This window comes from Giraffa tippelskirchi, chromosome 4 (assembly GCF_054371585.1).
Source record: "Giraffa tippelskirchi isolate mGirTip1 chromosome 4, T2T-mGirTip1v1.2.pri, whole genome shotgun sequence".
NCBI lineage: Eukaryota > Metazoa > Chordata > Mammalia > Artiodactyla > Giraffidae > Giraffa > Giraffa tippelskirchi.
Window position 1 is genome coordinate 58,764 of NC_137278.1, and position 72,089 is coordinate 130,852.

Genomic DNA, 72,089 nt, shown 5'->3' on the forward strand with positions numbered 1-72,089 from the left:
TTTATAACTATGTACACTTATGTATACACAAATAGATGTTTTACCAGTGTAACAGGGCCTGGCAAAAAGGAAACGCTCCTACAAAAAGAGTCAGACATGACTAGGCGACTGAACAACAAAATAGAAAATGCACTCAGTTCACCTGCCACCAACAACACATAGTATATCAGTGTTACTACAATATAAAATAAAGGTTCATTTAAAAAAAGAATGCCCAAGGGGACGTCCCTGCAGTTCAGTGGTTAAGATTCTGTGCTTCCAATGCAGAGGGCGAAGGTTCGATCCTTGGGCGGGGAACTAAAGATCCCACAAGCCGCATGGCATGGCCAATAAATAAATAAAATTATTACAATAAATAAATAAGAATGTTCAGGAAGAACACAAAAGCTTTTGGGTGTTTCTTCAGGTACATTCCGTATTAAATTACAGTCCTGAGTTAAAACGCGAAAGCTTTCATTTCCAAGGTAATCACAACTGGCCATTAAAGAATCCTGCCGCCTTGTGGCCATTCCCTGCAATAGCAACCTTAAGAGTTTTGCTTAGGAACAACATTCAGCCCCCAAGTCGTGACCCACGCTTTCCTCTCTAGGACGTGACGCCGCCTCTCACTGATCCCTGACGTCTTTCCTCTCTAGGACCTGACGCCGCCTCTCAATGCTCCATGACGTCTTTCTGGGACGTCTTTCCTCTCTAGGACCTGACGAGGCCTCTCACTGATCGCTGAGGTCGTCCTCTCTAGGGCCTGACACTGCCTCTCAATGATCCCTGACGTCTTTCCTCTCTAGGACCTGACGCCGCCTCTCAATGCTCCATGACGTCTTTCTGGGACGTCTTTCCTCTCTAGGACCTGACGCGGCCTCTCAATGATCCCTGAAGTCGTCCTCTCTAGGACCTGAGGCCTCTTCTCACTGCTCTCTGACGTCTTTCCTCTCTAGGACCTGACGCCGCTTCTCAATGCTCCATGACGTCTTTCTGTGACGTCTTTCGTCTCTAGGACTTGACGCCCCCTGTCACTGATCCCTGAGGTCCTCCTCTCTAGGACCAGACGCCGCCTCTCACTGATCACTGACGCCTTTCCTCTCTAGGATCTGATACCGCTTCTCAATGCTCCATGATGTCTTTCTGGGACGTCTTTCCTCTCTAGGACTTGACGCCGCCTCTCACTGATCCCTGTGGTCGTCCTCTCTAGGACCTCACGCCGTCTCTCAATGATCCTTTAGGTCGTCCCCTCTGGGACCTGACGCTCCGTCTCAAGGCTCCCTGACGTCTTTCCTCTCTAGGACCTGACGCTGCCTGTGACCGGCCCTGACTCTTTTCCTCTCTCTATGCCCTGAGACGGCCCACTTCAGGTCCTCTCCACAGACCCCGTGCACTGCCACTCGTCCACTTACGACCCTCCAGCCCAGGTCCGCTTGACTGTTCCCCTCAGGGTCCTCTCCTCGGACCACCCCCCACCCCCAGGTTCTCTCCGTGGGTCCTCCCGCACCAGGTCGTCTCATCGGCCAGAATCGGGTCCCCAGCTCCTCTCGACGGCCCGCCGCTAGTCCCCTCTCGTCACCTGCCAATGGTCCTCTCATTGGCCGGCTGCTGGCCCTCACTACTCCCTGACATCGATCATCACTATGGCACGTCTCTGGACCTCACTACGACCTGACTCTGGTCCTCGCAATGCCCTTACTCTGGACCTGACTACACTTTGATTCTGGTTGTGTGTCCTGACACTTCTCCATTCAGTTCCTTACTCTGCTGCTCACTTTGCGGTGATTCTGGTCACTACATCCTGACTTAGTTTACTCTACATCCAGACTTATTCCTTGGAGTAAGACATTTGGAACAGTCCAGAGAGGATGAAGAGAGGATCGTCCTCAAGGCAGAGTTGGTCTTGGCAGCGGCTAAGGCAGTCCCTCTTCGCTGTCTGCTCCTGCCCTGGAGTTCTAATTGCCAGATGGGGTATGACTCGGTCTCGGCCTTTCCAGGCAAGAATGCCAGGTGATCTGTCCTCTAATGGAATTCTCCAACCTTCCACTCTCTTGAAAGAGGCTGTCATGGAGAAAATCTTGGAGCATCTGATCAAGTCAGAGGACCCACAGGGGCCATCCCCAAGTCAGCCCGACAATGAGCATCAAATCTGATTCCAAAACACCACCTTTGTACACCTGTGCTAAACTGAGTCTCAGAGATAGTTTCAGGTGAAGTAGAAAAGCATAGCTATACTGCTTTGCTAGCAAAGAGGGACACAGAAAACTCATGCCCTCAAAAACTGCCCCAAGGCAGGAGGATTTGATTAGTAGGAGTTTTATACCTATGGGCTTCCCTGGTAGCTCAGCTGGTTAATAATCTGCGTGTAACGCAGGAGACCCTGGTTCAATTCTTGGGTTGGGAAGACTCCCTGGAGAAGGGGTAGGCTACCCACTTTAGTATTCTTGGGCTTCCCTGGTGGCTCAGCTGGTACAGAATCCGCCTGCAATGCGGGAGACCTGGGTTTAATCTCTGGTTGGGAAGATGCCCTGAAGAAGGGAATGGCTACCCACTCCAGTATTCTGGCCTAGAGAATTCCATGGACTGTATAGTCCATGGGATCACAAAGAGTCAGACTGAGTGACTTTCACTTTATAGCAATGGTTAAAGGGCAGAGTTGTTGTAAGGATTAGGGTGTGTACAGGGCCTGAATTCCCTTCACCTGACCTCAGGTGGTCTCTTGGTGAGCTTCTCGGGAATGAAGAATGCTACAATTTTCCATTTTGCTGGAGAGGATGTTTACTTCGGTAAAAAGTTTAGAGATACTTTTGTGTATCCCTTTTGACAGAAACAAGGACCCTGACCCAAGACAAAATACTCTTTATTGAGTGCTCTTTCCGTCTCTCTGCATCCCCTCCCTCCCCTAATTAGCACCTCTTCCAATCTGCCCTTTGGAGCTCAGGGTAGGTCATGGAGCCGGGAGTCTATTCCCAACAAAGAAACAGGGGACATGGGAAAGGCTTCTGGGCCCAGGAGCCCCACAGGGTCCTGCTTGATTTCACTACCAGGCCCTGACCCTACACTAACTATGGCCCTGAGCTGTCCATGACGGCCTGAGCTTTCCCAAACTGTCCTCTGAACTCTCTCCCTAACTAAGGCCCTGATGCTGGTTGTAACGAACACCCTGACAATATCCCTGGGACAAATGGTCTAAAGTGTCTTTTACTAAGATCTTCAGTTTTCTCTGAGGCCCTGACACGCTCCCTAATTAAGCCCTTAACGCTGTATTTAAGTGACGGCCTCATGCGCTCCCTCTCTCAGCCACTGAAGATGCGCCCCTGATGCTCTCCCTCACTTCAGGGCACTAAGGCCTTGAAGGAGTCTCTACCTGAGGGGCTGGTACTGTCTGTAACCAATTTTCTGACTCTTTCCCTAACTAACATCCTCATTTTGCCTCTAAATAACACCCTGAGACTCATCCTAATGCCCTGATGGTGTCCCTAATAGCCCTCAATATCCCTACTTTTGCCATGATCCTGTCCGTAACTAAGGCCCTGAATATGTACTGAAGTAGGTCTCTGATGCTGTCCCTAACTAACACCCTGACACTGGTCACAACTATGAACCTGACGCTGGCCCTATTAAGGTCCTGAGGTGCTGCTAAGTAACAGCCTGAACTTCTTTAAGGCCCTCAAGTTATCTCTAACTGAAGCCTTGAAACTGTCTTTAAGCCCCAGACACTGTCCCTAGCTAAGGCCCGAACTATACTTTATGAAGGCCCTAAGCCTGTCCCTAACTCTGACACTGCCCCTAATTGAGGCCATGATACTGCCCCTTATAGCCTAAGCTGTCACAAAATAACACCCTGATCCTATTACTAAGGCCCTGACTATGTCCCTAAGAAAGTCACTGAAGTGCATCTAACAGCCTGAACTATCTCTTACTTAGGCCATGAAGTTATCTCTGAGGTCCTAACAAGGTCCCTAATTAAGGCCCTGTTGCTGGCCCTAACTAATGTCCTGCTGCTGAATCTGAGTCCCTGCTGCTCCACCTGTTATCCTTTGCCCTACCAACAGAGTTTTGCCAAGAGAACACACTGGTCATAGCAAACACCCTCTTCCAACAAAACAAGAGGAGACTCTACATAGGGACATTACCAGATGGTCAATACTGAAATCAGATTGATTATATCCTTTGCAGCCAAAGATGGAGAAGCTCTATACAGTCAGCAAAAACAAGAATGGGAGCTCAGATCATAAACTGAGACATAAGACTGTGGCTCAGATCATAAACTCCTTATTGCCAAATTCAGACTTAAATTTAAGAAAGTAGGGAAAATCACTAGACCATTCAGGTCAGCAGTGACCACAGGACTAGGAAATGCCAAAGAATGTTCAAGTTTAGTTCAGTTCAGTCGCTCAGTCACGTCTGACTCTTTGTGGTAGTTTGAGCATTCTTTGGCATTGCCTTTCTTTGGGATTGGAATGAAAACTGACCTTTTCCAGTCCTGTGGCCACTGCTGAGTTTTCCAAATTTGCTGACATATTGAGTGCAGCACTTTCACAGCATCATCTTTTATGGTTTGAAATAACTCAACTGGAATTCTATCACAATTGCACTCATCTCACATGCTAGCAAAGTAATGCTCAAAATTCTCTAAGCCAGGCTTCAACAGTATGTGAACTATGAATGTCCAGATGTTCAAGCTGAATTTGGAAAAGGTAGAGGAACCAGAGGTCAAATTGCCAACATCTGTGGGATCATCAAAGAAGCAAGAGAGTTCCAGAAAAATATCTACTTCTGCTTTATTGACTACACCAAAGCCTTTGACTGTGTGGATCCCAACAAACTGTGGGAAATTCTTAAACAGATGGGAATACCAGACCACCTGACCTGCCTCCTGAGAAGTCTGTATGCAGGTCAAGAATCAACAGTTAGAACTGCACATGGAACAACAGACTGGTTCCAAATCAGGAAAGGAGTATGTCAAGGCTGTATATCATCACCCTTCTTATAACTTCTATGCAGAGTACATCATGCAAAATGCCAGGCTGGATGAAGCACAACCTGGAATCAAGATTGCTGGGAGAAATAACAATAACCTCAGATATACAATGACACCAGCCTTATTGCAGAAAGCAAAGAAGAACTAAAGAGCCTCTTGATGAATGTGAAAGAGGAGAGTGAAAATATTGGTTTAAAACTCAACATTCAGAAAAATAAGATCATGGCATCGGGTACCATCACTTCATGGCAAATAGATGGGGAAACAATGTAAACAGTGACAGACTTTATTTTGGGGGGCTCCAAAATCACTGCACATGGTGACTGCAGCCATGAAATTCAAATACACTTGCTCCTTGGAAGAAAAGTTATGACCAACCTAGACAGCATATTAAAAAGTAGAGACGTTACTTTGCCAACAAAGGTCCGTCTAGTCAAAACTATGGTTTTTCCAGTTTTCATGTATGGATGTGAAAGTTGGACCATAAAGAAAGCTGAGCACTGAAAAATTGATGCCTTTGAACTACAGTGTTAGAGAAGACTCTTGAAAGTCCCTTGGACTGCAAGGAGATCCAATCAGTCCATCCTAAAGGAAATCAGTCCTGAGTATTCATTGGAAGGGCAGATGCTAAAGCTGAAACTCCAACACATTAGCCACCGGATGCCAAGAACTGACTCATTTGAAAAAACCCTGATGCTGGGAAAGATTGAAGGCAGGAGAAGGGGACGAGATGACAGAGGATGAGATGGTTGGATGGCATCACTGACTCGATGGACGTTAGTTTGAGCCAGCTCTGGGAGTTGGTGATGGACAGGGAAGCCTGGTGTGCTGCAGTCCATGGGGTTGTAAACAGTTGGTCCCGACTGAGTGATTGAACTGAACTGAACTTGCACCATTTCAGGAGGTGACTCAGTTTTCCCAGGTATCTTTCAATTATACACGAATGCATGGCATATATTAAACCTACGATTGTTTTTCTCCAATTGTTCATCTCCCTTTCATTATGAGGATCTCAATGAAGAACATCAAAGTATAGATATAATGCAACACAATAGTATTCAGAGATACAAAAGAATGAACTACCAACCCATTTATTAAAAAGGCATGAATCTAACACTTACATTACTAAGTGAAGGAATCCAGCCTCAAGTGCTACACACTGTACAAACTTATAAGACATTCTAGAAAAGGCAAAACAGACATGATAAAAAGTTTATGGAATATGTGGTTGAAATATTTCATACGGTATTGTAGTGATGAATACCTGCCACTACGCATTTGTCTAAGCACATATATTTTTGTTTTTATAACCCAACAAGTAAATTATTGCCTATTCAAATTTATTTATTTATGCTATGAGAGTGTCAAAGACTGGAATGCAGAATTTAACAAAGAATCTAACTGATTGAGAAATGTATGAAAAACTTCAGGACTTCCCTGGTGGTCCAGTGGTTAAGACTCCATGTTGCCAATGTAGGAAAGGTGGGTTCAATACCTGATCAGGGAACTAAAATCCCACATGCCATATAGCACAGCCAAGAGAATTTTTTTTTAAAAAAGAAGAAAAAGAAAAAACCCACTCTTAGTGGTAGGACAAAATGAGCTGACCTAAGTTCACTGTGGAAATGAATGGAATCTGCAGGCCAAAGGCAAAATGTACCATGCACAAACAATGGACTCTGTAAGTTCTTTTCTATGGGAGGTTGTAGCTAACAGGACTGGAACTACTGTACCAGTCATCGAATGCAACAAGCACTGGACTTGATAAATGACAAGTAGTGGAAGCCAGGTTTCTTACCCCTGGAGTGGGAAGTTACAGGCAGACAAAGGGAGAAGGTTACAATACCTGTGTCATAACATATCAGGAGACATAATTATAAACTATCTTTAGCCTAATACAGAAACAACTCCCTGTGAAAATCTTCATAACTGTGTGTATGCACAGTCTGGGATACATGCATATGTATTTTCATGCATTGTCTGCTGAGAATAGTAAGTTCCCACATGCAAGTTTTTATTACCATTCTCTAATAAAAAGGAATAAGAGTTCTTTAAATATGTGGCTGATACTAGGACTGAGACAGTAAATATGTAAAGCAAGATAATCTTAAAATATGAGAAAGAAGTACCAAAAAATCCCATGAAAGCTGAATTATGTAAAATAAAAACAGGAGAGCATGGAAAAAGCTCTCAATAGCCAAAGCAAGAATAAACTAAGCAGTCTAATAACATAATGCTGGATTATAACCAAAAATTTAAAATAATTTTCATGTATCCAAACTTGTTTAAAAAAAAAGTTACATAGGGTTTATGAGTAGTGTTGAATAAAAATCTCTATGCAGAAAGATTCTAAACAATTAATACAGACACTCAGCTGTCCATCAAGTATGTGAAGCTAACTCCCCTCTCCTCGAGTGTGGGTCCTGCATTGTGACTTCCTCCGTAATAAGGCGCACAGGATGGACATGGGGAAAACCGACAATAAAGACAAATAACAAAGGTTGGCCAAAATGTACAGAAATTGGAACTCCAACTTTACTTGTGGAGATGTAAAATGGTGCAATCAATGTGTGTAAAACTTCAGCATTTTCTCAAAAATACAGAAATGTAATTATCATATGTTTTGGAAGCTCCACTCCTACACATACATACAAATAATTTAAAATAGGTGTTCAAATATAAAGTTGTACACCAATATTCATAGCAGCACTGTTCTCAACATCCCAAGGTGAAAACAACAAAAATGTCCACCAACAGGTGAATGAATAGGCAAAATAAGGTAGATCCATCCATAAGATGCTATATAAAGGAATATAGTAAAATAGAGCCACAGCTGCAGAAAACAGTAGGGGGCTCCTCAAAAACAAACACAGAGTTAACATAGAATCCATCAATTCCAGTCCAGGGAATACACCCAAAATATTTACAACCAAGAACTGGAACAGATATCGTATCCCATATTCATAGAAGCATTAGTCACTGTAGCCAAAAGGTGGAAGCAACACAAGCGTTCCACAGATGAATGGATAAGCACAGTGTAGTAGATACACAATGGAACATGATTCAACCTTTAAAAACAAGACAACTCTCACACATGCTCTAATTTGAATGAAACTTCAAGTCACTATGTGAAGTTGAAACAAGGCCGACACAAAAGGAAAAATGTGCTATGATTCCACCAGTACGAGATATCCATATAAGACAAATTCCAAGTAGAATAAGGTAGCCAGGGATTGAGGGTGGTGAGTGTTTAATGGTCACAGTGTCACTTTGGGGAAAGGAAAAGATTCTGGAGAAAAATGGTGAGGATGTTTTTGCAATGTGAGTGCAGTTAATGCTAGAGAAGTTCATGCTTAACATGACTCAGATGATAAATATTATATGTTTGTAATCACAATTAAAAAATGATACAGGTTACAACATGGAAAAGCACTGAAAACATCTTCAGTGAAAGAAGCCACACAGAAAAAGCCACGCAGATCATAGTCATCTTGTCACTTTAAATCCACGAAAGTTTTTAACATGAGGGAAAGCCCCAGTGGTGGTCCCAGAAAAAGAAAACTGCATTAGAATGGAGAAAGACATTTGCACAAAGTCTGGTCAGCTGATGCAAGTTGAAGCGGTCCTATGGATAGGATTGTAATGTGGACACCATAATTACCCCCCATTTGGGGGTTATGGGCTGGTTCCCTGGGAAAGTGACCCTATTTTGGGTAAAACACATTGCATTTTTTTGGTGTAAATATAGAAAACCACTATTTAAACTTGACATTTTTGAAATTTTACTAGAAAGTAAATTGCTTTTCAGTACAACCATATAAGTCACATGCCAGAAAATCAGAGACGGCATCAAACATTGCAATAGAGTCCAAGACTTAACCAGACCAGATTCAACTAAACTAGTGATGCTAACTGCCTTGTAGTAGTCCACATGGTATTAAAAGTCACCGTAGGAGGAGTAGCCACCATGCCTTGGGTACTGTGGATGGCCCTGATGGAACTGAAACTATGAGATGTCTGAATTCTAGTTTTCCATGTAACACCACACCAAAGCAACTGTCAGAACTATAAAGTGAATTCAGGGACTTCCCTGGCAGTCCAGTGGTGAAGATTCTGCATATCCACTGCAGGGGATACGGGTTTGATCCTTGGTCAGGGAACTAAGATCCAACATGCTGAGTTGCATGGCCAAAAAATAAATCAGTAGAACTGCAAGATCATGTGTGATTCTCTACACTAATAATGAACTATCAGAAAGAGAAATTAAGAAAATAATCCCCTGTACCATTGCATCCCCCCAAAACTAGAAATTTAACCAAGGGCTTGAAAGAGCTGCAAGCTAAAAACTGCCAGACATAGTGCTCAATTAAACTGAGCAGATATGAAAAGATATCCCATGCTCATGGGTGACAATACTGTTAAAATCTCCATTCTAACTAAAGTAACGTACACATTCATGCAATCACTACCAACATCTCATTGGCATTTTTCACAGAAACAAAAACAATGTTAACATCCGTGTGGAATCACAAAGAACCCAGAAGAGCCAAAGTGACCATGAGAAAGGAGAACAGGCTGGCAGCACCTCCATTCCTGACTTCAATCTACATTACGCACCTAAAGGCACCACAAGACGGGTGGAACTGTATCAGAAACAGGCACAGATACCAGAGAGCCCAGAAATAAATCTACAGGTTCATGGTAATCAATTTACAAGAAAGGAGCTAAGAACATACACCCAGGAAAGGACACTCCCTTCAATAAACTATGCTGGGAAAAATGGACACCACACACCAAGGAACAACACTGGACACCATTCTATACCACAGACAAAAACTGACTAAAAACCCACAACTTTCCACATCAAGCCCTAACTGTCCTGGGTCCTCTGAAGACAGACACTCAGCAACAGTCACACACAGAAAGTTTCTTCCCAATTTTTCTCACCTTCTCCTTCAGCAGCACCACCTCCCTGCAGGTCCTGAGGAAACCAGACTCCTGTCAGACTCAACTGAACCCCACAATGTACCAAAGATGAAGCCCCAGCAGGCCCTGAAGAAACCAGGCTCCCGTCAGCCTGAACTGAACCCCACAATGTCCCAAAGCCAAAGCCCTAATGGGTCCTGAGGGGCCAGACACCCATCACCCTAGATTGAACCCCAAAATGTATCAAAGCTCAAAACCCAGTGAGTTCTGAGAAGACCAGACTCCCGTCAGCTTAAGCTGAACCCCACAACATCCCAAAGCCAAAGCCCTAGTGGGTCCTCAGTGGCCAGACCCCTGTCTCCCTGAACTAAACCCCACAATGTCCCAAAGCTGAAATCCCAGTGGGTCCTGAAAAGACCAGACTCCTGTCAGCCTGAACTGAACCCCACAAATCCCAGAGCTGAAGCACCAGCAGGTCCTGAGGAGACCAGAATTGCATCAGCCTGAACTAACCCCACAATGTCCCAAAGCCAAAGCCATAATGTGTCCTGAGGGGCCAGACTCCCATCACCCTGGATTGAACCCCAAACTGTATCAAAGCTGAAGCTCCAGTGGGTGCTGAGGAGACCAGACTCCCATCAGCTTGAACTGAACACCACAATGTCCCAAAGCTGAAGCCCCAGTGGGTGCTGAGGAGACCCATCTCCTGTCAGCCTGAAGTGAACCCCACGATGTCCCAAAGCCAAAACCTGAGCAGGTCCTGAGGAGACCAGAATCCCTTCAGCCTGAACTGAACCCCACAAGGTCCCAAAGCTGAAACTCCAATGGTTCCTGAGGAGACCAGACTCCTGTCAGCAGCCACAGGCAGCCAGGTGCTCAGTCACAGCGGGAGTTCCGCTTGCGGTGGGAGTAGGTAAGGGAGGCGGGCTCCTCGCTCCCTGCCAGCCAATGAGAATGCAGATCAAGCCTCCCTCACTCGCGCAGGCACAGCTAAGTGGAGACTCCGCCCCTCAGGGCAGTTCCACTAGGTCCATTAAACTATGGAAATTCAAACCGAAATATTGCCAATATCCAAACTTCTCCAAAATAGTTAAGGAATAATTAACTTGACACTATAGAATGAAATGTAGTCACCAAATTCACTCAAATTTATTAACAGACATTTAAATTTTGAAACTGTCAAAATTGTGGACATAAACATAGAAAATCTACATGCCTCTGGGTTTGGCCTGTGTATCATGAGCTTTGAGTTTTAACACACAAGCTGTCAGTCCACAGAAGAAAAATATTGTGGACTTTATAGAAATAAAGATGTCTATTCTGAAAGACCTCATTCGGAAAATCAAAATACAAGCGGCAAACTGGGAGAAAAATATTTGCAAAATTCATATCTGATACAGGATTTGGACACAAAATAGACAAAGACCTCTTGAACAACCCTATAAACAGTAAGTAAAGATCTGAACAGACACCCAGGCAAAAAAAGTTATACAGACGCTCAACATCATACAACATCATACACCATTAGGGAATTACAAATTAAAGTCACGAGCTATCACACTACACATATTAGGACTGCTAAACTCTAAATATATGACAATACCAACTGCTGGAGGCTGAGGAATAGCAGGAATGCTCCCTTACTGCTGGTGGGACGCATGCACAGCCACCTTGTAACACAGTTGGGCAGTTTTCTCCAAAGCTAAACAAACCTCACCTTGGGATCCAACAATCGTACTTCCAGTATTTAGGAAACTGCTTTGAAAAATCCATGCCCAAATGCAAACAAAGATGAATTTAGGCACAGCAGCACTATCCAAAATAGTTAAAACTTGAAGTAATCAGGGTATCCTTCAATAGATGAATGTATAATCAAATTGGGGTATATCGATGTCAAAGCAAGTAGAACATGCCACCCCAAAATATGCCTCTCTGCTGTGAAGATTGCTTAAGTCCACTTCCATGAAAAAAAAAAAAAGAGGAATCTCAAGAAAATATATAGCAATTGCCGTTTTGTGATGGACATTTACAACAGAAAAATCTCTGCATTTAAGTGTTGTCCCTGTTTGCACCAGAAATAAAAGGATCATTAAAACTCAAATAACTTATCAATGGAGAGGTCCCGACGTAAATCTATAAACAATCATACCCTTCCTTACTGTGTTTTTTATAATTACCTTCCATAACGGGCTTCTCCCATTCTTCAGGGTCTTCTGTTTTTAGCTGAAGATGGTATTTAATGTGATGACTTTGGACATTTCAGGGAGTGATTCTGGTTTCTTTGGTAGCTCCCCTGCATACAGAAGCTATTTGTTGTTTTAGTCACTAAGTCGTTTTCGCCTCTTTGCGACCCCACGGACTGTAGCCCGCCAGGCTCCTCTGTCCATGGGATTCCCCAGGCAAGAATACTGGAGTGGGTTGCCATTTCCTTCTCCAGGGGATCTTCCAAACACAGGGGTCAAACCCAAGTCTCCTGTATTACAGGCAGATTCTTTACCACTAAGCCACCAGGGAAGCATAGAGGAGGTATGCTTCTGTTTTTTCTCCTGGTAATTTGTCTTTTATTACAGAAGGGCAGAGTGACAATTGTTTTTCCTCCCATACACATGCAGTAGAATATTACTCATCAGTAGTAAGGAATGAACCACCAAACCTTGAAAAGCATGGTTAAATCTCATGTGCATATCACTTGGTGAAAGAATACAGTCTGGAGAGACAGCACACAGTATGACCTCATTTATGACATTCTAGGAAAAGCAAAGCTACATAGATGATAAGCAGATCATCTGCTGAAGGGGGTTGAAGTAGTCCCTGTGATGCTTTAGAATGGACACCTGTCACTATGCATTTGTCTACGCTCATCGATTTGTGTAGCCCAAGGGATCAAACAATCCATTCAAGTATAGTTATTTAGAGTGTAGGAGAGTCGCAGGACAGAATACACAATGCAACAATACTTAACCACATTAGAAATGCATGAAAAATGTATCTCACTGTAGGAGATGGGGAAAAATGTGTTGACTTTGGAAATGAATGAAATCGATACACAAAAGGCAAAATGGCCTGCACATAAACACTGGGCTTCATTTTATAGAGATCTTTCCAGAGTGCAGTAGCTAGCAATTCTGAGCCCACTGTACATGTAATCTGAAGAGGAGAAAAGAACTGACAGATGCAGATGGTGGGGGCCAGTCTCCTCGCTGCAGGAGTGGGAAGTTACATATAAGCAAAGAACAAGAGGATGAAGCTGAGCCCCTGACCACCACTCCTTATGGCTCTGAGTTGTGTCCAACAGGACCACCATCACCTGCATGTAGGGGCTATAACCCACCTGCCCCCTCCTGGCCTTTCCCCTTTCTCTCTGCGATGATTCCAGTGACATTTCCAGCCTGTACCTCTCTCCCAGGCCAGGTGCATCTGTCCATCCACGGCCTCCCCATCTCATCCTGGGGGCTAACAGGCCCCTCGAGGACTGCGATCCTGCTGCTGCCCACAGCCAGGAGGCAGCCCCAACTTTTCCAGCTGCTGAGCCCAGACACCTGGTGTAACCGAGCAGGAGCCTATGGGGCCCTCCCAGGACAGACCCCGTCCCGTATCCTCTGCTGCAGCTCCTCTCTGAAGTATGGAGATAATAGTATCTGAGGCACACTCAGGAAGTTGTTTTACAGCTGCTAAAAGCCCCACTGAGTGGAAGAACTTGATGAGCATGAACGCATCACCCCCAGAGTGTCCAGCGCCTGAGGATTTGTGAGGTGAGCTGCCTGTTACCTCACCAACCAGAGAACCGTGCACCAGCGAATCACATACTCTGTGACTCCCCCTCCCTCATGTGGCCTGTAAAACTGCTTTCCTGAAACCCTTCAGGGATTTCAGGGTTTAGAGCACGAGTTACCTGTCTCACAGACACGACTGAGCAACTTCACTTTCACTTCTCCCTTTCATGCACCGGAGAAGGAAATGGCAACCCACTCCAGTATTCTTGCCTGGATGATCCCAGGGATGGTGGAGCCTGGTGGGCTGCCGTCTATGGGGTTGCACAGAGTCGGACACGACTGAAGCGACTTAGCAGCAGCTTAGCAGTACCTGTCTCCACGTATTGGTGCCTTTACAATTAATGCTGCACTTTCCTTTACTGCAACTGGTGTCAGGCAACTGGCTTTACTGCACTCGGGTGTGTGGACTCCAGTTTGGTTCAGAAACATGGAGGCCTCCCGGGTTCCCAGTTCCTTGTGCCCCAGGGACTGTCAGCTCCTTCTCCAGGGCGTACGGCCAACCCCCACACTAATTCCCCTCTACACCCTCAGCCTTGGCCCAAGCCGAATCCCTCCATCAGGCCCTGACAAAGCTCCCTGCCCTCACGGTGCGTCTCACATCCCACCCAACACGGTCTTTTTGAAGCCTGAGCAAGACCATGCCCCCTCCTCCCTGTGATTCCCCTCACCTGATGAAGCCAGGCCTTGATCCGTTCCAGGTGATCCAGGATCCTCATTCTCTCCAGACCCCACCTGTGTGGCCGCTGTCTGTGCCCATCTATATGGGCCTGTGGTGATCTCCTAAAATAAGGGTTATTTTATACACAGATAATGGGGTGAATAGTGGCCCCAAAAGATATGTCCCCCCCAGAACACGGGAACAGGGCCATACCTGGGAAAATGGTCTTTGTAGATGTTGTTAATGATCTCAGGGTAAGGTCATCTAAGGTTAGGGTGACCTTCAATCCAACTGACAGAGTCCTTATAAGAGATGAAAGAGGACACAGATGAGAAGCCTCGTGAAGATGGAGGCAGAGATGGGAGGGAGGGGGCCACAAGCCCCGGGACCCCTGGAGCCCCAAAGCTGGAAAAGGCAGGAAGGACCCTATCCTGGAGCCTCTGGAGGGACCTCAGCCCTGCGCCACCTTGATCTCAGGTGTCTGGTCTCCAGGACTGGGGAGGATGAACTCCTCCTGTTTTAAATCACCCAACATGTGGTCGTCTGTTAGAGAAGCCACAGAGAACTCACACAGGCCCTGCTCTGTGGGATCCTAGAAGTGTGGGTCTCACTAAAGGAAGATGGAGGCTGGATGACAGAACCCTTAGAGTCAGCACTGGGCCCTCAGAAATGCTAAAGCAGTGGCTGGACCCCAAAATGTTGAGGGGTCAAGTCTGAACCCTGTCCCTAGGGGTACTGGCTGCACATGCCTCCCCAGGTTCTTACACCTGTATGTGGCATAGTAAGTATCTAGTCCTGACTGAGGACATTAAATGTCACTGTTCACATTGCTCATTAAGAACCCACCAGATACACAGGTGAAAACCCAATTAGAACGCTTGCTACACCAATGAGCAATGCTGAAGATGGTCGGGGGTGGGGACTTACATGCAGACAGCAGCCCTTCCACTCTCCCACCCCTCCTCCACACTCCCGACCCCCTCTTCCACACTTCTGACCCCCTCCTCTACCCTCCTAACCCCCCACCCCCACTCCCACAAGGAGGGTCCTCGGTGGGAAGCTGCGGGACCACGCAGAGGCATCTTGAAGTAAATGCTGCCTGATCCCTAGGCTAGCTGCTCCTGAACATTCTCCACCCATCCCAGTTAAAATACTCGAATATGTGCAAACAAAATTAGAGATACCAAGGGAACATTTCGTGCAAAGATGGGCTCCATAAATGACACAAATGGTATGGGCCTAACGGAAGCAGAGGATATTAAGAAGAGGCAGCAAGAATACACAGAACTATACAAGAAAGATCTTAATGACCCAGATAACCATGATGATTTGATCACTCACCTAGAGCCAGACATCCTAGAGTGTGAAGTCAACTGGGCCTTAGGAAGCATCGCTATGAACAAAGCTAGTGAAGGAGATGGAATTCCAGCTGAGCTATTTGAAATCCTAAAAGATGATGCTGTTAAAGTGCTGCACTCAATATGCCAGGAAATTTGGAAAACTCAGCAGTGGCCATAGGACTGGAAAAGGTCAGTTTTCATTCCAATCCCAAAAAAGGGCAATGCCAAAGAATGCTCAAACTACCACACAGCTGCACTGATTTCACATGCTAGCAAAGTAATGCTCAAAATTCTCCAAGCCAGGCTTCAACAGTCCATGAACCAAGAACTCCCAGATGTTCAAGGTGGATTTAGAAAAGCCAGAGGTACCAGAGATCAAATTGCCAACATCTGCTGGATCATAAAAAAGCAAGAGAATTCCAGGGGGAAAAAAAAAACCTATTTCTGCTTCATTGACTATGATAAAGCCTTTGACTGTGTGAATCACAACAAATTGTGGAAAATTCTTAAGCAGATGGGAATATGAGACCACCTTATCTGCCTCCTGCAAAACTTTATCCCGGTCAAGAAGCAACAGTTAGAACCGGACATGGATCACTGGACTGATTCTCAATTGGGAAAGAAGTATGTCAAGGCTGTATATTGTCACCCTGCTTATTTAACTTACATGCAGAGTACATCCTGAGAAACGCTGGGCTGGATGAAGCACAAGCTGGAATCAAGATTGCTGGGAGAAATATCAATAACCTCAGATATACAAATGACACCACCCTTATGGCAGAAAGGGAAGAAGAACTAAAGAGGCTCTTGATGAAAGCAGCTGAATCCATGCAGGCTGAAGAGCACCAATGACAGCATAGAGAAATAGTTCTTCTATTGCTTCCTACCAAAAAAATAAATAAATAAATAAAAGAGAGAAGAAAGATTGTAACTCTTTTTCTGACACTCAGATCACCAAAGGGAGAAACTGCTATGAGTATGTGGATAGAAAGGACACGTCTTTGGCCAACTGGATGAGGTGAGTGCAGTGAGTCTGCAGTTTGTAGACGTTGCTCTTCCCTCAAGCCCACACCCCTTTCCTTCTCAACCTGTCTCCCTCAATAGCTTTCACATCTTCTTTCCTCTTTTCCCTCCATATCATGCTTTTTCATTTCAAAAGACATTAGAAAGAACGAAATAAAAATATAGCATGTGCCCTCAAAATACAAGGCTATATGCTGAACAAAACTGGGGGACTTGAAAACAACTTGAGGAATCTAGATTCACCAGGGACACTTTAACTCACTTAATTGACACTTACCAAGCACTTAATGTTTCAGTTTAGACAGAGAACTTCATTACTGAAGTAGATCACACAAACCATGTCCTTTTGGAGAACATACTGCAGACAGTCATTAGCCAATTGATTTTAGGAACAGTAACCTTAATTTTTCTATCTTTGAGTAACTGCACAGCGCCAGGATAACCTAACACAGGAGACCTTGAGTCCATGTGGGCAACAACTTCCCCAGGCTCGGTTCCAGTGAGAAGTGAGCCCTGAGGTGTGGGAAGGAATAGGGGGCAGGATGGCTGTGAGCATGGCCATTCTCTGAAGGCCTCTCCTTTCATCAGGGCAGGCAGAAAGTGAATAAACTATTACTGTTCTGGGTCTCAAGCTATGTCAGAGCACGCTCCAAGTTTCCATGGGACGGGGTGGGCAAGTGAGTAGGACCCTGGATACACGTGGGGAGATTGAAGAAAAGCCTCGAGAGAGAAGGCAGGCTGGGGTGAGCGCTGAGGGCTGTGTGTTAGCCTAGAAGCACCAAGTCCTGTGGAATGAAAGAGAACTTAATTTAGAGTTTAGGGGAGCTGGAGGTCACCAGCCTCATGGACAGTCCAGGTGGAGATGAGTCTAGAACTGGGCTCTGGAAAATGACTAATTAAGTAAGGAGAGAAAAACATTCGAGCCAGGAAGAGGACTGGAAACAGGATCTGGGAATAAGAGTTCACACGGCCTGGTCAAAGGTGTGAACAGAAGGTCCCCATGAGGCGCGGTGGGAACCACGGCAGCCTCAGAGCCTGAAGGCAAGGAGCTGGGCATGGTCCGACCCTGGAGGGCACTCATCACCTGAGGTTTCTTTCCCTCTCCTGTCCTCGACCCCAGGTATGTGAACTGTGCCCGGGACGACTAGGAGCAGAACCTGGTGCCCTTCCAGTATCACGGGCAGATCTTCTACCGAACCTGCCAGGTGGTCAGGCTGGGCTGGGAGCTGCTGGTCTGGTACGGGGACGAGTATGGCCAGCACCTCGGCATCAAGCGGGACAGCAGGGGGAAGAGCGAGCTCGCAGCCGGGAGAGGTCAGCGCCACCCCTCTTCCAGCGCCCCAGCCCATCCTGGGGAGCCCCCCTGGTCCGATTCCGAAGCAGAGTACAATCCAGTTCAAAGTCAGTCAAGTCGTCATTAAAATGCCTCAGAATTTGATTCATTTCATATGACTGTTAGGAAAGATTTTTATATTAAAAATGTTACTTCAAATTTTCAAAATTTTGTGCAAAAACTATGCCACATCACCTTCTGCTGAAAGGCTCAGAAGCAAACAGCAAGTTTCCCAGCACCGACCCGCCCTCTCACCTCTCCCTGTTTCTCCCTCATTTCCTCCCATTTCTAAGCGACACGTGTACAGTGATTGGCATTCAGTCACTGTTTCAGTTGGTTGTCATGTGAGCTCATACTCTGAGCCAGACAGGGCTCCACCCACCGAAACAGACAGAACCACTGCCCTGGGGCAGCACGGGCTTCATACCAGACAGGGGCTGGTGCTCTGAGGAAAGCAGCACAGGAAAAGTGCCTCGGATCAGCCTGAGCAGAGGGTGGGGTGTGGCGCAGAATGGTGGGGCAGGGTCTCTGCAGAGATAACACCCCTGGGAAAGGATTCCAGGCAGGGGAGCAGCCAGTGCCACAGCCCCAGGGCCGGGACGAGACGCCATGCCAGTGGTCGCAGGAGGAAGCACAGAGGGCGAGGAAGGAGGCTGGACCGGAAGCCTCAGGGCCCGTGTCCACGTGCAGGCCCCAGGGGTCTTCCTGGGTGACACAGAACAACCGTGAGGCTTTCAGCTGCAAGCGGCATGTTCTCTGTTCTGTGACGATGCTTTGGTTCATTTTGGGGAAGAGACAGCAGCGGGGAGTCCCCTCAGAGGTCAGTTCATTGCCAGACATGAGGGGAGAGTGGGCTGGCTGAAGATGCACGGGAGTGAGGGTGTGAGGAGTCTGGCTGGAGGTGTATTTTTAAACAGGAATTCCTAGTGCATGTTAAATGAGCTAAGACTGAATGAAATAAATGAGGTATGAATACTGCTGAGGCTTGAGAAAGGACATGCCTTTATTTTCTGATTTATGGAAAACTCAGAGAGGAGCAATTTGTGAATCAGTTGGGGCAGCAGGAGCCAGAGACCTGTGGTCAGTGGGACCTGGGCCACTCGGTTTCATCCAGTCTGAAACCCACTTCCTGCAGAGATCGGCACAAAGGCTGCTCTTTGAACCAGGAGCCACAAAGTCAGCTTTACTCAAACCTGCTCTAACTACCCCCTGTGCTGCCTCCCATATGCAGAGAGTTCCAGGCCAGGCGCCCCTAACTTAATAGACCCTTTCCCCTCACAGGGAGCTGCTCAGGAAGATTCCACCTAAGTCATCAAGAGTCTTATCTCTCAGTAGGGTAAAATACCTGTGACCACGGTGACATGACTTTTCAGATACTTACACGCAGGGAAAGGTCCCTGCAGATCCACCTGTATCAGGAGAGACGCTGCCTCTGATGCTGCTGGAAGGTCCCTAGTCTGGGTGATATGTAGAAAAGGCCCTTGACACAGGCTTCCTGGATTTCTGTAGATGTAGTGAATAAGAATGGAATGGAAAAGTGGACTGTAAAGACACACTTGATGGGAGACAAATTGTGTGCTGTCAATACTTAGATGATTAGTGGGCAGGCCTTCCCATGGCAAACCAGCTACCTGACCAAAGCTTTCTCTTTCAGCAGAACTGAAGCCCAAGATCCACCCATGTGCCTCCTGCTCTCTGGCCTTCTCTAGTCAGAAATTCCTCAGCCAACATGTCCAACGCAATCACCCCTCTCAAACCCTCCTGAGACCATCTAAAAGAGACCACCTCCAAGCAGAGGATCCCTGCCCAGGCAATCAAAATCAGCAGCAGTGATATTCCGATCCACACAGCCCGAGTGACAAACCTGAGGGTCACGAGGCTAAGGAAAGGCCCCAACCTTTGCTGGAAAGCGTAAGGCTGAAGAGGATTTCAAGGGCCTCTTCCTACTCATCCAGAGGGCAAATGGGGGGTTCTGGGGTGCATGAGAGAATGACAGAAGAGCCCAGCACAAGCCAGAAACTGAATCCAGAGGACACAGGCAAATCATTCATGGGGGCAGGGGTCTCAGGGATTATGAGAGACAAGTACAGAGAGTGTGGGCAAGTCTCCAAGGATAGGTCAAGTCTCATCACACACCAGAGGACACACATAAGGGAGAAGCCCTATGTTTTCGGTGAGTGTGGGCGAAGCTTCAGTCGGAAGTCAAATCTCATCTCACACCAGAGGACACACACAGGGGAGAAGCCCTATGTTTGCCGGGAGTGTGGGCGAAGCTTCAGTCGGAAGTCCCATCTCATCACACACCAGAGGACACACACAGGGGAGAAGCCCTATGTGTGCAGGGAGTGTGAGTGAGTCATGACCAACAAACCACATCTTAGGATTACTGCAGCGACCCCATGCCTTAGCTCTAAGGGGGCCTCAGAGGAGGTCTATGACCTGTTACTGTCCCCAAGAGTATGAGGAGAGACTTCCCAGGTGGTCTAGTGGCCAAGACTCCAATGCAGAGACCCATGTTCAATACCTGATTGGGGAACTAGCTCCCACATGCTGCAACTAAGACACAGTGCAGCCGAATAAATAAATACATAAATAAATATTTTAAAGAAAGAGTGTGATAAGCACAGAATTAATTGATTAAATAGACCTTCCACTTTCATGACAGGAGAGGAGATAGATAAACAGCAGAGGGTTTCTTAAGTGTTCCGGAGATGTTCATGCCAATTGCCTTCGTGGTTTTTTGTACTCCTAATAAATTTTGTCTCCAAACAAATCTGAAGCCCAGACTATGTACTTATTCCCCACTTATTACTGAGAGCGGTGGGATCCAGTGGTAGCTGAACCCCTGGGAAGGCATAATTCTGGAGCCAACTCAGTTAGGTCACGGGACAGTCGGTTCCTGGGTCCAGGGAGAGGAATCTAGGGTTTGAGACAGACAGGCAAATCTAGGGTTTGCCCTCTGGTTTCCCCTGACCTCTGTGGCCTCAAAGGTGAAGGCCTCGTGCACGTATGTGTGTGCGTGTGTGTGTGCCTCACTCAGTCTGGGCCATCTGGTCTTTGCCTCTCCCTCAGGGTCATCACAGCATCTGGACTCCAGATTAGACCACAGGGGTCCAGTTCTCAGCCCTGCCCTCAACAGCTGTGCGACCTGGGGCAAGATGCTCAGCCTCTCTGTGTCTCTGTTCTCATCTGTGACACACGGTGGAGGCAGCAGCATTTTGGTCTGATGCATGAGCACAGGGAGAATCTGGCAGAGGCTGGCTGAGAAGGCAAGCCCCACCTTTGCTGTTCTTTGGGTTTTTTCTTTAACCTTTTCTTATTTTTTAATTGAAGGATAATTGCTTTACAGAATTTTGTTTTCTGCATGTCCTTCAGCCCCTACACCTTTCAGGTCTTCAGAGCTAGACGAGGAAGGGGCCGTTTAGGCACTTGGCTGCCCTGAGGAGTGGGTGTGAGGTCAGGGGTGCTAAGGGAGGGCGCCCTCCGTTCCCACCACTGCCGTTCCTGCTGAGCGGGGCAGCCCCAGAGCCCCTCCACGGACAGGCAGTGCCGACAGTCGTCCGCCTGCCGAGAACAGAGCCTGGAGCCGCGTGTGAAGGAAGTCCCTGTCCGGCCCCCATCCCACCCCCACACGGAGGGTCCTCGAAGCCCACACAGCAGCTTCTCTACGCACAGCCTTCGTACCTGTGTCCACGTGCTCTGGTCAATACTGTCACGACCTTGAAATTCTTAACTATGGAATAGTTCATCCTTACACGTCCCTTTTATGAGTGAAGTCGGATGGACCCCAGGGTGTGCTGTGAGCAGAGCAGATACGCACACACGGGTCCCAGGGGTGACCAGGCTGCACGAGGGGACAAAGTGGACACAAAGGCCCCCCGGTGAGTGAAGGTGGGGACCGCATCAGGAAGCCACGCTTGCTTTGACCCAGAACTGAGCTCCAACACAGAGTGGAGGCAATGGCGTGCTAAAGAGTCGACCACACCCTCCCCTCTGTGAATGACCTCTGCCCTGGCCTGATCCTTCCAGGATGGGTTCAGGAGGCTGAAGTTCGCCCGGCCACCAGAAGACACCAACGGGAGAGTGGGCCGTGGGACGGGGGGCGGAGGGTGCAAACTCCAGGACTGGGGGCAACGGCCCTCAGTTCCCTCCCTGTGCCAGGCTTCTGAAGCGTCTACATGAACTGTGTCAGTAATAACCCACACTAGTATTTTCTCGTTTCTTTCATGCTTTCTTAAAGGAACACGTTTGTCTGTGGCTTGGTTTCCCTACAGGAAGGGAAGTCGTATAGACTCCCCATCTTCTGTGGCTTTAGGCAGGGGCCGCGGGAGGGAGAGTTAGGGGTGGTGCAGGCAGAGGGGCTTCAACTGAAATACGGTGGGGACCGAGCAACTTGCAGGAGCTTCTCACCTGCACCTCCCACCGGAGCTGGGCCTGGAATCCCCTGCAGGCCTGAGCAATTCAAAGCTTCTCCCTCCCCTCTGCTCCCCTCTCTTCCCCTCAAAAAGCTGACTCCTGGACCAGCCCACAACACCCCCAAATCCCCCATCACCCACAGCCCCACACAGGCCCTCCCTCACAGAAGTGGGACGACCTGCATAGTGGCAGGGATGGTGTGCTACCCCAGAGCTTGGGATCTCAGCTGACCATGAGCAATGGGGCTGGTACGTTACACAGCCTCCCAGCCCAGGGAGCTGACAGCAGCCACAAGCCACGACCTGAAGCGGGGGTGGGGTGGGGTGGGGATGTGAGCTGTCTGAGGTCCCATCCTGTCCCCACGACAGCGGCCAGGCCTCACCTGACACCGTGACTGCCCTGCACGGACACACAGGACAGCAGCAGTCACGGGGACAGGACAGCCAGCTGCCTCCGCCGCAGGCTCCACTCTGAATGCAGCGGTCCCATAGCTGTACCAGCCCCGCCTGCGTGCCGCTCTGCTTGGCTACCAGGGCTCAGGGACCCTGCGTGAGTCGGTGAAGGCAGAGCTCCAGAGGCCAAGCCTGTCTTCAGCCGCCAGACCCACCCTGGTTGCCAGATTCATGAGCACAACTGGTATCTGAAGCCTTTGGGAGAATGACACCACAGACTCTGACCTCAGAGCTCAGAGCTCAGACTCCTGAAAACTTACTAAACAGGTTGCTTTTAGTCTTTTTTTAAGTAGGAGGTTGGCAGGAAGGAGGGAGTGGAATGACTTCCGTGGTGGTGCAGTGGTTAAAATCCACCTACCAACGCAGGAGACATGGGTTCAATCCCTGATCTGGGAAGATCCCGCCTGCCATGGAGCAACTAAGCCCATGCACAACTACTGCAGCCATGAAATTAAGACACTTTCTCCTTAGAAGAAAAGTTATGACCAACCTAGACAGCATATTAAAAAGCAGAGACGTTACTTCACCAACAAAGGTCCATCTAGTCAAGGCTATGGTTTTTCCAGTAGTCATGTATGGATGTGAGAGTTGGACTATAAAGAAAGCTGAGGGCCGAAGATTTGATGCTTTTGAACTGTGGTGTTGAAGAAGACTCTTGAGAGTCCTGTGGCCTTCAAGGCGATCGAACCAGTCCATCTGAAAGGAAATCACTCCTGAATATTTATTGGAAGGACTGATGCTGAAGCTGAAACTCCAACACTTTGGCCACCTGATGCAAAGAGGTGACTCCTTTGAAAAGACCCCCTGATGCTAGGAAAGATTGGAGGCAGGAGGAGAAGGGGATGACAGAGGATGAGATGGTTGGATGGCATCACTGACTCAATGGACATGAGTTTGAGTAAACTCCGGGAGTTGGTGATGGACAGGAAGGCCTGGTGTGCTGCAGTCCATGGGGTCGCAAAGAGTCTGACATGACTGAGTAACTGAACTGAACTGATTCTTAAAGATCTTATTCAGAAAATCAAAAGACAAGACACAATCTGGGAGAGAAGTATTTGCAAAACTCACATGTGATGAAGGATTTGGACTCAAAATAGACAAAGACCTCTTGAACAACCCCATAAAAAATGAGTAAAGATCTGAACAGACAACCAGCCAAAAAAAGATATACAGATAGTCAAAAACAAAAACATGTTCAACATCATACACCATTAGGGAATTACAAATTAAAATCATGAGATATCACATCACATATTATTAGGACTGCTAAATTCTAAATATATGACAATACCAATTACTGGAGGCTGAGGAACAAAAGGAAAGTCCCCTCACTGCTGATGGGACGCATGCACAGCCACTTTGTAAAACAGTTGGGCAGTTTTCTCCGAAGCTAAACAAACCTCACCTTGGGATCCAACAATCGCTATCTCCAGTATTTAAGAAACTGCTTTGAAAAATCCATGCCCAAATGCAAACAAAGATGAACTTCTGCACAGCAGCACTATTCATAATAGTTAAAAACTTGAAGGCAAGTAGAGCTGGCCACCCCAAAATAAGCCTCTCTGGTGTGAGGATTATTCACGTCGAATTCAAGGGGAAAAAAAAAAGAGGACTCTCAGTCAACTAAGTAGCAATTGCCTTTTGTGAAGGACATTTACAACAGAGAAATCTCTGCATTTAAGGGTTGCCCCTGTTTGCACCAGAAATAGAAGGATAATTAACTCAAGTAACTTATCAATGGAAAGGTCCCACCTTAAATCTACCAACAATCATCCTTCTTTACTGTGTCTTGCATGATAACCTTCCACCAGCTTCTCCCATTCCCCAAGGTCTTACTTCTGTCTTCAGCTGAAGATGGTATTTAAGGTGATGGCTTAGGACATTTCAGGGAGTGACTCACTTTTCTTTGGTAGCTCCCCTGTATACAGTAGGCATTTGTTGTTTTAGTCACTAAGTCATGTTCAACTCTGGGATCCCATGGACTGTAGCCCCGCAGGCTCCTCTGTCTAAGAGATTCCCCAGGCAAGAATACTGGAGTGGGTTGCCAACTCCTTCTCCAGGGGATCTTCACAACCCAGGGATCAAACCCGTCTCTCCTGTTTTGCAGGTGGATTCTTTACCACTAAGCCACCAGGGAAGCAGAGAGGAGGTATGCTTCTGTTTTCTCTTCTGGTGATTTGTCTTTTATTGTGGAAGGGCAGAATGAAAATTGTTGTTCCTCCCATACACATGCGATGGAGTATTACTCAGCAGTAGAAAGGCATGTACCACCAACCCTCAAAAGGCATTGTTAAATCTCACGAGCATATTACTCAGTGAAAGAACGCAGTCTGAAGAGACAGCGGGCAGCCTGACCTCATTGATGAGGGATGGGCTCGGTTTGGTAGGTCCTCCTGTTTCCTGGATCTCAGAGGGAGCAGGCTCCAGGGGGCCGTGGAGCAGATATGTGGAGTTCTGCTGCAGATAAGAAATTCAAACTGAAATAGAGATGAATATCTTATGACTTCTCCAAAATAGTTACAGAACAATCAACTGGAAACCATATGAAATGAAATGACTGTAAACACAAACTGTCAAACTTACACAAAATTCACTCAGATTTATTAACAGACTTTTAAAATGCAAAACAATCAAAATTACATGCATATATAAGAAAATATACATGACCTTGGCTTTGGTCTGCAGATCATGAGCTTTGAGTTTTAACACAGAAAACGCCAATATACAAAAGAAAAAAATATGTGGACTTTATAAAATTAAAGTTTTCTCCCCTGAAAGACCTTATTCAGAAAGTCTAAAGACAAGCCACAAACTGGGAGAAAAATATTTGCAAACACATATCTAATAAAGGATTTGGACCTACAATAGACAAAGGCCTCTAAAACAGCCCCAGTTTAAAAAAAAAAAAAAATGGGTAAGGATCTAACCAGAAACACCTGGCCAAAGGGGATATGCAGATGCTAAATATCATACAAAAATTATACAAAAGTATCATACTACTAGGGAATAACATTTAAAATCATGAGTTAACACACCGCACCTATTAGCACTGCTGTGCTCCGAATATATAACAGTAGCGATTGCCGGAGGGTGAGGAACAACAGAAGCTCTCCTTCACTGCTGGTGGTGTTGCAGGAAGGGGGACCCCTTCCAGGCCCCGAAACTGGGCTCTTGTCTAACACTCGGAAATGAATTGTCCGAGGAGACACACGTGCTGACAAAGAAAGAGACTTTATTGGGAAGGGCGCCCGGATGGAGAGCAGTAGGGGAAGGGAACCCAGGTTTTATGGTGATGGGATTAGTTTCCGGGTTGTCTTTAGCCAATCATTCTGACTCAGAGTCCTGCCTGGTGGTGCTGAAGGAGGAAAGTAGGCCGAACAGATTCCGTCTTGAAAATCAGTCTCTGTCTTGAAACCCCTGTGAACTTTGGACTATATGCTTGGGTGCTCACCCGATGGACACTAAATTATGTGCCCAGTATCCATGGAGATGACGTATCAATTGGAAAAGTGACCCCCGGATAAAAGGCCTTCAGGACTCGTACCAAGACATCCTGTCACCAAGGGAGTGTACTAATTTACCCCAAAGCAAAACAAATTATCTGTACAATATCCATTGATATATGTTACCCTGTTTATCCAACTAAGACTTACTGCATATAAATCATAGCTACCCTTGATTATATCTCTCCTTTACACTATCCAGACTAGTTTCAAGGAATCTGGGGATGTGAGTTTGGGCACGTACACTTATGGTATATAAGGTTGTCACAAAAACTGGTCGGGGTCCTTGGCTAAGAGGAGACTCTGCCTTGGACCCACCCATGTAATAAATTGCTCTTCACTATTTGCGTTGTCCTTCTGAAAGAGTTTGCTTCCCGGAGAGCATGGCTACAGCAGTGCACACCCTGTTCAGCCAAGATGGATGCCAGAGAGGATTCTGGGAGGTGGTTGGACATATGGTGTCTCCTTTTGACGTTTCCCAAACTCTTTCAGTTGGTGGTGGCTCATGAGTTCTGTGTTCCTTACCAGGACCTCCTGTCGTAAAACAACTCATGCAAATGGTTACCATGGTGCCTGGGCAGGGTGGGCGGTTTCAGTCAGTGTGCTTCCCCTAACAGCGGGATGCCTGTACAGCCACTTTGTAAGACAGCTGGGCAGTTTTTTCCAAAGCTAAACAAGTCTCACCTTGGGATGCTCAGTATTTAGTGAACTGCTTTGAAAACCTATCTCCAAATTCAAACAAGGATGAAATTATGCACAGCAGCACTATTCATAATAGCTACAAACTTGAACAAATAAGGATATCCTTCAATAGATGAATGCACAAGCAAAGTGGGAAACATCCATGTCAAGGCAAACAGAACATGCCGCCCCAAGATATGCCTTTCCGGCATAAGGAATATTTCAGTCTTATTAAAAAAAAAGAAAAGAAAAAAAAAACAGGAATCTCAGAAAACTGTATGGAGATGAAGGACATTTACAATAGAAAAATTTCCATATTTAATGGCTTTCCCTCTTTGCACCAGAAATAGAAGGATGATTAAATCTCAAGTAGCTCTTTTCAATGGTGGAGCCCTGACTTAAATCTGCAAACAATCATACATTTCTTTACTGTGTTTCGCATGATAACCTCCCCCAAGGACTTTCTCCTATTGTTTTTATCTGAAGATAGTATTTTAAATAATGGTCTTGGACGTTACAGGGAGTACCTCACTTTTTCTGGGTAGCTCTTGTATATACAGGAGGTATGTGCTTAGTCGCTCAGTCATGTCCGACTCTTTGCGACTCCGTGGACTGTAACCCGCCAGGCTCCTCTCCTCCGTCCAGGGGGGCTCTCCAGGCAAGAATACTGGAGTGCGTTGCTGTGCCCTCCTCCAGGGGATCTTCCCAACCCAGGGATCAAACTCAGGTCTCCCGCATTGCAGGTGGATTCTTTACCATCGGAGCCGCCAGGAAAACACATATAGGAGATATACAGGTTATTAAACTTCGTTTTTCTCCTGGTAATCTGTTTCTTCTTTTTTACAGGGAAAATCTCTACCAAGAATCTGGAAGGGTAGAAGGAAAATTGTTTTTCTTTACAAGCATATGCAATGGAACACTGCTTAGCAATACAAAGGAATAAACCATCAACTCATACACTGTTAGTGAAAGAATCCAGTGTAAAGAAGCTGCACACACTATTGAACTCAACGAGGCAGCAGTTGTAACCAGGGAGGGTTAATTTTAAATTTACACTGGATCTGCTTCTATGACTTTAACCCTTTTTTATTATAATAAATATACATAATGGCCTGCCTCTGGGAGATAATCTGAGCCCCCTATGAAGGACTGTAAGGAAGTGAGACTAACACATCCCCCTGCCTGAGGCTTGCCATTCTAGGAGACATCTGCAAGGATTGAAAAGTCTTCTTGCTTTGTTTCCTCACCTCCCTCCATTTCTGATCCATAAAAAAGCATGGCCACCAGGCCCTGACAAGATGGATATTTTGAGGCACTAGCCTGCGGTCTTCTCAGTCAGCTGGCTCCCCAATTAAAGTCTCTTCCTTGCCTCAACACCTCGTCTCTTGGATTCATTGGCCTGTTGTGCGACGAGCAGAGTGAGCTTGGACTTGGTAAGACAGTGAGCAGGGCATGAAGCGGGATCTTAATTCCCTGCCCAAGAACTGAACCTGGCCAGCCTGGATGAAAGCCAGGGATCCTAGACACCAGAGCAGCAAGGGCTACGGGCTAGAAGATATTTTCCCTTGAGTCTTTGTCCCAGAGAAAAATGCATTTATCCCGGAGGCAGAGACTGTAAATGCAAGTATAAAATTCATTATTATAGACATAGCATAACAACAAGTGGGAGAGCACAGAGAGAAACCATTTGTTTAGTTGAGACAGAAGCAAGGCAGAGACGCACATCCGGAGAGAAAGTGTGTGGGCAGCCCCCCTGGTGAGGAGGAGCGCAGTAAAGAGGCGGTTAAGTCATTCATACAGGTCGGATCTTCCGGGTCTTTGTCTTCCTTCAGACAGTTATCTGGTTTCTTTTTCAACCTGATCTACGCTGGGACCCTCCCCTTGGTGTGCACACACCCCCAGCCAAGATGGACCTCAAGTGAAGGGAGGTGCCAGACTCATTCTGACCTGGCACTGTCCCCAGACTTTCAACCCACAAAGAGCCTTCCTGTGCATGTGGAGTGTCTCCTTTGTCCCAAAGGAGGGGGAGCAGCGATTCCTGACTCCTTTTCTCACACAGGGTTTTGCCCCTCTTTGTCCTTGCCTTGACTATTACCTTGACTATTGCCATAACTGTTACTTGAACGTGTTTCCAAGTGACAAACCCTGGCTATTTACCCTGTTGCTGTTGCTACTGCCATTTCAGAGGGCAAACAGGAGGCTGACTGTAAATGCCGTAACCGAAGTCCTGCTGTCCCTTGTCTCAGGAAATGCTAACCGTTGTGAGTATCCAGCTGAAGCCCACTTCCTCATCCCCCGTGAAATGCAAACAGGAGGCCAGTTGCTAGTGTCTAACCTGGAGCGCAGCTATCTCCGACATCAGTGTGACCCCATTTATGACATCCTGGATGAGGCAAAGCTACACAGATAATAAGCAGATCATGGAGTGGGGGTTTAAAGGAGTCCATGTGATACTTTAGAATGGGTACCTGTCACTATGCATTTGTCTGAGCCTGCAGATGTGTATAGCCCAAGGGGTCGATTATAATCTATTTGACTTTAGTTATTTTGGGTGTAGGAGTGGAACACACAATGGGACACCGCATCTGACTGTAGTAGAACTACATAGAAAAACCTCACTGTGCGGGATGAGGCAAAAGGCGCTGACAACTGTGGGAAAGAGCAGAATCTGTAGACTAAAGGCAAAACGGAGCTTCATAAACAGTGGGCTTGATTTTACAGAGGTCTCTCCAGGGTGTGGCAGCTGAGAATGCTCAAACCTCTGAACATGTCATCTGGAAAGGAGCAGCACACAGAGAAACGGGGGATGGTGGGCACCGGGTTCCTCACTGTGGGACTGACAGCTCCACATAAAGGGAGAGAGGGCCTCTGCCCTGGTGACCCTGGGTCTGGGCTTCCTGGGAGGATGACGTGGGGAGCCGACTGGCCGGGGAAACGCACAGACCTCTGCACTGGGAATGCCCTGCACACGTAGGAACCTCACGCCCCGTGGTTCCCCCATACTCGCTGGAAACACTCAGCCCTCCATGATCTGCGAGGTGCCGATTTTAAGACATTTTGACCCCAGGCAAGTATAGGAGTGTGAGGGTCTTCCTTACCCCTAAGCTGTCCCAGAAGCCAGGCCCTGGAGCCTGGAGCCAGGATGGGGATGCCTGGGCCTTTAACCAGCAGCTGGTTGGGAGGAGGAGCCAGTCCTGAGGGCAAGAGCTCCCTGTCGTCTGTGAGGCCCGGGGCCCTGATGGGACTCATCCCCAGTGCGGACACGGGCGGGGCCGGCAGTGGTTCTATTGTCCCAGGGACCTTTTGATGAAAAGGCTTCCCGGGTGGCTCAGTGGTAAAGAACCCATCTGCCAATGCAGGAGACACAGGAGAAGGGGATTTGATCCCTGAGTTGGGAAGATTCTCTGGAGGAGGAAATGGCAGCCCGCTCCAGTATTCTTGCATGAAAAATTCCAAGGGCAGAGGAGCCTGGCGGGCTACAATCCCCAGGGTCAGACATGACTGAGCATGGTCACATGCCCTTTGATGAAACCATGCAACACTGGTCTCAGAAGTCTCCTGACAGGGTTTCAGACTGACATGGGGGTTTTATAGGAACAGAGAAAGAAGCTGAGCTCCTGACAGGCAGCCCTTTCTGGCTCTGAGTTGACTCCACCAGGACTGCACCACAGTCACCCGCGTGGATCTGCTATGACCCACACGCCCCCGCCCGGCCTCTCCTTTTCCTGCAACGATTCCAGTGACATTTCCAGCCTAGACTCTCTCCCAGACCAGGTGCATCTGTCCAGCCACCACATCCCCGTCTCACCTTGAGGGCCAAGAGGCCTCACAGAGGACTGTGATCCCGCTGCTCCCACACCCAGGAGGCAGCCCGACCTCCCCGGGTTGCTGAGCCCAGACGCCCAGGGCCTCCCAGTCTCCCACTTCCTTGTGTCCCAGTGACTGCCAGTTCCCCCTCCAGAGCCTATGGCCAGTCCCCACACTGATTTCCCTCTAGGGCCACAACCTTGGCTCAAGCCTGATCCCTCCCTCAGGCCCTAACAAAGCTCCCTGCCCACAAGGTGAATCTTACACCCCATCTCAACATGGTCCTTCTGAAGCATAAACTGTGGAACCACGTGCTGGGGTCATAGGGCAATATTTCCAGAATTAGCGAAGCTCCATGGCAACCACCGTCATGGGCCATTCTGTTTGTCATTCGTCATTCTGTCCCTTGGACTTCCCTGGTGGCTCAGACGGTAAACTGTCTGCTTACAATGCAGGAGACCCAGGTTCAATCCCTGGGTCAGGAAGATCTCCTGGAGAAGGAAATGGCAACCCACTCCAGTATTCTCGCCTGGAAAATCCCATGGACAGAGGAGCCTGGTAGGCTACAGTCTATGGGGTCGCGAAGAGTCGGACACAACTGAGCGACTTCACTTCACTTTTCACTTTACATGCTGTCCCTAAACAGCAAGTTCCAACCTCCATATTAGGCAAGGTGGGCAATCAAAAGACCCCCAACCAATGAGAACACCATCCCATCTCATAGGAACTTTCTTTGTCCTGAGACTATAACAATTGCCTCAAGCCCATGAAAGAGATCAGCTCTTCTGGTCGGTCAGGAAGTCTGCCCACTGTCTCATCAGCGGCCCTCCCTACCTCAGTCCTCTGTTCTCAGCAAATTCTCTCTAAAAGACTGTCTGCTCTGCCTGTGTGTCTCTCTGTCTCTCTCCCTGCCATGTAAGGACACAGTGTTGTACATATTATCCTTTGTTTATCCTCACAACACTCCCTTCCCCTTGTAGTTACATATCAGAAAGGCCACAGAGTCACTGAACTGCTAGACTCAATTACTGGGCTATTGACACCAGCCTAAGACTGTTTTTGACAAGATCCTAACACCTCTGTTCCTCATCACTAAGTCCTGACTGCAAGCCCTCGTCTTATATTAGCCCCTGGACTCCTCATAGGAGGGGGCGCAGTTCTCGAAGCATGGTCCTACGGGGTTCCCCGCTCCACTGGCTGGAAATTTCTTTTAGGAAGTTCTATGTTCTGTAACTTCAGAGTTAAATTATTATGCCTTCAAAGATTGTATAAGACATTCACCACAGACCTTTTTCAATTTATAAATCGAGCCAAAGCAAAATTTCTATTTTTAAATAAGAGGTTCTGGGATCGCCAGAGTAGGGTAAAGCTGAGGAAGTCAGGCCCTTTTTGCCTCAGTTCAGTTCAGTTCAGTCACTCAGTCATGTCTGACTCTTTGCAACCCCATGGACTGCAGCACACCAGGCCTCCCTGTCCATCACCAACTCCTGGAGCTTACTCAAACTCAAGTCCATTGAGTCTGTGATGCCATCCAACCATCTCATCCTCTGTCATCCCCTTCTCCTCCTGCCTTCAATCCTTCCCAGCATCAGGGTCTTTCTCAGTGAGTCAGTATTCCCATCAGGTGGCCAAAGTATTGGAGCTTCAACTTCAGCATCAGTCCTTCCAATGAATATTCAGAGCTGATTTCCTTTAGGACGGACTGGTTAGATCTCCTTGCAGTCCAAAGGACTCTCAAGAGTCTTCTCCAACACCACAGTTCAAAAGCATCAATTCCACAGCGCTCAGTTTTTTTATGGTCCAACTCTCACGTCCATATATGACTACTGGAAAAACCATAGCTTTGACTAGACAGACCTTTGTCGGCAAAGTATGTCTCTTCTTTTTAATATGCTGTCTAGGTTGGTCATAGCTTTTCTTCCAAGGAGGAAGCGTCTTTTAATTTCATGGCTGCAGTGACCAACTGCAGTGATTTTGGAGCTCAAGGGAAAAAAAAAAACACTCTCACTGTTTCCATTGATTCCTCATCTATTTGCCAGGAAGTGATGGGACCGAATGCCAAGATCTTTGTTTTTTGAATGTTGAGTTTTAAGCTAGCTTTTTCACTCGACTCTTTCACTTTCATCAAGACGCTATTTAGTTCTTCGCTTTCTGCCATAAGGGTTCTGTCATCTGCGTAACTGAGGTTATTCAGGCAGCCTCTCCCTCCCCTGGTACTGGGAAGCCCAGGTCCAGCCTCCTGCCTGAGAATGCAGCCTTCTAGCGCCTAAGAACCCCCAGCAGTGCACTGTGGACCCTGAAGGGACCCGTCTGGAAGGGCCGTTTGTGAGATGCTGTAGGGGGAAAGGAGTGAGACTCAGGCCCTATCTTTTTTGCTCAGGCACATCCCACTCATTTATTGCTCAGCCCAGGAAGCCAGCTGGCCCTAAGGCTCCGCTTGCCCCCAGGATCCAAAGGTGGGCATGGGAAAGTGCTGCCACCTTGTGGCCATTTTGTGTAATTACAACACGACCTCAGGCACCTCAGCTCAATCCACAAGGCCTGGGCTTCCCTTCCAGCCAGCTGCCCCCAAGGAATGGCAGCTGATGTTCAGGAAGCCAACTGCCAAAGGAAAATCGCCCTCACACCCTTAAAGGAGAAGAAAGAAAAAAAAAAAACAGAAAGCACAGACGCACTCAACCTCCCCCACCAAACAAGGCGCTCAGCATCCCTGATTACTGCAGGAATGCCAATCGAAAGGACAATGGGAAGTCACATTGCAACACTCACAAATGCCAACATGGCAAGGCTATAGGCAATCAACAAGGCAGAGAGTCTGGAGGAAGAAGGACCGCCCTGGACTGTGGCTGGGAGTGCCCATTGACAGCAGCCGCTAGAAGGGAGACAGCAGACTCTGAACGCCTGAAAGAAACACTCTCAAGCCAGGCCTTATGTCATTCCCGCACCTTGGCCTGTATCCTGAGAGCTCCATCGATCAAAAGGCACATGCACCCCAACAGACCGCCAGCACTGCTTCCTTCAGGAGCCTAGATGTGCAACCTGCAAAATCCCCAACGAGAGACTGAAGCTTAAAGAAAACGTACACAGATCCGGTAGACGGTTTCTCCCTCACAGAAAAAAAAGATATGGAAAGTAGGGAACTCCAACCCTGGGAGACACGGATGGATGGCCCAGGAAGGATCAGAGGCTAAGAGTAGTCAGTCAGGCAGAGGAAGAACTGGGTATATGAGGTCTAGTCTAGGCCAAGTGAGGACAGACAGAGAAGGCGACAAACTGACATCCCAGAAAGAGACCCTGAGAATTCAAAGTCAAAAAAAGGATTTCGGAAAGAAAGAAACAGCACGGCCTGGAACAAATTAGTGGGTAAGTACCCAAAGCGAAAGCAGATCTGTACCTGTAATGAATCACCCACGTGGGCTGTACCCTTTCCTCCACCCTTCCATCCAGACATACAACTCTGTAGCTCTAAGAGATGATCCGTACCAGTTATCTGTTATCTTCCTGCTTTCCATTGAAAATAAGGGTACCTGAGGTAGAAAAGGCATGAAGACCTGATGCTCACCACTCTGCTCGACCTCCTAAGGCAGATAGTCCCACCAAAACCATAGAGAAAACCCATAGATGACTTCATACCTGAATCAGGCGACTGTGCAGTGACAATCGTCACAGCAGGTCAATTGGACTATACCGCGGGTACTATTGGTATGATGTTAAAGAAAAGGGAAGCAAAGCAGTGTCTACTGTATGACGTTCGACCTCCCTAACTTGGGACGTTACCGCATCCCTGGAGGCCGAGCAGGCTTGAGTCCCATTGCTGAACTGGGGTGGGGTCAAAACAGTCTGGCAGAGAACAATTTTTAAGGTTTAGTGTGTGCTGTGTCAGGCTGGGACAAGATTACATTGTGGGATCGAGGCCGCTAGAAATTTCAAGGCAAAATTAAGCCAGTCTTCACCTCTGCTTGTCCTGGGGATCTTAGCTCAAGCCTCCTTCCTGACAACGCTGCCTCCTGGCATAGAAGCACCCTCAGTAGTGTACTGTGGACCCTAAAATGATTAGTCTGGATTGGGTGTTTGTGTGATGCTTTATGGGGAAATAGTAGTGAGACTCAAGGCCTTTTCTGTTTGTTCAGGTAGAATCCAGATAGATAGTTCAGGTAGAATCCAAAACACAGAAAACTAATTAAACTGATCACAACAACCACAGCCTTGTCTAACTCAAAGAAACTATGAGCCATGCCATGTAGGGCCACCCGAGACAGATGGGTCATGGTGGAGAGTTCTGACAAAATGTAGTCCACTGGAGAAGGGAATGGCAAACCACTTCAGTATTCTTGCCTTGAGAATCCCATGAATGGTACAAAAAGGCAAAAAGATAGGACACTGAAAGATAAACTCCCCAGGTCAGTAGGTGCCCAACATGCTGCTGGAGAAGAGGAGAGAAATAGCTCCAGGAAGAATGAAGAGATGGAGCCAAAGTGGAAACAATGCCCAGTTGTGGATGTGACTGGTGATGGAAGTAAAGTCCCATGTTATAAAGAGCAATACTGCATAAGAACCTGGAATGTTAGGTCCAGGAATCAAGGTAAATTAGAAGTGGTCAAACAGGGGATGGCAAGAGTGAACATCAACATTTTAGGAATCAGTGAACTAAAATGGATTGTAATGGGCGAATTTCACTCAGATGACCATTATATCTACTACTGTGGGCAAGAATCCCTTAGAAGAAATCAAGTAGCCCTCATAGTCGACAGAAGAGTTGGAAATGCAGTACTTGGGTGCAGTCTCAAAAATGACAGAATGATTTCTGTTCGTTTCCAAGACAAACCATTCAATATCACAGTTCCAAGTCTAGGCCCCAACCAGTAATGCTGAAGAAGCTGAAATTGAATTATTCTGTGAAGACCAACAAGATGTTCTAGAACTCACACCCAAAAAAGATGTCCTTTTCATCATACGGGACTGGAATGCAAAAGTAGGAAGTCAAGAGATACCTAGAGGAACAGGCAAAATTGGCCTGGGAGTACAAAATGAAAAGGGCAAAGGCTAACAGAGTTCTGCCAAGAGACTGCACTGGTCATAGCAAATACCCTCTTCCAACAACACAAGAGAAGACTCTACACACGGACATCACCAGATGGTCAATACCGAAATCTGAATATATTCTTTGAGTCAAAGATGGAGAAGCTCTATACAGTCAGCAAAAAACAAGACTGGGAGCTGACTGTGGCTCCTATCATGAACTCCTTATTGCCAAATTCAGACTTAAATGGAAGAAAGTAGGGAAAATCATTAGACCATTCAGGTATGACCTAAATCAAATCCCTTACAATTCTACAGTGGAAGTGAGAAATAGATTCAAGAGATTAGATCTGATAGACAGAGTGTCTGAAGAACTATGGATGGAGGTTTGTGACATTGTACAGGAGACAGGGATCAAGATCTTCCCCAAGAAAAAGAAATACAAAAAGGCATAATGGTTGTCTGAGGAGGCCTTACAAATAGCTGTGAAAAGAAGAGAAGTGAAAGGAAAAGGCGAAAAGAAAAGATATACCCATTTGAATGCAGAGTTCCAAAGAAGAGCAAGCAGAGATAAGAAAGCCTTCCTCAGGGATCAGTGCAAAGAAGTAGAAGAAAACAATAGAATGGGAAAGACTAGAGATCTCTTCAAGAAAATTAGAGACACCAAGGGAATATGTCATGCAAAGATGGGCTCAATAAAGGACAGAAATTGTATGGACCTAACAGAAGCAGAAGATATTAAGAAGAGATGGCAAGAATACACAGAAGAATTATACAAAAAAGATCTCCATGACCCAGAAAACCACGACGGTGTGATCACTCACCTAGAGCCAGACATCCTGGAATGTGAAGTCAAGTGGGCCTTAGGAAGCATTGCTACAAAAAGCTAGTGGAGGTGATAGAATTCCAGTTGAGCTATTTCAAATCCTAAAAGATGATGCTTTGAAAGTGCTGCACTCCATATGCCAGCAAATTTGGAAAACTCAGCAGTGGCCACAAGACTGGAAAAGGTCAATTTTCATTCCAATCCCAAATAAGGGCAATGCCAAAGAATGCTCAAGCTACCACACAATTGCACTCATCTCACATGCTAGCAAAGTAACGCTCAAAATTCTCCAAGCCAGGCTTCAACAGTACATGAACCATGAACTTCCAGATGTTCAAGCTCAATTTAGAGAGGCAGAGGAATCAGAGATGAAATTGCCAACATCCATTGGATCATAGAAAAATCAAGAGAATTCCAGAAAAACATCTCCTTTATTGATTATGCCAAAGCCTTTGACTGTGCAGATCACACCAAACTGTGGAAAATTCTTCCAGAGATGGGAATCCCAGACCATCTGAACTGTCTCCTGAGAAATCTGTATGCAAGTCAAGAAGCAACAGTTAGAACCAGACATGGAACAATGGACTGGCTCCAAATGGGGAAAGGAGTACGTCAAGGCTGTACATTATCACCCTGCTTATTTAACTATATGCAGAGTACATCGTGTGAAATGCTGGGCTGGATGAAGCACAAGCTGGAATCAAGATTGCCAGGAGAAATATCAATAACATCAGATACACAGATGACACCACCCTTTTGGTAGACAGTGAGGAGGAACTAAAGAGCCTCCTGATGAAAGTGAAAGAGGAGAGTGAAAAAGCTGTCTTAAAACTCAACATTCAATAAACAAAGATCATGGCATCTGGTCCCATCACTTCATGGCAAATAGATGGGCAAACAATGGAAAAATAACAGCCTTTATTTTGGGGGGCTCCAAAAATCACTGCAGATGGTGACTGCAACCATGAAATTATAAGATGCTTGATCCTTGAAAGAAAAGTTATGACCAACCTAGACAGCATATTAAAAAACAGAGACAATATTTTGCCGACAAAGTTCCGTCTAGTCAAATCTATAGTTTTTCCAGTAGTCATGTATAGATGTGAGAGTTGGACCATAAAGAAAGCTGAATGCCAAAGAATTGATGCTTTTGAACTGTGGTGTTGGAGAAGACTCTTGAGAGTCCCTTGGACTGCAAGGAGATCCAACCAGTCCATCCTAAAGGAAATCAGTCCTGAATATTCTTTAGAAGGACTGATACTGAAGCTGAAACTCCAATACTTTGGTAACATTATGCGAAGAAATGACTCATTGGGAAAGACCCTGATGCTGGGAGAGATTGAGGGCAGGAGGAGAAGGGGATGACAGAGGGTGAGATGGTTGGATGGCATCACCAACTCAATGGACATGAGTTTGAGCAAGCTCTGGGCATTGGTGATGGACAAGGAAGCCTGGCATGCTGCGGTCCATGGAGTCACAAAGAGTCGGACACGACTGAGCAACTGAATAAGAAGATGTGCTACATGTATACGGTAGACTATTTCTCACTCATATAAAACTGCTGCTGAAGTTAGAGAATTATAACACTGGTAGTCACAGGGATGGAGCTTGAAGGATCATACACTAAGGCGGAGGTAGAACATGGTGTATGAGGTATTGTCCAGGTAAACTAAAAAATAGATGTGCAAGTCAACAAATTTCCAATTCTGAAAGAGACTCTGAGAATTCAAATCAAACAAATGGTTCCACGAAAAAATTGAAGTGAAGGGAGGGATGCATTAGGAGGTCCATACCTAAATTGACAAGAAATCAATATATGTAACAAGTAATCCACAAGGAAAATCCTCTGCCTTCCTTCCTTCATTCCTTCCTTCAACATATACACAGAAATCTTTGTCTCTAAGAGATAATTCATAAAATTTATCCCCTATCCTCCTGTTCATATTCACAGAAAAGTGTATCTGATACAAATAACTCACAAGGACCTGATGCTCACCACCCTGCTCTACCTTCTAAGGCATAAAAAAGGGGTGGGGGGAAGTAGAGATTTCATAGAAAACTTGCATTCCAGTCCCTATGATGAAAAGGACATCTTTTTTTGGTGTTAGTTCTGGGAGGTCTTGTAGGTCTTCATAGGCTCAGTATTTCAGCTTCTTCAGTATTAGAGGTTGGGGCATAGACTTGGATTACTTTGATATTGAATGAATTGCCTTGGAAATGAACAGAGATCATTCTGTTGTTTTTGAGACTGCAGCCAAGTACTGCATTTCACATTCTTTTGTTGACTATCCGGGCTACTCCATTTCTTCTAAGGGATTCTTGCCCACAGTAGTGGATACAATGGTCATCTGAATTAAATTCACTCATTCCCATCCATCTTAGTTCACTTATTCCTCAAATGTTAATGTTCACTCTTGCCATCTCCTTCTTGACCACATCTAATTTACCTGGATTCATAGACCTAACATTCCAGGTTCCTATGCAATATTGCTCTTTACAGCATTGGACTTTATTTCCACCCCCAGACACACTCACAACTGTTTCCGTTTTGACTTTAGCCTTTTCATTCCTTCTGGATTTATTTCTTCACTCTCCTCCAGTAGCACATTGGGCACCTACCAACTAGGGGAGTTCATTTTTCAGTGTCATATCTTTTTGTCTTTTCATACTGTGCAGCTGAATATTAAATGCCAGCTGAATTGCTAGGCAGTTAATATTCAGGAAGATGCAGGTTTTTGTAGTTGTTCAGTTGCTAAGTCACGTCTGACTCTTTGTGACCCCATGGGCTGCAGCACGCTAGGCTTCCTTGTCCCTCACTGTCCCTGGGAGTTTGCTCAAACTCATGTCTGTCGAGTGGGTAAGGCCATCCAACCATCTCATCCTCTGCTGCCCCTTCTCCTCCCATCCTCAATCTTTTCTAGCATCAGGGTCTTTTCCAATGAGTCGACTCTTCGCCTCAGGTGGTCAAAAGATTGGCGCTTCAGCTTCAGTCGTTCCACTTCCAATGAATATTCAGGGTTGATTTCACAAGAACTTTCTCTCCAACACATACAAATTATTAGTACACCTCAGCTAAAAAAAAAAAAAAAAAAAAACTCAACAAAAAAATCAGCCAAAGGTCCAAATGCATGTTTCTCTAAAGAAGTCATAGAGACGGTCATAAGGCACACGAAAAGATGCTCAGCATCACTAGTTCTTTGAGAAAGGCAAATCAAATGTAGAATGAGGCATCACCTCACATTGGTCAGAATGGCCACATCAAAGACCTACAACAATAAATTCTGCAGAGGGTGTGGAGAGAAAGAAACCCTGCTACACTGTTGGTGGGAATGTAAATCGGTACACCAATTAGGGAGAATATTATGGCAGTTCTTTTAAAAACTAAACATAGAAGTACCCGGTGACCCAGAAATCCAACACCTAGAAGGAGATCCAGAAAAAAATGCAAAATTTTAAAAGACACCTGCACTCCACAGATCACGGCAGCGCCGGGTACCACAGTCAAGACAAGGGAGCGACTTCAGTGAGCAAGGACAGACAGACAGACACAGAGAATGAGGCACATATACACAATGCAATATTGCTCAGACATAAAGAAAGGTGAAATAATGCCATTTCCAGTTACAGGGAAGAAACTAGAGGAGATCAAACTAAGTGAAATAACTGAGAAAGGGAAAGTCAGATAATAGAGGGTATCACTTCTGTGGAATCTAAAAATGGATACAAATGAACGTCATTACAATAGGCAAACAGATTGACAGACTCAGAAACGTATGGAAAGGAGGCAGGGGGTGGGGGAGTAATTAGCTGGTACAGACCAAGATGTACATGTCAAAACTGGTGCAGTTGTTGTTGTTTAGTTGCTCAGTCGTGTCCGACTCTTTGCAACCCCATGGACTGTAGCCGACCAGGCTCCTTTGTCCATGGGAGTCTCTAGGCAAGAATACTGGAGTGGTTTGCCATTTTCTTCTCCAGGGGATCGAGCCCAGGTCTCCTGAAAGTCTCCTGCATTGCAGGTGGATTCTTTTACCACTAAGCGAGCAGGCAAGCCATAAAATAGGTGCTGAAGGGGTCTAAATAGTCACAAATTTGACAGGGCTTTAAATGACATCTGCCCTCAAGAAATGTCCCAGGGTATTTCATCAGAAAAGAATTCCCAACAGGGCCGAGATTCAAGAAGCCATTTTCAAGAGGTAAATTGTACTCACAAAGTATGAAATAATAAAAGCACATGGAAAGATACTCCACACCAATCATCAATGCCAATCAAAACTACCATGAGGTATCACCTCACGCTGGCCACAATGGCCATCATCAAAATGATCTACAAAAAATAAAGTTAAAATAAATAAATAAATAAAAGATCTGCAAAGAATATACAGAAAATGAAATCCTCCTACAAGCTTTTTGAGAATGTAAATGGTGAAGCCACTATGGAAAACAGTATGGAGCTTCCAAGAAACACAAGACATAGAGGTATCATATGACCCTGAAATCCCACTCATGGGCTTAGGTCCAGAGAAAGTGAAGAGAAATTAGCTCAATCGTGTCTGACCCTTTGCAACCCCATGGACTATACAGTCCATGGAATTCACTAGGCCAGAACACTGGAGTGGACAGCCTTTCTCTTCTCCAGGGGATCTTCCGATCCCAGGGATCAAACCCAAGTCTCCCTCATTGCAGGCGGATTCTTTACCAGCTGAGCCACAAGGGAAGTGCAGGTCCGCAGAAAATCACTATTCAAAATGACACGTGCCCCTTGATTTTCAGGGCAGCACTATTTCAATAGGCAAGACATGGAATCCACCAAAAGGTCCACTGACAGAATAATGAAGACTAGGGGGTACATCTATACACTGGAATACTACTCAACCATAAAATAGAATGAAATAAGGATGCTGTCAGCAGCATGGATGGACTAAGAAATCATCACAGTAAGTGAGGGAACTCAGAGAGAAAGATAAACATGTGAGATATCACTTACAGGCACAATCTATAAATTCATACCAATGACTTAATATACACAACAGACTTCACAGCCTGAGAAAATCAAACTATGATTATCAAAAGAAAGTTAGAAAGAAGGGATAATTAAGAGTTTAGGATTAACTATACACACTAATATCTAACAAATTAATAATCAAATAGGACCTAGGGAATAGAACAGGGAACTCTACTGAACAGACTGTAATCATCTATAATACGAGGGAAAAAATGGAAAAAGAATAGATACGATTCTATGTAAAATCAAATTAAGCTCCTGTACCGCTAAAACTAACAAAACAATGGAAGTCAACTTGACTCCAATAGAAAATAAAAATTAAATTACCTGAAATCCATCTGGGGAACCGCAGATACTGGTGACCCTATAGATTAGATATGTGATATGCTATGACATTAATATGACACCACCAAAGGTTTTCACTCAGCAGAACCCAGAGCAGCAACCCATTCAAAGGTGCCTGACCTCATGTGAATGTCCCAAGATGAAGAGAAGAAAAAAGACCACAGGTTAATCAGGGCAACACCCTCAATTCAGATGTTGGGAATCTCCGAGGGGCAGGAGCAAACACGGGGTCTCCAAGTACGGGATCTGGACCCACGTGGATGGGGTGAGACACACACAATCCCCGGACCCTGCATCTGGGGTCGCGTGACTCTTGGTTAGGACACCAGGTCTCTGCTGGCTGGGCCCCTAAGGCGGAAACAAATGGGTTCCTGGAACCTCCTGGGATGGTAGAAAGAAGCGTAGGGTCTCCCCTCCCCACACTTGTCCCAGGGAAGTCCTCCTCTCTCTCCCTTCGGTTCTGTCTGATACTGTTTTTACAGCTGTCACGATAATGTTGAAGACACTACCTTGGTTCCAGCAGGCTCGGTCCTTCGTTTTCCCACTGAGGTGTTGAGAAAACACACCAGGCGCGGGGCTAGGAGACGAGGGGCAGGTCTGGTCTCTGCTGAGCAGGGACGGCAGACCGGAAGGCGATCACCATAGCAACCTCACCTGCTGCCCGTTGGTTTTCTGCCTCATCCCAGTACCCTGGAATCAATTTACCAGGTGACCCTGCCTTCCTACTCAAACTGAATGTGCTGGAAAATGGGACTAATTACCAGGTAGCCCACCTGAGGTGTCTCCGTGAGCCCCAGGGCAGATGAACCTGGCAGGAGGAAAGACTAAGAGCCCTACTGCAGCCCTGACCCCTGGGAGGGCCACGGAACCCCACTCAGAGGAGGGCACGTTACCCAGAGGAGCCCACCTCAGCTCCAGACCCCAGGCCTCTGAGCACTGACATTCAGACACAGGCACAGAGTTTTCCAGGACAGAGGAAAGGCCCAGTCTGCACCCAGGTCTCCACGTCCTAGTGCACACAGAACATGGTCGGTGTCAATATTCTCACACTATTTCAATAGGCAAGACATGGAATCACTGTAGAAAGCACGCGGTCTTGTCTAAACATAATCAGTGCAGACGGGATTGAAAAGTCAAGGTGTTCGTCACTCAGACATGTCTGACTGTTTGTGACCACATGGACGGTAGCCCTCCAGCCTCCTCTGTCCATGGGATTCTCCAGGCAAGAATACTGGAGTCGGTTGCCATTCCCTTCTCTAGGGGATCTTCCCGATCCAGAGATCAAACCCAGGTCTCCTGCACTGCATGCAGATTCTTTACCATCTCAGCCACCAGGGAAGCCCCTAGACAAGACTTAGGGAGGTCTAAATCTACCATGTAGACAGAACGTGGTCAGGTTTAAACTAGCATAAGGTTGCTCTCCCTGGAGGCACAAGTCACACACATGCAGGGTCTCTCATCATTGGACAGGGGCCTCACCCTCATGTGGGAACTAGCAAGTAAGTTTCTTAAAGAAAAAACCATCACTGGGCTCCACATGTCACCCACATCAGGAAACTGAAAGAACCTTTGTCATTAAACACTTCAACAGGCAAAACCAAACCGTTACCAGTATCTTTGGGCACGTGGTGGTCAGGATCCAGGGGAGATCCAGGGATTTCTTAGAGTTGAGCCCAGGATCCTGTACAGACAGACAGAAAGTGCCCTGATTCCATCACCCAAGGCTTCCAGGAGGAGGTAGCCACAATGGAAGCCTTCTAGAAAAGGATATTCTTTATCAGAATAAAAATTTTTGAAATTGAAAGCATATTAGTTAGTATTTGCCAACCTAAAATATTCTTAAAAGCCTGGCCCCCAGATCTTTGCAGTTCCCACTGGTTCCTTTGTGTTCAGATTGTCAGGGTAGAAACAATCCATCCTTTCAAATTAGTTTCTTCTAATTCTGTTTATTTGTTATTATATGAAGGAAAGGTCACACTTGAAAAACTACATCAGAAAATTCCTGCAAAAAGATTGAGTCGAGGAGCCCATAAGCTGCATGAACTCTGCCTTCTAACAGTTTCAGTTTGAAAGACTGAGGGTGGCAGAAGAGGGGACGACAGAGGATGAGATGGTTGGATGGCATCACCGACCTAATGGACATGAGTTTGAGCAAACTCGGGGAGATGGTGAAGGACAGGGAAGCCCAGCGTGCTGAAATCTATGGGGTCGCAAAGAGTTGGACACGACTGAGTGACTGAACAGCAACAAGCTTCCATTTTCTGCCTGGAGAAATCTGACAAAATAGGCATCCTGATTTTGTCACTTCTCTGTTCAAAGGCTGCTAAAATGAAATTGATCTTCATATCAACATGTAAGAATTTCTGGGTTTGGAGATGTCACACCAAGGTAAGAGGTGCTGGTGAAAATAGAACGCTACTAGTAGGCAAAACATTCTTAAAGCTTTGTTTCAAATTGGATTTAAATACAACACTACATGGTTACATGAAGTATGAACCGAGAGTCTAAACATAGCAGGCAATATGTGAAAGCAAATTTGATGTCCCATATGTGAGAGTAAAAGCTGTTGGGTTTTGCAGGAGTCATGTACGGATGTGAGAGTTGGACCACAAAGAAGGCAGAGCACCGAAGAACTGATGCTTTCGAACTGTGGTGCTGGAGAAGACTCTTGAGAGTTCCTTGAACTGCAAGGAGATCAAACAAGTCCATCCTAAAGGAAATCGGTCCTGAATATTCATAGGAAGGACTGATGCTGAAACCAAAGCTCCCATCCTTTGGCCACCTGATGTGCAGAGCTGACCCACTGGAAAAGACCATGATGCTGGGAAAGACTGAAGGCAAATGGAGAAGGGGATGACAGAGGAAGAGATGGTTGGATGGCATCACCAATTCAATGGACAGCAGTTTGAGCAATCTGCAGGAGATGGTGAAGGACAGGGATTCCTGGCGTGCTGCAGTCCATGGGGTGACAAAGAGTCAGACACAGCTTAGCAACTGAACAGCAACAACCACGTGAGAGTAACTGTTTCTTGTCAGATCTGCAGCTGGTATGTGCAAATTGGTTCAGAGCACTCTCCAACATAGATTGTCTCTAAGTCTGATTAAGTGTGTCACAAGGGCCTGAATCAAAAGGTGATGTATTCATTCCAAGATGGAATAGAATGTTACTTTGAACAGTCTGTAAAACTTACACAGAGTCTGTAATCCACTCAAGATGTCAAATAATAAAACAGTTACCTGCAATTTAAAGCCTCTTGGAAAGTTGTGTTCTAAATATTTCTTAGATATCTTTTCATAATCATTTTTCACAGTGATAACACTTTAACTCCTCAGTTGCTGATGTTATTACCAAGATAAACTTGTCCTCCTGGGTGTGGGAGATAAAGTTGATCCATTGTGATTGTTCTCTGGTCAAATGACTCCCACAATTTCTAATTAAGTTCTACATTCACAATATTTTTTTTATCCATCAAAGTCTACTCAGATCTTCATGTATACCAAATAATAGATACCTGGTGAGTTCAGATTATATTAAACACTCTTTCCATAGCTTTTCCCATGTCAATTGAATCAGAACAAGGTGAAGCAGGGAGAAGAGTTGAAATTTTCAATGATTCCTAGGGCCTCTAAAAAAACATTAGACAGAAATCCTAGCCTTTACTGGTCTATACGAAAGAATCACAATGTGCCTTTTTCGTGAAATTGCAACAATTGACTAACTAGAGTTGCAGTAAGTTGGAATTATGCTTGAAATGATTTGAGATGAAACAGTTTGGATGTGGGCATGTGAGGATATATATAGCATGATACATACTTAAGGAGGTATCAACAGGTATGAATCCATAAATTGATGAGGTATACTTTGTAAACAAAGATGACACATTGAACTTGTTTTCACTATCTGACCCTTCCAGAATTTGCCATCATCTACTGACTCCCCTGTGGACTTGGTTTATTGCCACCAGATTAAAACTAGTTACAGGAATCTTTGTTCTCTTTGTTTGAAATTGTTTATGTTTCTCTCTCCTAGGATGCTCTTATAAATGCCACTATCTGTATCACTTATTTTGTCTATAAGGTTGTCTCTTGCATTTTCCACTGTGTAACCATCTTCCATGTATACAGATATTTATATGTCTATGTATATAAATATCTATATGTATCTATAATAATTTATATCTGCATGTACATAGAGATTTATGTCTATATGTACATAGATATTTATATGTCTATGTATATAGATATTTATGTCTCTGTGTATCAAGGTATTTATATATCTATATATCTATGCACATAGAAATTTATATATCTATGTGCCTAGACATTTATAATTATGTACACTTATGTACACACAAATAGATGTTTTACCAGTGTAACAGGGTCTGGTGAAAAGGGAACACTCCTACAAAAAGAGTCAGACATGACTTGGCGACTGAACAACAAAATAGAAAATACACTCGGTTCACCTGCCACCAACAACACATAGTATATCAGTGTTACTACAATATAAAATAAAGGTTCATTTAAAAAAAAGAATGCCCAGGGGGACTTCCTTGCAGTTTACTGGTTAAGATTCTGTGCTTCCAATGCAGAGGGCGAAGGTTCGATTCTTCGGCGGGGAACTAAAGATCCCACAAGCCGCATCGCATGGCCAATAAATAAAACAATTAAAACAAATAAATAAGAATGTTCAGGAAGAACCCACAGGCTTTTGGGTGTTTCTTCAGGTACGTTCCGTATTAAATTACAGTCCTGAGTTAAAACTCGAAAGCTTTCATTTCCAAGGAATCACAACAGGGCATGAAAGAATCCTGCCGCCTTGTGGCCATTCCCTGCAATAGCAACATTAAGAGTTTTGCTTATGAGTATCTCTTTGTTGTTCAGTCCCCAGGTCGTGCCCCACACTTTCCTCTCTAGGACGTGAGGCCGCCTCTCACTGGTCGGGGACGTCTTTCCTGTCTAGAACCTGACTCCGCCTCTCACTGAACCCTGAGGCCGTCCTCTCTAGGACGTCACGCCACCTCTCACTGCTCCGTGACGCCTTTCCTCTCTAGGACCGGATGCCGTCTCTCAATGATCCATGACGTCTTTCTGTGAGGCCTTTCCTCTCTAGGACTTGACGCCGCCTCTCACAGCTCCGTGACGTCTTTCCTCTCTAGGACCGGACGCCGCCTCTCACTGATCCCTGAGGTCGTCCTCTCTAGGACCTCATGCCACCTCTCACTGGTCCGTGATGCCTTTCCTCTCTAGGACCTGACGCCGTCTCTCAATGATCCATGGCGTCTTTCTGCGACGTGCTTCCCCTCTAGGACGTGACGTCTCTCGTCTCTAGGACCGGACGCCACCTCTCACTGATTCCTGAGGTCGTCCTCTCTAGGACCTGATTGGGGAGGGGGCAGTTCTCTCACTGATCCCTGAGGTCCTCCTCTCTAGGACGTCACGCCACTTCTCACTGGTCCGTGACGTGTTTCCTCTCTAGGACCTGACGCCGCCTCTCACTGGTCTCTGAGGTCGTCCTCTCTAGGACCTGATGGAGGCGGGGGGGTCTCACTGATCCCTGAGGTCGTCCTCTCCAAGACATGACACCACCTCTCACTGATCCCTGACGTCTTTCCTCTCTAGGAAGTCACGCCACTTGTCACTGGTCCGTGACGTCTTTCCTCTCTAGGAGCTGACGCCACCTCTCACTGCTCCCTGACGTTTTTCCTCTCTAGGTGCTCACGCCACTTCTCACTGGTCCTTGACGCCTTTCTTCTCTAGGACCTGACGCCGTCTCTCAATGATCCATGACGTCTTTCTACGGCGTGTTTCGTCTCTAGGACCGGACGCCGCCTCTCACTGATCCCTGAGGTCGTCCTCTCTAGGACTGGACGCCGCCTCTCACTGATCCCTGAGGTCGTCCTCTCTAGGACCAAACGCCGCCACTCACTGATCCCTGACGTCTTTCCTCTCTAGGACCTGACGCCGCCTCTCAGTGATCCCTGACGTCTTTCCTCTCTAGGACCTGACGCCGCCTCTCAGTGATCCCTGACGTCTTTCCTCTCTAGGACCTGACGCCGCCTCTCAGTGCTCCCTGACGTCTTTCCTCTCTAGGACCTGACGCCACCTCTCACTGGTCCGTGACGCCTTTCCTCTCTAGGACAGGATGCCGCCTCTCACTGATCCCTGCGGTCTTTCCTCTCTAGGATCTGACGCCGCCTCTCACTGCTCCGTGACGTCTTTCCTCTCTAGGACGTGACGCCGCTCTCACGGCTCCGTGACCTCTTTCCTCTCTAGGACCAGACGCCGCCTCTCACTGATCCCTGAGGTCGTCCTCTCTACGAGCTGTCACCGCCTCTCACTGAGCCCTGAGGTCGTCCCCTCTAGGACGTGACGCTGCCTCTCACTGATCCCTAACGTCTTTTCTCTCTAGGACTGACACGGCCTGTCACGGCTCCCTGACGTCTTTCCTCTCTAGGACCTGACGCCGTTTCTCAATAATCCATGACGTCCTTCCTCTCTAGGACCTAACGCCACTTCTCACCGCTCCGTGACGTCTTTCCTCTCTAGGACCAGATGCCGCCTCTGATTCCTGAGGTCTTCCTCTCTAGGACCGGACGCCGCCTCTCACTGATCTCTGAGGTCGTCCTCTCTAGGATCGGACGCCGCCTCTCACTGATCTCTGCGGTCATCCTCTCTAGGACCAGATGCCGCCTCTCACTGATCCCTGAGGTCGTCCTCTCTAGGAGCTGTCACCGCCTCTCGCTGACCCTGAGGTCGCCCCCTCTAGGACCCGACGCTGCCTCTCACTGATCCCTGCGGTCTTTCTCTCTAGGACGTGACGCTGCCTCTCACTGATCCCTGACGTCTTTTCCTCTCTAGGACTGACACGGCCTCTCACTGCTCGCTGACGTCTTTCCTCTCTAGGACCTGACGCTGCCTGTGACCGGCCCTGACTTCTTTCCTCTCTCTATGCCCTTTTGACGGCCCCCTTAAGGTCTTCTCCGCAGACCCCATGCGCCGCCGCTCGTTCACTTACGACTCCCCACCCCAGGTCGGCTTGACTGCTCCCCTCAGGGTCCTCTCTGCGGACCACCCCCACCCCGCGCCCAGGTTCTCTCCGTGGGTCCCCCCCAGGTCCTCTCATCGGCCAGAATCGGGTCGCCAGTTTCTCTCGACGGCCCGCCGCTGGTCCCCTCTCGTCGCCTGCCAATGGTCCTCTCATTGGCCCACTTCTGGTCCTCATTATTTCACGTCTCTGGACCTCACTATGACCTGACTCTGGTCCTCGCTATGCCCTTACTCTGGACCTGACTACACTTTCAACCCTGTATCTGGTCCTCACTTGGGCCTGACTCTAAAAGAACTGTTAAAATATGCCATACAATACCTACATAAACAGAGTGAAGTTATTTCAAACACAAATACAGATCACTTCAAAGCAAAGGAATTCAGAAGCACCTTCCAGATGAGAGTTCCTGGAATGAACCACCACCAAAACAGGAACCAAGATTATCCTAAGTCTACATAACCACAGAGTGCACGCCAGCGAGTTATCACACAGTCTGAGTTCTTGAAACACCCCAAGTGCTACTTTCCTGGTTTCCCAGATTAATTCCTTGGAGTAGGACATTTGGAACAGTCCAGACAGGATGGAGAGAGGATTGTCCTCAAGGCAGAGTTGGTCTTGGCAGCGGCTAAGGCAGTCCCTCTTCACTGTCTCCTCCTGCCCTGGAGTTCCAGTTGCCAGATGGGGTATGACTCAGTCTCAGCCTTTCCAGTCAAGAATGCCATGTGATCTGCCCTCTAATGGAATTCTCCAAACTTCCACTCTTGAAAGAGGCTGGCATGGAGAAAATCTTGGAGCATCTGATTAAGTCAGAGGACCCACAGGGGCCATCCCCAAGTCAGCCCGACAATGAGCACCAAATCTGATCCCAAAACGCCACCTCTGTACACCCGTGCTAAACCGAATCTCAGAGATAGAGTTTCAGGTGAAGTAGAAAAGCATAGCTATACTGCTTTGCCAGCAAAGAGGGACACAGAAAACTCATGCCCTCAAAAACTGCCCCAAGGCAGGAGGATTTGCTGAGGAATTTTATAGCTATGGGCTTCCCTGGTAGCTCAGCTGGTGAATAATCTGCGTGTAACGCAGGAGACCCCGGTTCAATTCTTGGGTTGGGAAGACTCCCTGGAGAAGGGATAGGCTACCCACTTTATTATTCTTGGGCTTCCCTGGTGGCTCGGCTGGTGCAGAATCCACCTGCAATGCGGGAGACCTGGATTTGATCTCTGGGTTGGGAAGATGCCCTGAAGAAGGGAATGGCTACCCACTCCACTATTCTGGTCTGGAGAATTCCATGGATTGTATAGTCCATGGGATCACAGAGTCGGACTGAGTGACTTTCACTTTATAGCAATGGTTAAAGGGCAGAGTTGTTGTAAGGATTAGGCTGTGTACAGGGCCTGAACTCCCTTCACCTGACCTCAGGTGGTCTCTTGGTGAGCTTCTCTGGAATGAAGAATGCTACAATTTTCCATTTTGCTGGAGAGGATGTTTCAGTTCAGTTCAGTCGCTCAGTCATGTCTGACTCTTTGCGACACCATGAACTGCAGCACGCCAGGCCTCTCTGTCCTGAGAGGATATTTAGTTGGGTAAAAAGTTTAGAGATATTTTTATGTGTATCCCTTTTGACAGAAACAGGACCCTGACCCAAGACAAAATATGCTTTCTTGAGTGCTCTTTGCTTTTCTCTGCATCCCCTCCCTCCCCTGATTAGCACCTCTTCCAATCTGCCCTTTGGAGCTCAGGGTAGGTCATGGAGCCGGGAGTCTATTCCCAACAAAGAAACAGGGGACATGGGAAAGGCTTCTGGGCCCAGGAGCCCCACAGGGTCCTGCTCGATTTCACTACCAGGCCCTGGACCTACACTAACTATGGCCCTGAGCTGTCCATGATGGCCTGAGCTTTCCCAAACTGTCCTCTGAACTCTCCCCCTAACTAAGGCCCTGATGCTGGTTGTAACAAGCACCCTGACAATATCCCTGGGACAAATGGTCTAAAGTGTCTTTTACTAAGATCTTCAGTTTTCTCTGAGGCCCTGACACGCTCCCTAATTAAGCCCTTAACACTGTATTTAGGTGACGGCCTGATGCTCTCCCTCACTTCAAGGCAATAGGGCCTTGAAGAAGTCTCTACCTGAGGGGCTGGTACTGTCTGTAACCAATCTTCTGACTCTTTCCCTAACTAACATCCTCATTTTGCCTCTAAATAACACCCTCAGACTCATCCTAATGCCCTGATGGTGTCCCTAATAGCCTTCAATATCCCTACTTTTGCCATGATCCTGTCCTTAACTAAGGCCCTGAATATGTACTGAAGTAGGTCTCTGATGCTGTCCCTAACTAACACCCTGACACTGGTCACAACTATGAACCTGACGCTGGCCCTATTAAGGTCCTGAGGTGCTGCTAAGTAACAGCCTGAACTTCTTTAAGGCCCTCAAGTTATCTCTAACTGAAGCCTTGAAACTGTCTTTAACTAAGCCCCAGACACTGTCCCTAGCTAAGGCCTGAACTATACTTTATGAAGGCCCTAAGCCTGTCCCTAACTCTGACACTGCCCCTAATTGAGGCCATGATACTGCCCCTTATAGCCTAAGCTGTCACAAAATAACACCCTGATCCTATTACTAAGGCCCTGACTATGTCCCTAAGAAAGTCACTGAAGTGCATCTAACTAACAGCCTGAACTATCTCTTACTCAGGCCATGAAGTTATCTCTGAGGTCCTAACAAGGTCCCTAATTGAGGCCCTGTTGCTGGCCCTAACTAATGTCCTGCTGCTGCATCTGAGTCTCTGATGCTCTTCCTGTTATCCTTTGCCCTGCCAACAGAGTTTTGCCAAGACAACACACTGGTCATAGCAAACACCCTCTTCCAACAACACAAGAGAAGACTCTATGGTTAATACTGAAATCAGATTGATTATATCCCTTGCAGCCAAAGATGGAGAAGCTCTATACAGTCAGCAAAACAAGACTGGGAGCTCAGATCATAAACTGAGCCATAAGACTGTGGCTCAGATCATCAACTCCTTATTGCCAAATTCAGACTTAAATTTAAGAAAGTAGGGAAAACCACTAGACATTCAGGTCAGCAGTGACCACAGGACTAGGAAATGCCAAAGAATGTTCAAGTTCAGATCAGTTCAGTTGCTCAGTCCTGTCCGACTCTTTGCGGTAGTTTGAGCATTCTTTGGCATTGCCTTTCTCTGTGATTGGAATGAAAACTGACATTTTCCAGTCCTGTGGCCACTGTTGAGTTTTCCAAATTTGCTGACATATTGAGTGCAGCACTTTCACAGCATCATCTTTTAGGATTTGAAATAGCTCAACTGGAATTCTATCACAATTGCACTCATCTCACATGCTAGCAAAGTAATGCTCAAAATTCTCTAAGCCATGCTTCAACAGTACGTGAACCATGAATGTCCAGATGTTCAAGCGGAATTTGGAAAAGGTAGGGAACCAGAGGTCAAATTGCCAACATCTATTGGATCATCAAAAAAGCAAGAGAGTTCCAGAAAAATATCGACTTCTGCTTTATTGACTACACCAAAGTCTTTGACTGTGCGGATCACAACAAACTGTGGAAAATTCTTAAACAGATGGGAATACCAGACCACCTGACCTGCCTCCTGAGAAATCTGTAAGCAGGTCAAGAATCAACAGTTAGAACTGGACATGGAACAACAGACTGGTTCCAAATCAGGAAAGGAATATGTCAAGGCTGTATATCATCACCTGGCTTATTTAACTTCTATGCAGAGTACATCATGGGAAATGCCAGGCTGGATGAAGAACAAGCTGGAATCAAGACTGCCAGAAGAAGTAACAATAACCTCAGATACACAACAACACCAGCCTTATAGCAGAAAGCAAACAAGAACTAAAGAGCCTCTTGATGAATGTGAAAGAGGAGAGTGAAAAAGTTGGCTTAAAACTCAACATTCAGAAAAATAAGATCATGGCATCTGGTCCCATCACTTCATGGCAAATAGATGGGGAAGCAATGGAAACAGTGAGAGACTTTATTGTCTTGGGCTCCAAAATCACTGCACATGGTCACTGCAGCCATGAAATTCAAAGAAGCTTGCTCCTTGGAAGAAAAGCTATGACCAAACTAGACAGCATGTTAAAAAGCAGAGACATTACTTTGCTGACCAAGGTCCATCTAGTCAAAGCTATGGTTTTTCCAGTAATCATGTATGGATGTGAGAGTTGGACTATAAAGAAAACTGAGCACTGAAAAATTGATGCTTTTGAACTGTGGTGTTGGAGAAGACTCTTGAGAGTCCCTTGGACTGCAAGGAGATCCAACGAGTCCATCCTAAAGGAAATCAGTCCTGATTGGAAGGACAGATGCTGAAGCTGAAGCTCCAATACTTTGGCCACCTGTTGGAAAGAACTGACTTATTTGAAAAGACCCTGATTCTGGGAAAGATTGAAGGCAGGAGAAGGGGATGATAGAGGATGAGATGGCTGGATGGCATCACTGACTCGGACATGAATTTGAGCCAGCTCTGGGAGTTGGTGATGGACAGGGAAGCCTGGCCTGCTGCAGTCCATGGGGTCACAAAGTGTTGGACACGACTGAGCAACTGAACTGAACTGAAGCTCTTCCTAACTAAGGTCTTGATGAGGACTCTACCTAAGGCCCAGACACTGTCATTAATAACCTAACTCTTTCCCTATATAACACCCTAATTGTGGCCCTAACTCATGACTTGACAATGGTCCTGTTTCTCTGATCCTGTTCCTTAGTAAGGTTAAGAACCTCCGCCTCACAAAGGCCCTGACACTGTCAATAATAATGACCTGACTTTTTCCCTAAGTAACACCCGATTTTGTCACTAACTAATGCCCTGACACTGGTTCTAACTTCAGCCCTGACGCTGGTCCTATTGAAAGCCCTGAGATATCCCTAAGGAACAACCTTTCCTGAAGCCTTGACACTGTCCCTAGCTTAGGCCTTGATGCTGTCCCTTATAGTCTATGCTGCCACTAAATTTCCCTCCGAATCTGTCCATAACCAAGGCCCTGAATATGTCCCTAATAAAGTCTCTGAAGTGTCCCTAATGAACAGCCTTAGCTGACTCTTGCTAAGGCCATCAAGTTATCTCTGAGGTGCTGACACTGTCTCTAAGGCCCCGATGCTGGCTCTAACTAACGGCCTGATGCTGACCCTTACTAAGTCTTTGCCCAGGAGATGTCCCAGGCTGCTGGGCTCTTTTCTGTTTTCCTCATCTCTTGCCAGCTGCCTGCCATTGGCCAATCTAAGATTCTGTGGTGTGGTTGGTCCCACATAGGATGTGCCTGAGGAGGCTTACCTACCGGAGGATGGTCATGGCCATTCCACCCTCCAAGGGACAGTGGCTCAGGGTGGGAATCTCTCAGCCAGTGTCTGACCTCAGGTTCTGTGCCCCTATTTGTTGTAAAACCCTTGGAGTTACTTCAGTAACATTTTTAAATGGATCTCCCCCTTGGCATATTTATATGATAAATTTTTACTGAATTAAAATTCAGGAATAACATTATTAGAATGAGCAGAAAGACAAAGAATGCCCTCAATGATCTATTATTTGGAGAATTTTACAATTCTCATGAGAAAACATTCACTCTCCTCACCCTCTAGGCATCAGCGCAAGGTAGGAATCATCTGCATTCTTTATTTATCCCTCTGAATCTTTCAGAAACTTTCCTTCAGGAGAAATCTCTGGGCTCTTCAGGAATTGTGAGTGGCGATGTCAGGTAGATCTGCAACTGAAAAGCAGAGGAAAAGAGAAGGTGAGGAGATGAGAATTCTTGATGGAGAAGCAGGGGCATCCATGTTCAATCTCAACCTGTGAGTCTAAGTTAGTATCAGTGAAAGTAAGGACCACCAGGACCTGGCCCTCTGGCCTTGTCACCTGGTGTGGGGACTGGAGACACCCAAACTGCCCTGGCCACTTTCAGAGAAATGAAGAAGCTGGGAGAACACCATGGGAGCCACATTGGAAAAGGTCACTGCTATGAAGTAAGATGTACTTTTCAAGAAAGTGAAGGATGATCCCTTGGTTCTCAAAGATTTGCAAAGATTTTGTGTTCTTCTGGAGACATGTTGAAGCCTCCAGTCTTTGAGGGCAGTGATAAGAAGGAACTGTGCTCAAAACCTTCCAGCACTCACTCCTTGAGGGTGCTGAGGATGACCAGTGTCCAGCCCAAGGGTGTTGTGGGCCTGAAACCCCCTTATCACCTGGGACGGGAGGGGCCCCACAGGCACCCCCTGGGCCAGCGGGGTCTCGGCTTGTAGGCTACAGACCTTTATTAGGTGCATGATCTGCAAACATCTTGTGCCATTTTGGATGATGGATCTTTTTCTTACTCCTTTTGTGCATAGCTTTTGTTTTGAGAAGTCTAATTCATCTCTTTTGTCTTTTGTTGTTTGTGGTTTTGGTAGCAGATCTAAGAAATCATGGCCAAATCCAAAGTCGTGAAGTTTTTCTCTCATGTTTTCTTCTATGAGGTGTATAATTTTGGTTCTTACATCTAGGCCTTTGATCCATTTTGAGTTGATTTTCTATAGTGAGGGAAGTAGGGGTCCAACTTTGTTCTTTTGCATGTGGGATCTGGTTGTCCCAGCACCTGTACTAATTGTTGGGGGAAAATATTTGCAAATGATGCCACCAAAAAGGTCTAATTTCCAAAATACACAAACAGCACATGCATCTCAAAAATAAATTTTTAAATGGGCAGGTCTAAATAGACATTTCTCCAAAGAAGACATACAGATGATCAACAGGCACATAAAAAGACACGTCACACGCTGATTATTAAAGCAACGCAAATCAAAACCACAATGAGGTATCACCTCATAGTCATCAGAATGACATCGATAAAATGTCTACAAATAACAAGTGCTGGTGAGGGGGTGGAGAAAACAAAATCTCCTACACTGTTGGTGGGAACTGATGCAGCCCCTGTGGAAAACAGTATGGAGGATCCTCAAAAAACTAAAAAGTTGCCATATGAATTAGCAATCCCATTCCTGGGCATATATCCAGACAAAGCTATAATTCGAAAAGATACATTCACCACTATGTTTATAGCAGCACTATTCACAACAGCAAAGATGTGAAAGCAACCTACCTGCCCAACAACTGATGAATGGATAAAGATGTGTGTGTGTGGCTGTGGTGTGTGTGTGTGTGTGTGTGTGTGTGTGTGTGTGTATACAGTCCATGGGGTCGCAAAGAGTTGGACACGACTAAGCAACTTCACTTCACTTCACATATATATATGAGTATCTCCCATGCACACATGAGGTACACACATTATTTAACTTATTTGTGCAACCATGTGAAAGTAATTAACATCACAAAACTGCATACTTAAAATGAATTAAATGGTTAATGCCACATTTTGTATTTTTAATGACAATGAGAAAAAAGTGTAGTGGTCATAATTGTTACAACATAAATGAATATTAAAAACGTCCTTAGTGAGAAAAGCCATACCATAAAAGGCTACCCAGATCCCATATTCATCTTACCTGCTTTAAATCCATCAAGGCTGTCCAAATGAGGGGAAAACTCAGTAATGGTTCCCGGATAAGAAAACTGGATCAGGATGGAAAAAGGTATCTTCACACAGTTGGGGCAGCAGGTGACGGTGGAAGCGGCCTGTGTATTAAACCATAACACAGAATTCATGCTTTCCTCATGGGGGTCTAGGTGCTGGCTCCTCAGGAGAGTGTCACCGTTTTGGGTAAAACACACTGAACATTTTGTGTGAATTTGCAAATATGAGTACTTTTTGCCATTATTAAAAGCTTTCTGTACATTTTAAATTAGTGGAAAGTGAATTATTTTTCAAAACAACCATGACAATACCATTCAAGAACTCAGGCAAGACAGGCATCAGACTTTGTTATAGAGGCCAAGACTTACCAGACCAAGTTCAACCGAAGTTGTGACACTTATTTCCCTTGTAGGAGTCCATATGGTATTAGTATTAAGAGGCATCGTGGGAAAAGGGTGTTAGTAGCCACTAAGTCATGGGTCCTGTGGATGATCTGGATTGCAGGAGAAACAGCGAGATTTTAGCTTCACAATCTTTTACATTATTTCAAAAAAAAATATTAAAAGATAAATTCAGCAAAAAAAGTGGAATACACACAAATCAATTTTGTTTTTATACATGAATAACAAACCATCAAAAAGAATAAGAAAACAACCCCATTCACAATTCAAGAAAAAAAAAACTATCTAGGAATAAATTTAACCAAAGACATAAAAAACCTATAATCAGAAAACTATAGGGCATTGATAAAGAAATTGAAAACAGAAAAGAAAAATATCCTATACTCATGCATCAGGAAAAAATATTTTTAAAATATTTTCTACTGAGCCCAAGAGCCTAGAAGCCTGTGCTCCACAGCAAGAGAGGCCACTTCCAAGGGAAGCCCACATGCTGTAACTAGGAGCAGCCCCACGACCACAACTAGAAATGGCCCGGGCATAACAAAGACCCAGTGCAGCCAAAAATAAAAATAAAACAAAAAATAACTTTTAATAAAAGTCTATCAACAAAAGAAAAAATAATGTGGACTTTACAAAATTAAAAATTTCTACTCTACGGAAACCTTATTGAGAAAACCAACAGACGGAGCACACCCTGTATGTACGCTCAGTTACTTCAGTCGTGTCTGACTCTGTGACCCTATGGACTGTAACCTGCCAGGCTCCTCTGTCCATGGGGCTCTCCAGGCAAGAATACTGGAGTGATACCTTCCTCCAGGGGATCCTCCCAGCCAAGGGGTCAAACCCACATCTCCCATGTCTCCTGTATTTGCAAGTGGGTTCTTTACCACTAGTGCCATTTCCAAAACACATAGCTGAAAAAGGATCTGACTCAAATCATACCAAATGACCTCTTTAAAATTTGGTGAAGATTGAAATACACACCTGGCCAAAGAAGATATATAGTAAATAAGCATACAAGAGTACACTCAAGATGCTGGTGGAATGCATGTACAGTCAACTTTGGAAGGCAGTTTGGCACTTTTCTCCAAATCTAAACAGTCTTCACCTCAGGATCCAAGAGGTGAATCTCTTGTATTTAGACAACTGCTTTGCAAAACTGAAATAAAAACTAGCATCAAGTGATGCACGAGAGCTCTAATCATAATAGTTAAAAACTTAGATATCAGGCCGTCCTTCCACAGACGCCTTCATAAGTAAATCAGGACACAGACATGTCAAGGGGAGCACAGTACAGCACACCCAAAATATGCGCATTTGACAAAAGGGTTATTTTGGGGCTGATTAATGTTAAAAAACAGCAGCACCAGGAGAATCTTGGAAAACCAAGTAGAAATGCCATTTTATGAAGCAGATTTACATTTGCTAAGGATATGTCATCTGTAAGGGTGTGTCCCTCTCTGGGACAGGAATTGGATGATGACTAAATATCAAGAAAAGCTTGTCTAAGCTGGATGTTAATCTGCAAAACCACCACACCCTTATTTACTGTGATTCACCTAATAAATTCCCTTAAATGGCTTCTTCCATTCCCTAATCTCCTCCTTTCATTCTTAGTTGATGATAGTGTTTAAGGTAAAATCTTAGACCATTTCTTGGACCAGTCTTGGAATGCAAAAGTCAAGAGATACCAGGAGTAACAGGCAAACTTGGCCTTGGAGTACAAAATGAAGCAGGGCAAAGACTAACAGTTTTGCCAAGAGAAGGCACTGGTAATAGCAAACACCCTCTTCCAACAACACAAGAGAAGACTCTACACATGGACATCTCCACATGGTTAACACCGAAATCAGATTGATTATATTCTTTGCAGCCAAAGATGGAGAAGCTCTATACAGTCAGCAAAAACAAGACCGGGAGCTGACTGGAGCCCAGATCATGAACTCCTTATTGCAAAATTCAGACTTAAATTGAAGAAAGTAGGGAAAATCACTAGACCGTTCAGGCATGACGTACATCAAATCCCTTATGATTATCCGGTGGAAGTGACAAATAGATTTAAGGCATTAGATCTGACAGACAGAGTGCCTGAAGAACTATGAATGGAGGTTCAAAACGTTGTACAGTAGGCAATGATCAAGACCACCCCCAAGAAGAAGAAATGGAAAAAGGCAAAATGGTTGTCTGAGGAGGTCTTACAAATAGCTGAGGAAAGCAGAGACGCTAAAGGCAAAGGAGAAAGGAAAGATATACCCGTTTGAATGCAGAGTTCCAAAGAATAGCAAGGAAAGATAAGAAAGCCTTCCTCAGTGATCAATGCAAAGAAATAGAAGAAAATAACAGAATGGGAAAGACTAGAGTCTCTTCAAGAAAATAAGAGATACCAAGGGAACATTTCGTGCAAAGATGGTCACAACAAAGGACAGAAATGGTATGGACCTAACAGAAGCAGAAGATATTAAGAAGAGGTGGCAAGAATACACAGAACTATACAAAAAAAGATCTTCATGACCCAGATAATCACAATGGTGTGATCACTCACCTAGAGCCTGATATCCTGGAATGCGAAGTCAATGGGGTCTTAGGAAGCACAACTACAAAGCTACTGGAGGTGATGGAATTCCAGCTGAGCTATTTCAAATCCTAAAAGATGATGCTGTGAAAGTGCTGCATTCTATATGCCAGAAAATTTGGAAAACTCAGCAGTGGCCACAGGACTAGAAAAGGTCAGTTTTCATTCCAATCCCAAAGAAGGGCAATGCCAAAGAATGCTCAAACTACCACACAATTGCACTCATCTCACACACTAGCAAAGTAATGCTCAAAATTCTCTAAGCCAGGCTTAAACAGTACGTGAACCATGAATGTCCAGATGTTCAAGCTGAATTTAGAAAATTAAGAGGAACCAGAGACCTAATTGCCAACATATGCTGGATCATAGAAAAAATAACAGAATTCCAGAAAAACATCTACTTCGGCTTTATTGATTATTTCAAAGCCTTTGACTGTGTAGATCACAACTGTGGAAAATTCTTAAAGAGACGGGAATACCAGACCACCTGACCTGCCTCCTGAGAAATCTGTATGGAGGTCAAGAAGCAACAGTTAGAATCGGACAAGGCACAAGGGATTGGTTCCAAATTGGGAAAGGAGCACGTCAAGGCTGTATACTGCTACCCTGTTTATTTAACTTATATGCAGGGTACATCATGGGAAACGCTTGGCTGGATGAAAGACAAGCTGGAATCAAGATTGCTGGGAGAAATATCAATAACCTCAGATACACAGATGACACCACCCTTATGGCAGAAAGTGAAGAGGAACTAAAGAGTCTCTTGATGAAAGTGAGAGAGGAGAGTGAAAAAGTTGGCCTAAAACTCAACATTCAAAAAACTAAGATCATGTCATCTGGTCCCATCACTTCATGGCAAATAGATGGGGAAACAATTGAAACAGTGAGAGACTTTATTTGGGGGGGGGGGGGCTCGAAAATCACTGCAGGTGGTGACTGCAGCCATGAAATTCAAAGACACTTGCTCCTTGGAAGAAAAGTTATGACCAAGCTAGACAGCATATTAAAAAGCAGAGACGTTACTTTGCTGACCAAGGTCCATCTAGTCAAAGCTATGGTTTTTCCAGTAGTCATGTATGGATGTGAGAGTTGGACTATAAAGAAAGCTGAGCACTGAAGAATTGATTCTTTTGAACTGTGGTGTTGGAGAAGACTCTTGAGAGTCCCTTGGACTGCAAGGAGGGCCAACCAGTCCATCCAAAAGGAAATCAGCCCTGAATATTCATTGGAAGGACAGATGCTAAAGCTGAAACTCCAACACAGTAGCCACCTGATGAGAAGAAATGACTCATTTGAAAAAACCCTGATGCTGGGAAGGATTGAAGGCAGGAGAAGGGGACGACAGAGGATGAGATGGTTGGATGGCATCACTGACTCGATGGACATTAGTTTGAGCCAGCTCTAGGGGTTGGTGATGGACAGGGAAGCCTGGTGTGCTGCAGTCCATCGGGTTGTAAACAGTTGGTCTCGACTGAGTGATTGAACTGAACTGAACTTGCACCATTTCAGGAAGTGATTCAGTTTTCCCAGGTATCTTTCAAGCATATACGAATGCATGGCATATATTAAACCTCTGACTGTTTTTCTCCAGTTCATCTTCCTTTCATTATGAGGATCTCAATGAAGAACATCGAAGGGTAGAGAGAAAATTATCTTTCCTCTCATATAATGCAATACAATAGTATTCAGAGATACAAAGGAATGAACCACCAACCCATTTATTAAAAAAAGCATGAATCTAACACATTACTAAGCGAAGAAATCCAGCCTCAAGTGCTACACACTGTACAAACTTATAAGACATTCTAGAAAAGGCAAAACAGACATGATAAACAGTTTATGGAATATGTGGTTGAAATATTTTATATGGTATTGTAGTGATGAATACCTGCCACTGTGCATTTGTCTAAGCACATATATTTTTGTTTTTAGAACCCAACAAGTAAATTATTACCTATTCAAATTTATTTATTTATGGTATGGGAGTGTCAAAGACTGGAATGCAGAATTTAACTGACTGATTGAGAAATGTATGAAAAACTTCAGGACTTCCCTGGTGGTCCAGTGGTTAAGACTCCACATTGCCAATTCAGGAAAGGTGGGTTCAATTCCTGGTCAGGGACCTAAAATCCCACATGCCATATAGCACAGCCAAGAGATTTTTTTAAAAAAAGAAGAAAAAGAAAATATCCACTCTTAGTGGTAGGACAAAATGAGCTGACCTAAGTTCACTGTGGGAAATGAATGGGATCTGCAGGCAAAGGCAAAGTGTACCATGCACAAACAATGGACTCTGTAAGTTCTTTCCTATGGGAGCGTGTAGCTAACAGGACTGGAACTACTGTATCAGTCATCTAACGGAACAGGCACTGGATTTGATAAATGACAAGTAGTGGGAGCCGGGTTTCTTACCCCTGGAGTGGGAAGTTACAGGCGGACAAAGGGAGAAGGTTACAATACCTGTGTCATAACAGGTCAGGTTGGAGACATAATTATAAACTATCTTTAGCCTAATACAAAAACACATAGCTCCCTGTGAAAATCTTCATAATTGTGTGTATGCATAGTCTGGGATACATGCATATGTATTTTCATGCATTGTCTGCTGAGAATAGTAAGTTCCCACATGCAAGTTTTTATTACCATTCTCTAATAAAAAGGAATAAGAGTTCTTTAAATATGTGGCTGACACTAGGACTGAGACAGTAAATATGTAAAGCAAGATCATCTTAAAGTATGAGAAAGAAGTACCAAAAAATCCCATGAAAGCTGAATTATGTAAAATAAAAACAGGAGAGCATGGAAAAAGCTCTCAACAGCCAAAGCAAGAATAAACTAAGCAGTCTAATAACGTAATGCTGGATTATAACCAAAAGTTTAAAATAATTTTCATGTGTCCAAACTGGTTTAAAAAAAAAGTTACATAGGTTTTATGAGTAGTGTTGAATAAAAATCTCTATGCAGAAAGATTCTAACAATTGATATCGACACTCAGCTGTCCATCAAGTATGTGAAGCTAACTCCCCTCTCCTCAAGTGCAGGCCCTGCATCATGACTTCCTCCGTAATAATGCACACAGGACGGACATGGGGAAAACCGACAATAAAGACAAATAACAAAGGTTGGCAAAAATGTACAGAAATTGGAACTCCAACTTTACTTGTGGAGATGTAAAATGGTGCAATCAATGTGTGTAAAACGTCAGCATTTTCTCAAAAATATAGAAATGTAATTATCATGTTTTGGAAGCTCCACTCCTAGACGTACAAACAAAGAATTTAAAACAGGTGTTCAAATATAAAGTTGTACACAGCTCCACTCCTAGACGTACAAACAAAGAATTTAAAACAGGTGTTCAAATATAAAGTTGTACACCAATATTCATAGCAGCACTGTTCTCAACAGCCCAAGGTAAAAATAATGAAAATGTCCACCAACAGGTGAATGAATAAGCACAATAAGGTAGCTCCATCCATAGATGCATTCCTCTGCCATATAAAGGAATATAGTAAAACAGAGCCACAGCTGCAGAAAACAGTAGGGGGCTCCTCAAAAACAAACAGAGAGTTAACATAGAATCCATCAATTCCAGTCCAGGGAATATACCCATAATATTTAAAACCAAGAACTGGAACAGATATCGTATCCCATATTCATAGAAGCGTTATTCACAGTAGCCAAAAGGTGGAAGCAACACAAGCGTTCCACAGATGAATGGATAAGCACAGTGTAGTAGATACACAATGGAACATGATTCAACCTTTAAAAACAAAACAACTCTCACACATGCTCTAACGTGAATGAACCTTCAAGTCATCATGTGAAGTTGAAACAAGGCCGACACAAAAGGAAAGATGTTCTATGATTCCACCAGTACGAGATATCCATATAGGACAAATTCCAAGTAGAGTAAGGTAGCCAGGGATTGAGGGTGGTGATTGTTTAATGGTTACAGTGTCACTTCAGGAAAAGGAAAAGATTCTGGAGATAAATGGTGAGGATATTTTTACAAAGTGAGTGCAGTTAATGTTATAGAAGTGCATGCTTAAAATGACTCAGATGATAAATGTTATATGTTTGTAATCACAATTAAAAATGATACAGGTTACAACATGGAAAAAGCACTGAAAACATCCTCAGTGAAAGACGCCACACAGAAAAAGCCACGCAGATCATAGTCATCTTGTCACTTTAAATCCACGGAAGTTTTTAACATGAGGGAAAGCCCCAGTGGTGGTCCCAGAAAAAGAGAACTGCATTCGAATGGAGAAAGACATTTGCGCAAAGTTTGGGCAGCTGATGCAAGTTGAAGTGGTCCTATGGATAGGATTGTAATGTGGACACTGTAACTATCCCCCATTTTGGGGTTATGGGCTGGTTCCCTGGGAAAGTGACCCTGTTTTAGGTAAAACACATTGCATTTTTCGGTGTGAATATAGAAAACTTTGTACCACTATTTAAACTTGACATTTTTGAAATTTTACTAGAAAGTAAATTACTTTTCACTACAACCATGTAAGTCACTTGCCAGAAAATCAGAGATGGCATCAAACATTGCAATACAGTCCAAGACTTAACCAGACCAAATTCAACTAAAGTAGTGATGCTAACTGCCTTGCAGTAGTCCACATGGTATTAAAGGTCACCGTAGGAAGAGTAGCCACCATGCCTTGGGTACTGTGGATGGCCCTGATGGAACTGAAACTATGAGATGTCTGAATTCTAGTTTTCCATGTAACACTACACCAAAGCAACGGGCAGAACTATAAAGTGAATTCAGGGGCTTCCCTGGCAGTCCAGTGGTGAAGATTCTGCACATCCGCTGCAGGGGATATGGGTTTGATCCTTGGTCAGGGAACTAAGATCCAACATGCTGAGTTGCATGGCCAAAAAATAAATCAGTAGAACTGCAAGATCGTGTGTGATTCTCTACACTAATAGTGAACTATCAGAAAGAGAAATTAAGAAAATAATCCCCTGTACCATTGCATCCCCCCAAAACTAGAAATTTAATGAAGGACTTGAAAGAGCTGCAAGCTAAAAACTGCAAGACACAGCGCTCAATTAAACTGAACAGACATGAAAAGATATCCCATGCTCATGGGTGACAATACTGCTAAAATCTCCATTCTAACCAAAGTAACATACACATTCATGCAATCACTACCAACATCTCACTGACATTTTTCACAGAAACAAAAACAATGTTAACATCCGTGTGGAACCACAAAGGACCCAGAAGAGCCAAAGTGACCGTGAGAAAGGAGAACAGGCTGGCAGCACCTCCATCCCTGACTTCAATCTACATTACGCACCTAAAGGCACCACAAGACGTGTGGAACTGTATCAGAAACAGGCACAGATACCAGAGAGCCCAGCAATAAATCTACAGGTTCATGGTAATCAATTTGCAAGGAAGGAGCTAAGAACACACACCCAGGAAAGGACAGTCCCCTCAGTAAACCGCGCTGGGAAAAATGGACACCACACACCAAGGAACAACACTGGACACCACTCTATACCACAGACAAAAACTGACTAAAACCCCACAACTTTCCACATCAAGCCCTAACTGTCCTGGGTCCTCTGAAGACAGACCTCAGCAACAGCCACACACAGAAAGTTTCTTCCCAATTTTCCTCACCTTTTCCTTCAGCGGCACCACCTTCCTGAAGGTCCTGAGGAAACCAGACTCCTGTCAGACTCAACTGAACCCCACAATGTACCAAAGATGAAGCCCCAGCAGGTCCTGAGGAAACCAGGCTCCCGTCAGCCTGAACTGAACCCCACAACGTCCCAAAGCCAAAGCCCTAATGGGTCCTGAGGGGCCAGACTCCCATCACCCTGGATTGAACCCCAAAATGTATCAAAGCTCAAAACCCAGTGGGTTCTGAGAAGACCAGACTCCCATCAGCTTAACCTGAACCCCACAATGTCCCAAAGCCAAAGCTCTAGTGGGTCCTCAGTGGCCAGACCCCTGTCTCCCTGAACTGAACCCCACAATGTCCCAAAGCCAAAGCCATAATGGGTCCTGAGGGGCCAGACTCCCATCACCCTGGATTGAACCCCAAAATGTATCAAAGCTGAAACCCCAGTGGGTCCTGAGGAGACTAGACTCCCTTCAGCCTGAACTGAACCCCACAACGTCCCAAAGCTGAAACCCCAGTGGGTCCTGAGGAGACCAGACTCCTGTCAGCAGCCACAGGCAGCCAGGTGCTCAGCCAGAGCGGGAGTTCCGCTTGGGGTGGGAGTGGGTCGGGGAGGCGGGCTCCTCGCTCCCTGCCAGCCAATGAGAACTGCAGATCAAGCCTCCCTCATTGGCGCTGCTGCTGCTGCTGCTGCTGCTAAGTCGCTTCAGTCGTGTCCGACTCTGTGCGACCCCATAGACGGCAGCCCACCAGGCTCCCCCGTCACTGGGATTCTCCAGGCAAGAACACTGGAGTGGGTTGCCATTGCAGGCACAGTTAAGTGGAGACTCCGCCCCTCAGGGCAGTTCTGCTAGGTCCATTAAACTATGGAAATTCAAACTGAAATATTGCCAATATCCAAAACTTCTCCAAAATAATTAAGGAATAATTAACTTGAAACTGTATAGAATGAAATGTAGTCACCCAATTCACTCAAATTTATTAACAGACATTTAAATTTTGAAACTATCAAAATTGTGGACATAAACGTAGAAAATCTACATGACCCTGGGTTTGCCCTGTGTATCATGAGCTTTGAGTTTTAACACACAAGCTGTCAGTCCACAAAAGAAAAATATTGTGGACTTTATAGAAACAAAGATGTCTATTCTGAAAGACCTCATTCAGAAAATCAAAATACAAGCCACAAACTGGGAGAAAAATATTTGCAAAATTCATAACTGATACAGGATTTGGACACAAAATAGACAAAGACCTCTTGAACAACCCTATAAACAATAAGTAAAGATCTGAACCCAGCCAAAAAAAAAGTTATACAGATAGTACAAAACAGAAACACGCTCAACATCATACACCATTAGGGAATTACAAATTAAAGTCACGAGCTATCACACTACACATATTAGGATTGCTAAACTCTAAATATATGACAATACCAATTGCTGGAGGCTGAGGAATAGCAGGCGGAGAAGGCAATGGCACCCCACTCCAGTACTCTTGCCTGGGAAACCCTATGGACGGAGGAGCTTGGTGGGCTGCAGTCCGTGGGGTCGCGAAGAGTCGGACACGACTGAGCGACTTCACTTTCACTTTTCACTTTCATGCACTGGAGGAGGAAATGGCAACCCACTGCAGCATTCTTGCCTGGAGAATCCCAGGGATGGAGGAGCCTGGTGGGCTGCCATCTATGGGGTCGCACAGAGTCAGACATGACTGACGCGACTTAGCAGCAGCAGCAGCTGAGGACTAGCAGGAATGCTCCCTCACTGCTGGTGGGGCGCACGCACAGCCACCTTGTAACACAGTTGGGCAGTTTTCTCCAAAGCTAAACAAACCTCACCTTGGGATCCAACAATCGTACTTCCAGTATTTAGGAAACTGCTTTGAAAAACCCATGCCCAAATGCAAACAAAGATGAACTTAGGCACAGCAGCACTATCCAAAATAGTTAAAAGCTTGAAGTAATCAGGGTATCCTTCAACAGATGAATGCATAATCAAATTTGGGTATATCCATGTCAAAGTAAGTAGAACATGCCACTCAAAATATGCCTCTCTGCTGTGAGGATTGCTTAAGTCCACGACCATCAAAAAAAGAAAAAAAAAAAAAGAGGAATCTCCGGAAACTATGTAGCAATTGCCGTTTTGTGATGGACATTTACAACAGAGAAATCTCTGCGTTTAAGGGTTGTCCCTGTTTACATTCAGTAAAGCTGAATAATTTCGGATCAATTTACAATCATATAAAATACTACCATTTACAATCCTAATCAATATACAAAAATCAGTTGCGTTTCTATACACTAATAACAATCAGAAACAAAAATTAAGAAAATCCCACTTATAATTGCATCAAAAAGAGTAAAACATCTAGCAACAAACTTAATCGAGGACATAAAAGACCAGTAGTCAGACAACTAGAAAGCACTGATAAAGAAACCAAAGAAAACACAAACAGAAAACTCTTCCATGCTCATGCACTGGAACAATGAGGAATTAAAGTGTCCATTCCAGCCAAAGCCATCAACAAATACACTGACTGCAATCACAAAATAATATTCACTGGCATTTTTCACAGAAATAGAAATATGCCTAATATTATGTTGCTAATATTGAACAGAACCTTGAACAGCCAAAAAGACTGAGAAAGAAGAACACAGCTGGAGGCATCTTCCTCTCCGACTTCAAACTACCTCCCGGAGCTGTAGCAACCACCACAGTGAGGAACTGGCACGAACACAGACACACGGACTCGAGGAAAGAACAGAGAGCCCAGGAGTGAACCCACATGTACTGGTCAGTTCATGAAAATCAAACCAGGAACGAGCGAAGAGGAAAGGACAGTCTTCTCGAGAGACAGTGACAGGAAAACTGGCCACCTACACTGAAGAACAGCACTGGTCATCCTCTAGATCATCTAACAGAAATCTAACTGAAAACCCACCATTTCGCACATGGAGCTCTTTGCCCCCCGAGTTCTCTGTGATGGACCTCCGGTCAGCGCTCAGCTGGACACAGGAAACGTCTACTTCATCCTCATTTCTCCCTCTTGCAGCGCCTCCGTGCTGGCGGGCACTGAGGCAACCCCGCTCCTCTCAGCCTGGACGCAGCCCCGTTATCCAGAAGCCCGAGCCTTGACGGCCCTGAGGAGACAAACCTCCTGCCAGCAGGTCACCGAGCCGAGTCTGAAGGCAAAGCGTCCTGTGCCCGCGGGTCAGAGCGGGGTTTGGCGCCCCCTGCGGGCCGCCAGAGAAGAGCGGGCAGCCGCGCGCTCACAGAGCCCAGAGGGCTCACCCAGAAGCAGCTCTGCTGTGAGCACTCAGACCGGAAGCCCGAACTGAAATGGAGCAGAATAGCTCCACGACACTCCTCAAAACACGGCTAAGGAACAATTAGAGCCTATATGGAACGCAGCCATAAAAGGAACGCATTTGAGTCAGTGCTGACGAAGTGGATGGACCTAGAGCGTATTAAACAGGGAAGTCAGTCAGAAAGAGAAAGACATGGAATCGAGAAGGATGGTACGGACGAATCTGTTCACAGAGCAGCAATGGAGATACAGACACCGAGAACAGACCGACGGACAAGGGTGGGGAACAAGAGGGAGAGGGTGAGATGAATGGAGAGAGCAGCATGGATGCCCGTGCACCAACATTTGTAAACAGACAACCAATGGGAATTTGCTGTATGACTCAGGGAACTCAAACTGGGGCTGTGTAATAACCTAGAGAGGTGGGAATGGGTGGGACGTGGGAGGGAGATTCAAGAGCGAGGGGACATTATGTACACCTACGGTTAATTCACGTTGATGTATGACAAATCAAACCAACATTGTAAAACAACGATCAATCAACTAAAAATAAATAACTGTTAAAAAAATATGGAATGAAATGAACACAAACACAAACTTTACAACACCATAATTCAATTTTAAAAACTATAAAAATTTTAGAAAACAACAAAAGACCTACATGACCTTTGGTCTGGTGATGAGTTCTAACACACAACAAAAGAGCCAACTTGCCAAATTATTAACATAAATTACTTAAAACATTGACTTTTACAATTTTATACACTTACTCTGTGAAGGACCTTACTCGAGAGAACCAAAAGACACTGTTAAGGGAACCACTGACCACCGGCCCTTGCCAGGCCACAGAGAAGAGAAAACACTTGCAGGAGTCGTCTTACAACAGGAGGTCCTGGTACGGAGCCAGGAACTAACCAGCTACCACCAACCAGGACTCTGGAGAGGTCAAAAGGAGATGGGGGACTCCAGCCCAGAGGGCCTACCAACCTCCCAGGATCCTCCTCGCTGGAATCCATCTCAGCTGAGGGACGCGTGTGCTCCCAGGAAGGATCCCAATTCAGAATGATGGGCAAGAGACAAACCAGAAACTAACCCAATGACCATAAAACCTGAGACTGTGAGCCGCGTGGCAGAGCAGTTCTCTCCGTTTCCCTCGCCCTCCCGCCCTCCGCCCCGGCAGCCCTTCCCAATCAAGCCTCTCGCTTGGACAGCGCTCAGTCCTCGGACAACTCACTTCCAAGGGTCAGACAAGAACCCACTCTCAAGCCCCGGAAGGGGTCCCCCTGCCTTCATCAAAACCAATACCCAGGAGAAAATATCTTCAAAATGTTGTCTTGTGGAGAAGGAAATGGCACCCCCTCCAGTATTCTGGACTCAGAAATCCCGGGGACAGAGGAGCTTGGTGGGCTACAGTCCAACAGCAGGGCATTTCTGAGGGGAGGAAACAGTCCCGGGAAAGTTGAGGCGCTCGCCAAAAGCCCCAGATCTTTTGATAGCACAGCCAGAACTGTGGCTGAGGATTCCCAGCTGCCAGGCCTCTTGATCCTAGCCTCTCTCACCAGATACACGTGTGGAAAACTAGAATCTAAAATATGCCCTGGTGGCTCCGTGGTGAAGAATCTGCCTGCCAGTGCTGGAGATGCAAGTGTGATCCCTGGTGTGGGACGATCCCACATGCTACGGAGTAACTAAGCCCGTGTGCCACAACTGCGGAGCCTGTGTTCCAGATCCTGGAAGCCTCAACACAGAGCTCACATACTGCAACTACTGAAGCCCATGAGCCTGTGCCCCACAACAAGAGGAGCCACTGCAGTAAGGAGCCCGCACACCACTAGTCATGGCCCATGCTCACCAAAACTAGAGAAAAGCCCACACACAAAAACCCAACACAGCCAAAAATAAATAAAATCGTTTTCCTAAAAAATGCATATCTGACAAAGAATCTGTCCTCAAATTGTCCAAGAACGCTAGAGCAAACAAGCCCATTCATAATTGGTAAAGATTGAAATAGACACCTGGCCACTGAGGGTATCCTGATAGTAAACGATCAGACAAAAACGTACTCAAGATGCTGGTGGGATGCATGCACAGCCCCCTTTGGAAGACAGTCTGACAGTTTTTTCAGTAACCCCATGGGACAAGCACTGAATTCTATACATGACAAGTGGTGGAAGCCAGGTATCTTACCATTGGAATGTGACGTTACAGATACACAAAAGGAAAGGTTACAATATCCATGTCATACACATCAGGAGATGGCTCCGAGCTGGATTTCCACAAACAAGAACATTCATGCAAAGGACAAGCCTACAGAGCTCTGTGCGCATCAGCCACAGGAAGAGACTGCCTCCCGACAGCCAGCAGCATTTACGAGTGACCTCCTAAGGCCTTCACCAAACTACAGGGGCACCTCTGGATTTTCTGTTTCCCTCACTTTTCTGACTCTTTTCTTTAAAAAACGCGCATTTCTTCATAGAATGCCACAGTGGAGGGAAAATAGGCCTTCAATTTTTAGACCTCAATTTGCAAAAAACTTGGAGCTTTTTTGTTTTTTTAATTAAAGCACCACATAATCTAAAAATTTTACACGTTCTAATTATTCAGTTCCAAAGCACCACACTTATTGCACAGGGTCCCCATGGAAATGCCCCCGCTCTGCAGGACAGCCACAGATGCCACCATGAAAGGGCAGAAAGGTGCCTTCCTCCCTTCTTTTCCTCCTGGGTGGCCACCTGGCTTTTAAATCCATGCACCCTACTAAGTTTCTAGGGTGCAATTCGTGGACCCTTCCCTTTCCCATCCCAGAAGGTGGTCAAGGGCCCGCTGGGCTGCAAACTGCCCGAAGCAGGGCTGGGCCAGCAGGCCAGAGGAAGGGTTGTGGAGTCCCAGCAGGTGAAATCACCAGGCAGGATAAATCCCTTGGACTTCCTGGGGACCTCGCTGCAGGCACTAGGCTGCCTGGGAAAACCGCGCGGGTCTGAGCTTTATGCGACGGGGTAAAGTGGTAAAGGCCTTGACCCCAGTGGCGAAGTCTTTCTGCGACTGCCATGTTAGGGGGCTCCCGACTGTGCCAACAGAGAGGGCGGAATACGTGGTTCCCTGCTCCGCCCTGCGCCACCGAGCCCCAGTTCCCTTACCTGTGGTCCGCACCCCTCCGCTCCGCTCACTGGATGCCGAATGATGGGGACCCAGGAGCCCACGAAATGGGCGCTCCCAGCCGCAATTGGAGACCCCTGAGACCCGGAACCCACTGCCTAGGAGCTCGGGGGAGGCGCGCTCCGCCCCTGACGCGGCCAGGTGCGCTCCGCCCATACGCCCGCTTCCAGGAGAGGCCCGCGGGCCTCGCTACTGCCGCCAGGTGACTTCCATCCGCGAGCAAATTGTCTGTGGGCCCCACCCCCACCCCACCGCCACCCTCCCCCCCCCCCTCCCCTTACAGGGCCCCTCGTCGGATAGCTTCATGCAAATGCAGAAAGCTTTCCGGTCAAGTCAG

General features: G+C 45.9%; 3 long non-coding RNA genes and 1 pseudogene across 3 annotated transcripts; 1 reads left to right on the plus strand and 3 right to left on the minus strand.

Moving 5' to 3' along the window:
• Positions 1-1,113: 1,113 nt before the first annotated feature.
• Positions 1,114-11,861, minus strand: LOC145544520 (uncharacterized). The gene is made up of 2 exons (XR_014081464.1): positions 2,478-11,861; positions 1,114-2,359 (listed from the first exon to the last, which is right to left on the minus strand). It is a non-coding gene; the product is annotated as an uncharacterized LOC145544520 (long non-coding RNA).
• A 2,680-nt stretch (positions 11,862-14,541) lies between these two features.
• On the plus strand, positions 14,542-20,371 carry LOC145544605 (histone-lysine N-methyltransferase PRDM9-like; annotated as a pseudogene).
• Positions 20,372-25,459: 5,088 nt separating this feature from the next.
• Positions 25,460-31,176, minus strand: LOC145544519 (uncharacterized). Its single transcript, XR_014081463.1, has 2 exons — positions 30,877-31,176; positions 25,460-27,934 (listed from the first exon to the last, which is right to left on the minus strand). It is a non-coding gene; the product is annotated as an uncharacterized LOC145544519 (long non-coding RNA).
• A 23,492-nt stretch (positions 31,177-54,668) lies between these two features.
• LOC145544518 (uncharacterized) lies at positions 54,669-68,472 on the minus strand. Its single transcript, XR_014081462.1, has 3 exons — positions 68,231-68,472; positions 56,638-56,767; positions 54,669-54,869 (listed from the first exon to the last, which is right to left on the minus strand). It is a non-coding gene; the product is annotated as an uncharacterized LOC145544518 (long non-coding RNA).
• Positions 68,473-72,089: the final 3,617 nt, after the last annotated feature.